Genomic DNA, 50,933 nt, shown 5'->3' with positions numbered 1-50,933 from the left:
AGCAAATCGGTGATTAATGGAAAGTCAAGTGATCAAGTAGTAACATTTAATTATTAATTTTATAAGTGTGTTTAACATTGATAAAAAAATTCTATTTGCCCCAGAATAAAAATAAATAAAAATTGAAAGTTCCATGCAGCTGGAAAAGATCAAACACGTACATACACAAAAACAAAACAACCCTGTTATTTTCTTGTCCCTTACAGAGTCTGATTTTTTTCACTTTCTGATGACACACTATGAGACTTTGATATGGGGAGGCAGAAATACTATAGGTGAGCACGAGGAAGAGGTTATTACAGGAATGGGACAGAACCTAGTTGTGGGAATGAAGAGTGTGTACATGTCCCGAATCCTGTGACTCAAGTCGGGCCACCATCAGGACGGTGTCACATGGGGATGAGTAAGGAAAAACTGGAATCCATGGGAACAGGTGACATGCAGTAGACCATGGTCTGCCTCACTGTGGGGTTGTACCGGCAGGTTCTCGGGAAGCAGACATTGAGAGGTGTTGATGTGGAAAATTCCTTAAAACAAAAAACCCCAAGGTTGGAACAGTCCCTGGGTAAATAGTTAAGTCTTTTGAGGATAGAACAGGCAGCAAACGTGCCCAAGAAAAAAATCACGATCACGACCATCCTGTTGTTCGTCGATTGCCTCGAGCAGGCCCCAGTAATGTCTCCTTCGTCCTCGCCCTAAGATAAGGCTCTTTCAGGGTTAGGAGAATGAGACCCATCATTGTTACTGGTATTTGGTATATTGGGTACGCCATGGGGAGTTTGTCAGACTCTGCCGTGTGGGCAGGTTACATTCAGAGCCTGCTAGTTTGTCCAAAGTAAGAATGAGATAATAAGATGTCCTGTGGCGGCAAATGCAGCCACGTGCGCTTCCGGGAGCTGGGTTTTATAGTCTCTGGGTGTTGGCCATTGATGGGATTACATGGCGGCAGGGGGCCAGTTGGTGGGTGTGACCCCTGCCTACTGGAATATTGAGGATCTGGGTGGAGGATACTCAGTCCTGATCCGAGCAGGCTTGAAGATCTCAGCCCCGAGACCTGCATGCCTTTGTTCCTCTGCCAGTACCTTCATGCGTGTGGAGAGTCATCTCAGCATGGTGGTGGCTGGTTCTGGAGGTCTTCAGCTGCTGGAGCCCTGGTCAGGGCGTGGAGGGAAACTCTATCTGCTCCCCTCCAAAGGGCCCTGGCGAGGATAGCCAGGCACGGGGGCAGTAGACTCACAGGGCCCCATTGCGGCACAGCCTGGCCCTGGTACACCGGCGCACATGCAGCTGGTGCAAAAGGCGCATGAGCTCATGTGGTACGTGCTGGTGAAGGACCAGAAGCGCATGGTCATCTGGTTCCCCGACATGGTGAAGGACGTCATTGACAGCTACAAGAAATGGTGCCGCAGCATCCTGTGGTGCACCAGCCTCATCCTGGTGCGCGTCTTCGGGCTGCACCTGAACCTCAGCAGCCTGCACACCATGGAGTTTGCGCTGGTCAAGGCTCTGGCGCCTGCCGAGCTGGAGCGTGTGGCGCTGGGCAACTGCATGCCCATGACCGGCCTGCTGCTCATGATCCTCAGCCTCATCTACGTGAAGGGCCACAGCGCGCATGAGAGCGCCGTGTGGAACCTGCTGCGCATCCTGGGGCTGCGGCCCTGGAAGAAGCACTTGACCTTCTGTGACGTGCGCAAGAAAAAAACAGAATAGGCAAAAAAAGAATAAGAAATTGTCAGGACTTAATACTTTGAGGACCTGCTGTGTGAAATATCCCACCTTCTTCTCTTCATGTGTCTGTTAAGTTTTGTTTTTAATGAATCACTGTGAGAGAGACCCTTACAAAGCTGTTCATGATTAGGTTTCAGTCATACAGTATTTCAATACCCATCCTTCCACCAGTGCATATTTCCCAATATTTGTGTTCCCAATTTCCCTCCCATCACCCTCCACCCTACCCCCAGCATGGCTCTATGGCAGACACCTCTCTCTCTCTCTCTCTCTCTCTCTCTCTCTCTCTCTCTCTCTCTCTCTCTCATCCCTTGCGCATCGAGGTTTGCAATACAGGACTGAAAGGTTGTCCTATATATCCCTTTACCTACTTTTAACATTCAGTTATTATCCAGTGTGATTATTCCATCTATTATTGTCTTACTGGTCCCTTCTCTGAGTGTCTGTTGCACTTTGGTGTGCTTTCTAATTGTCCTTAATGTCTCTGTCAACTTATACAATGCCTCATGTGCTGGGAGCCAGGCTGGGGAGAGTGAGATTGTATTGAATCAGTGGCCTGCCTGTAAGCTCCTTCATGACTCCCTCAGTGATTCTAAATCTTGTACAGTCCTTTGGTGCTTGTCACCTTATGTTTGTCTCATTCTCTGCTGCAGGTAGGGGCTGTAGGACCAGTTTTGCAGTAATTGTGACAAGTTGGGATAGACGAGGTAGAATATGTACTAGGATTTGGGACTGGAGAGACAGCACGTTGATTAAGCCTCTTGCTTTGCATGTGGCTGACCGAAGTTTGATACCTTATCTCATATGGTCCTCTTGAACACTATCATGAGTAACTCATGAGCATCTCCAGGTATGGCCTAGAAAAAAAAAAGACAAAGGGAATATTTACTGGGGTTCAACCCAGCAAGGGAAGAAACAGGAGTCTAAGGAGAGAAAAGTCAACCACCACACCAAGAAAACCTCAACCAAGAACACTTCTATCTCCAGTGTGCTTGGCACTGAAGGAAGAGCTGCTTCTCCACCTCCTGTCTCCTGTGCTGCAACACTTCAACAGCAGAAACGGGCCACCTCAGGTGAGGTAGTAGGCTGAGGGTCACCTGGAAGTGGCAAATGGTCTGAGACTCCCTACAGCCAGGCTTCATCTTATAGCAGGACTTGGCTGGTGCGCCTCTGCATTCCAGAATGCAGCACAGGATCTTGACCCCAGGCTCCAGGAAGCTGAAGCAGGAGGGGGGAGCTTCTTCCAACATCTGTTAGCACCTGCACAGTAGCAGGGACAGCAGTGCGGACCGTTGAGCCTAGACCAGCAGGCTCAGCTCAGGACTCTCAACTAATTGGGTTGTAAAAAATATTTTCTGTATAATACATACAGAAAATATCATGAATTACTTACGTTAGCAGCAGTATGTCCAGTCCACAGAAGGCAGTAGCTTTGGGAGAAATCAAAAGTTATACGGGACATTGGGATCCCCCAATACGGGACATTGCTCTCATATTTTTGGTTTTGCTCATTTGCGTTTCTTGGGAGTGAGCCCAGGGCCTCGTGTATTTGAGGCTGGTGCTGTACTGCTGTACCATGTCTTAACTGGGCAATCTGTTGTGGGATCGCATAAATCCCCGTGTTGGGGTCTAGAGGAGGGATCTGGGGGCACACCCAGCAGCACTTAGGGCTTATTCCTGGCTCTGTGCTCAGGTATTAATCCTGGTGGTGCCTGGGAGATCATATACAGTGGTGAGGATCAAACTAAGGTCTGCCACATACAGGACAAGTGCCTGGCTTCCTGAACTATCTTGCTGGTTCCCAAGCATAAGCATTTTTAAGCTAAGCCTCCATTGTTGGAATAAATAAGACACATGTTTGTTGAGTGTAATAATTATCACGGTCACGGTCCTCCGTTGTTCATTGATTTGCTCGAGCGGGCACAGTAACGTCTCCATCATGAGACTTGTTGTTACTGTGTTTGGCATATCGAATACATCACAGGTAGCTTGCCAGGCTCTGCTATGCAGGCGAGATACTCTCGCTGGCTTGCTGGACTCTCCAAGAGGGGCGGAGGAATCAAACTCGGAACTCGGGTCGGCCATGTTGGCTGCTTGTAAGGCAAATGCCCTACCACTGTGCTATCGCTCCAGCCCCAATAATTATCAATATTATAATATTATTACTGAATACTTCAGATTTTACTTGCTAATGACCTATTTTGGTCTTTTTATTTATTTTATATTTATTTTTATTAAAAACACTCAGGTTTACAAATTTGTTCCATACAGTAGTTTCAGGTATTTAGTGATCCAACACCATCAGTCCAACCTGCCCACTTAGACACTTAACAAATTGACTTTATATTACTTGTTCCAACAAGACTTAAAGAAATATCAAGTAGAATGATCAGAAAATATATTAGTAAGAGCCAATTTGTGATTGCTATATAATTTTAATCTATATAAATCTGGAAAATAAAACCCTTTAATACAATATGATAAAATGCTTATTCTCATTTACATAAGTAAGTTCTCAACTCTGGCATTATCAATTGTCTTCAATTTTTCCAACCATTTCTCAAGTTGCCCCCATAGCAGGGCCACGCAACCTCTTACAGCCCACTGATGTACCTAAGCATCACACATGTGCATATGTTTGGTTTTAACATACTTGCTTGTATTCTCTTACCTATGTTCTCCATTCCTCTCGGAGAGCCCGGCAAGTTACTGGTGCTGGGCCACTCCAGGTGGGAATAGGTTTCATGCCTTGGCCTGTTCCCCCTGGCGGCCCAGTGACCGCCATCCTCCAGAGGCCATTGGACAGTCAGGTTTGGGCCTGCAGTGACAAGACACATGGGGCCTCACCAGATGGGGGTGGAACTGGCCCTTTCCTCCCTATCCCAATGATACCCTGAGTTGCTGCCTACAAACGGCCTCTCTGGCTCCTGATCAAGCTGATTAATGGCCATGATCCCAGAAACTCAGAAACAAATCTCGAAACCCAGCAGATTTTGGCAGAAATGCATCTGGACCGCATACAAGGTGGCCACTGCCTCAGAGCATATTGGAAAGCCAAATATGAGCCGGCGGTGACGGGGCAACTGCAGTCTCATGGGAAGGGGGACAGTATCGGCTCGTCCTTCATGCCCTATCGAGGTCACAAGTTGCCCCCCACGAGCAGCTCTCTGGCACAGCCATGGCTCCAGAGACAAAAGGACTTTATCCAGAGCCTGGCAGCTTGCAGCAGAAAAGTGAATGGACCATGTATTACACTACGGGGCCATGCCTCCCCGGGAGGGAAAGGGTGTTGCTCCCTTCTGCCTTTTTGACCCCCAGAAGCAAGGAGGCCGCTGCCTCAGAGCTTATAGGAAAGCCAGGTATAAGCTGGTGGTGACAGGGCAACTGCAGTCTCATGGGAACGGGGGGCGGTACCAGCTCACCCTTCACGCCCTACCGAGGTCACAAGTTGCCCCCCACGAGCGGCTTTCTGGCACGGCCATAACACCAGATGCACAGAATTCAATCTCATAATTATCTGGCTCTATGCAGAAATCCAAAATCACGGCTGTGTGACATTATATGATTCTCATAACCAGCTATAGAAAACAAAGTATTTCACAATGCCTTTTCAGCAATTCTGATTATTGGGGAGAAAATTCTAAACAATAATGGTACATCTTTTGTCAAAGTAATGAATGTAATCAATGTAGAGAAGAGTTAAGTAGAAATCATCTGCCTCACAGACATTGGGAGGGGTGGGAGGGGGATATATTGGGGTCCTTGGTGGTGAAAAATGAGTACTGGTGAAGGGAAAGGTGTTTGATCATTGTATGACCGAGACTTAAACCTGAAAGGTTTGTAACTTTTCCCACAGTGATTCAATAAATAAATATAAGAAGAAAAATAAATAAAATTATGAAAAAAAAGTAAGGTGGAGTTCATGCCCAATTCAATCAGCTAATCAGTGGCTGAATAAATAGCAGTACTCCTACATAAAAAAAATTAAAAATAAATAAATAAATAAATAAATCACTTGTCATCCATTTGCTTATCGATTTGGTTGAGCAGGAGCCAGTAACGTCTCCATTTGTCCCTGTCGTGTGCTAGTCTAGCCCAATGGTGTCTGCTCGCTCCAGGAACACAAAGAGCCTCAAACCATTCCTTCAGGGTCTTGACAAAGAAATCTGACCATCTCGTAGGTGGGAGGCCAGGCGTTCTTTTGACGTCCCATGGAATCCAGTCAGTAAGGCTCTAGTGCAGCAGTCACCTCCAAATCGCATTATGTGTCCAGCCCATCTGATTTTTGACACCTTGACAAATGAAGCAGCGTCCCTGATCCTTGATCATCGATGGAGGTTGGAACTTCGGATTCCTTCTCTCACGAGTGAAGCGTGATACTCCAAGCATAGCTCTTTCGATTCCTCTTTGGGACACCCAAAATGTATTTTCATCCTGTTTTTGTAGGTCCCAGATCTCAGTTAGTGTTAGTGCAGGAAGAATGGTGGAGTTGAAAAGATGTGCCTGGAGCAGGAGGTTCTTCCTCCTCTTAACAACTTCTTCGACACTCTTGAAGTCATTTGACGCCGCTCTCCTCCTCCTGTGCAGTTCTGGCGCCAAGTCGTTCCTCATGTTGAGTTCTCCACTCAAGTACACATAACTGCTGCATTTGGAGATGTTTGTTCTGTTCCGTTGAGAGCAAATTGAACATCAGGAACTAGTTTGTTTCTCATGAACATTGTCTCCGTGAGATTCAGCTGCAGTCCAACCTTTCCACACTCACAGTCAAAGTCGGCCAGCATTTGTGCCGCTTGGCTAATGTTTAGTGTTATTAGAATGATGTCATCAGCAAAACGGAGGTGGTATAGTTTGCTGACCGTCTATCTTCACTCCCATTCCTTCCCATTTAGTCATCGCATGACGTTCTCGAGGTTGGCACTGAAGAGTTTTGGTGAAATGGTATCACCCTGTCAGGTGGAATATCTGTACAGACAACCCCAAATGTATGAACATCTTATCTTTGATATGGGAGCAAGAAATGTGAAGTAGAACAAGGAAAGCCTTTTCAACAAATGGTGCTGGCATAACTAGACAACCATATGCAAAAAAAATGGACTTAGACCTCGACCTAACACCGTGCACAGCAGTCAAATAAAAATGGATTAAAGATCTCAACATCAGGCCAAAATCCATAAGGTACATTGAAGACAAGGTCGGCAAGACGCTCCACGATATTGAGGCTAACGGTATCTTCAAAGATGACATTCCACTGACCAACCAAGTGGAAACAAATGGGACTATCTTAAATTAAGAAGCTTCTGCACCTCAAAAGATACAGTGACCAGAATACAAAGACAATCTACAGAATGGGAAAGGATATTTACCCAATACCCATCCGACAAGGGGTTGATATCAAGGATATACAAAGCACTGGTTGAACTCTACAAGAAGAAAATATCTAACCCCATCAAAAAATGGGGTGATGAACAGAAACTTTCCCAAAGAAGAAATACGAATGGCTAAAAGGCACATGAGAAAATGCTCTACATCACTAATCATCAGGGAGATGCAGATCAAAACAACAATGAGATATCATCTCACACCACAGAGACTGGCCCACATCCAAAAGAACAAAAGAAACCAGTGTTGGCGTGGATGTGGCGAGAAAGGGACCCTCCTTCACTGCTGGTGGGAATGCGGACTGGTTCAGCCCTTTTGGAAAACAGTATAGACGATTCTCAAAATATTAGAAATTGAGCTCCCATTTGACCCAGCAATACCACTCCTGGGAATATATCCCAGAGGTGCAAAAAAGTACAGTCGAAATGACATCTGCACTTCTATGTTCGTTGCTGGACTGTTCACAATAGCCAAAATCTGGAAAAAACCTGAGTGCCAGAAAACAGATGACTGGTTAAAGAAACTTTGGTACATCTACACAATGGAGTACTATGCAGCTGTTAGAAAAGATGAAGTAATGAAATTTACGTACAAGTGGTACTACATGGAAAGTTTCATGCTAAGTGAAATGAGTCAGAAAGAGAAGGACAGACATAGAAAGATTGCATTCATCTGGGGTATATAAAGTAACAAAATAGGAGACTAACACCTAAGAATAGCCGAGATAAGTACCAGGAGGTCCACTCCATGGCTTGGAGTCCAGCCACAGAAGGTGGGGGAATAGGCAGCTCAGATAGAGAAAGGAGCACCAATTAAAGGGTTTTGGGAGGATCCTCCCAGGATGAGAGATGCACGCTGAAAGTGGACTATAGACCGAACACGACTGCCTCTCAATGCCTCTTTTGCAAACCACAGCACACAAAAGGAGAGAGAAATAAAAGGGAATGCCCTGCGACAGGGGTGGGGTGGGATGGGGGATGGGGGGTGAGAGGGATATCCGGAGTATTGGAGGTGGAGAATGGGCACTGGTGGAGATATGGGTTCTCAATCATTGTATAACTGAAACTCAAGCACAAAAATTTGTATGTCTACAACTGTACCTCATGGTGTTTCACTAATAAAAATTTAAAAAAAGAAGAAAAAGAAATGGTATCACCCTGTCAAACCCCTCTCTTTACGTCGATGATCACTTCCTAGTAGAATGGTGAGATCCGGGTGGTGAATCCGTAATACAGCTCGTGGAGGATCCTGATATACTGAGTTTGAGCTCCCTGTTTGGTTAGGGCTTTGATGACCGCTTCAGTCTCAACAGTATCTAAGGCCTTCTTTAAATCAATGAACGTTAGGCAGAGCAGCATCTTGAACTCTGGCGAAAACTCAATGAGCTTGGTCACCATGTGGATGTGGTTGATCGTGCTGAATCCTTTTCAGAACCCGCTTGCTCACATGGCTGTCCTTAGTCTAGTGTTCTGCCAATCTTATTCAGGATGACTCAAGTGAACGACTTGTAGACGAGAGACAACAGGCAGATTGGGCGATAGTTTCCAAAGTCGTGGATTTCTCCCTTACTGTACAACAGAACGGTCCTGGTGGTTTTCCACTGGGATGGAACCTTGCATTCAGACAGGTAGCATGTGAAGAGCCAAGCCAGTGTATTGACAAGTACTGGCGGCAGATTCTTCAGGTATTCTTGTCTGACCTTGTCTCGACCAGATGTTGTATGCTTCTTTACCGACAAAATGGTGTGTTGGATTTCAGAAGGGACAACGTTGGGGAACGACATATCCATCCTGCAGAATTTGGTATGTGGGCAGGTGGACGTGGCTATTGAAGAGATTCAAGTGGAAATCTTGAATAACCTTCTCCATTGCCCTTCTGGCATCAGAAGCATCATCAAGGACCTGATGGTGCACGCACAGAAGATCAAGTACAATGTCATTGGACTGACCCAGACAAAAAGGTATTGAGCACATCACACCGTTTTCGACACTGGAGAAGAACTGTTTCTCGGAGTATGCATCAGTAGAGGCGTCTGTGGTGTCAGTGTCCTTATCAACATGAACTTGGCCTTGAGCATCGATTCGTTTGAATGCCTAATAACCTGAATCAGACGCTTATGTTTGAATAGATGTGGCTCATTGCCAGCAGTTTCTGTCTTCGTAGTCTACCCATCAACAACCAAGTATGATGAAGAAGAAATTGAGAAGTTCTACATGAAGCTGGAGAATTTCTATAAAGATCACACACCTTCTACAAGTTCATTGTCAGTAATTTCAATGCCAAGATAGGTCTGAGAAGGTTGCCCGAGAACTCCACATCAGGACCCATGGCCTAGAATGGAACGAACAGGGTGAGAGACTGTCTGAGTTCATCATGTCGACCACGACCATCCATGGTAATCTGCAGTTCCAGAAGGCCGAATCCAAATGTTAGACATGGACGTCTCCCAGTGGAGAGTTCCACAATGAAATTGATCACATCATTCAATTGACAATTCAATTCAATCAATCAATTCAATTGGTTTTGCCTTGACTGATGTCACTGTTGTCCCAAAATTCCAAATGGGATCAGACCACTATTTCCTTCATGTGAAATTTTACTTCTCGGAGCGGGGAGAAAGGACTGCAAAGTTTAAGAAGAGAACTCCCAGAACGACCACCAACTGGGAGCTCCTTGGCACTATTGAGGCACTATGGGAAGATGCTGTCGTTGACAACATAGATGAGAAATATGGTCAACTGGTTCAGCACCTCCATGACTGTGCAAGGAATGCCAAGAGTGAAAAAGCCACCAAAAAACACTTGTCTTGGGAAATTCTTGAGCTCATTCGCCAACATGGTTTGGTGCAAGCCTCACACAATCACAAGCTAATGTCCAAGCTCAAAAAGCTATGCAGAGAAGCGATAAAGGAAGACCTCAAGTAGAAAAAAACAGCAGTGCTGGCCAATCCAGCAGAAGCTGGGAAAAGTATTTGCAAGGCCCGCCTGTCCTTTGCCAACTATAAGACCAAGATGACTGTCCTCCGATGTCCTGATGGATCTATCACATCTTCCAGAAGGACAATGGAGAAGGTTATTACTTTAAATACCCAGCAATTTTTCATATATTAACTAAAACTATTATTTAAACTCCCTTAAATCTTGGGAGTTAACGCAAGACTCCCAATCCTGTTTTATTGATATGTAGGTCTATCTTGGGCTAGAACGATAGCACAGTGGGTTGGGCGTTTGCCTTGCAAGCGGCCAACATGGCCAACCCGAGTTCAATTCCTCCACCTGTCTCAGGGAGCCTGGCAAGCTACTGAGAGTATCTTGCCCACACGGCAAAGCCTGGCAAGCTACCCGTGACATATTCAATATGCTAAACACAGTAACAATTGTCACAATGGAGACATTACTGGGCCCACTCGAGCAAATCAATGAACAACGGGAGGACAGTGACAGTGACAGTGACAGGTCTATCTTTAGTTTTCTACTATGCAATTTTGATTATTATAGCTTTGAAATATAGTTCAGTTAATAAATGAAAAGGAAAAAGACAGTGCAAGAGAGAGAGAGAGAGAGAGCAAGAGAGAGAAGAAAAGTGCCTGCCATTGAAATGTGTCCTATGCATTATCACGGTTACGAGCGCCGACCACCCCAGGTGGGAATGGGTTTCGTGCCTTGGCCTGTTTCCCATGGCGGCTTGGTCACTGCTGCCATCTTCCAGAGGCCTACAGACAGCCAGGGAGGGCCCCAAAGTGACGAGGAACTTGGGGCCCTGTGGGATGGGGGTGGAGCTGGCCCTTCCTCCCCCACCCCCGCCCCTATGCCCACTGGCTGCTGATTAAGCTGCTTATTGGCCATGATCCCAGAGACTCAGAAACAAAGCTCGGAACACAACGGCTTTTGGCAGAAATTCCTCCAGATTTAATTATTAAAACTTCAGAATTCCAAAATCATGCGGCTGCTATTGCGGCCGCATGTCATCATTTGCAATTCATAATCAGCAATAGAAAACAAATTGTCTAATGTTGCCTTTTTGGCAGATCTGTGTGTTAGGGTAAAATCCCAAATAATAATGGTGGGTTTTGTGTTGAAATATTGAATGTAATTCAAGTAGAGTGAGAGTAATATGGAAATCATCCGCCACACAGGTAGGGGGAGGGTGTGAGATGGAGGGGATACTGGGGTTTTTGGTAGTGGAAAATGTGCACTGATGAAGGGACGGTTGTTTCATCATTGTATGACCGAGACTTACACTGAAAACGTTGTAACTGCTCTCATGGTGTTTCAATCACTTGATCACTTGATCCCCTGTTATTCATCGAATTACTCGAGTGGGTGCCAGTAACGTCTCCATTCATCCCTGTTGCGTGCTAGCATAGCCCAATGGCATCTGTTCGTTCTGGGAACATGCAGAGCCTCAAACCGATCATTCAGGATCTTAATGAAGAAGTCTGACCATCTTGTAGGTGGGTGTCCACGTGATCTTTTGACGTCCCGTGGAATCCAGTCAGTAATGGCTCTAGTCCAGCGGTTGTCTGTAAACCTCATTACGTGTCCAGCCCATCTGATTTTTGATGCCTTGGCAAATGAGACAGTGTCCCTGATTCTTGAGCGTTGACGGAGATCAGAACTCCGGATTCTATCTCTCATTTGAGTGAATCGTGATATTCCAAGCATAGCTCTTTTGGTTCCTCTTTGAGAGACCCGAATAGCATTCTCATCCTGTTTTCATAGGGCCCAGGTCTCTGAGGCATATGTTAATGGAGGAAGAACAGTGGAATCAAAGAGATGTGCTCATAGCTGGAGGTTCTTTGTCCTCTTAGTTATTTCTTCAATGCTCTTGAAGGCATTCCAAGCCACTCTCTTCCTCCTGCACAACTCAGGTGCCAGGTCATTCATCATGTTGATTTCTCGACCAAGGTATATATAACTGTTGCATTTGGAGATGGTGGTTCCATTGAGAGTGATTGGAGCGTCAGGAACGAGGCTATTTCTCATAAACATTGTCTTCGTAAGATTCAGCTGTAGTTCGACCTTTCCACACTCACGGTCGAAGTCGGTCAGCATTTGTACTGCTTGGCTGATGTTTGGTGTTAATTAGAACGATGTCATCAGCAAAGTGGAGGTGGTGTAGTTGCCGACCATCTATCTTCACTCCCATTCTTTCCCATTCCAGTCCTCGCATGATGTTCTCGAGGGTGGCACTGAAGAGTTTTGGTGAAATGGTATCACCCTGCCGAACCCCTCTCTTGACATGGATGATTACTTCTTTATAGAATGGTGAGATCCTGGTAGTGAATCCATAATAGAGCTCACGAAGGATCTTGATGTATTGAGTTTGTACGCCCTGATTGGCTAGAGCTTCTGTGACCGCTTCCGTCTCAACAGAATCAAAGGCTTTCTTTAAATCAATGAACGTTAGGCAGAGCGGCATCTTGAACTCCTGAGAAACCTCAATGAGCTTAGTAATCATGTGGATATGGTCGATGGTACTGAATCCTTTTCGGAATCCGGCTTGTTCACATGGTTGTCCTTCATCTAGTATTCTGCTAATACTATTCAGGATGACTCGAGTGAACAGTTTGTAGATGACAGACTATAGGCAGATTGGGCAATAGTTGCCAATGTCGTGGATGTCTACCTTCTTTTATAGTAGTACAGTTCTGCTGGTTTTCCATTGGGATCGAACCTTGCATCCAGACAGGTAGCATGTGAAGAGTCGAGCCAGTGTATTGATGAGTACTGACGGCAAGTTCTTCAGGTGTTCAGGTCTGACCTTGTCTGGGTCGGGTGCTGTTTGCTTCTTTACTGATGAAATGGCATGTTAGATTTCGGAAGGGAGAACTTTGGGAATGACATATCCCTCCTGCGGAATTTGGTATGTGGGAAGGTGAACGTGGCCATTGGAGAGATACAACTAGAAGTCATGGATAATCTTCTCCATTGCCCTTCTGGAAGATGTGATAGATCCATCAGGATGTCGGAGGGCAGTCATCTTGGTCTTGTAGTTGGTGAAGGACAGGCAGGCATTACGAATGCTTTTCCCGGCTTCTGCCGCATCAACCAACACCACTGCTCTCCTGTCTTTGAGGTCATCCTTGATGGCTTCTCTGCATTGTTTTGCCAGCTCGGATGTTCACTTGCGGTTGCTTGAGGCATGTGCCAAGCCACGTTGGCGAATAAGTTCAAGAGTGTTCGAAGAAAGGCGGTTTTTTGTGGTTATCTCTCTCTTGGCATTCCTCGCACAATCATGGAGGTGCTGAATCATTCGATCATATTCCTCATCAATGTTGTCAATGACGGCATCTTCCCATGTTGCTGCAACAGAGCCAAAGAGCTCCCAGTTGGTGGTCGTTCTGGGAGTTCTCTTCTTAAACTTTGCATTCTTTTCTCCTCGTTCTGTGAGGTAGAATTTTGCACGAAGGAGACGGTGGTCCGATCCTGTTTGGAATTTTGGGACAACAGCATCATCGGTTAGGCAAAACTGCCGATTGAATATGATGTGGTCTATTTCATTGTGGAACCGTCCACCAGGAGACTCCCATGTCCAACGTTTAGATTCAGCCTTTTGGAACTGTGAGTTACCATGGAAGGTCTTGGTTGACATGATGAACTCTGTTTGTTCCATTCTAGGCCATGGGTCCCGATGTGGAGTTCATCGGCTGATCTTCTTGGTCCTATCTTGGCATTAAAATCACCGACAATGATCTTGTAGAAGATGTGATCTTCTTTATAGTACTTCTCCAGCTCCATGTAGAACTTCTCAATTTCTCTTTCACCATAATTGGACGTTGGTGCATAGACAACAAAGATAGAAACTGCCGGCAGTGAGCCACATCTATTCAAGTGTAATCATCTGATTCGGGTTGTTAGGCATTCGAATGAATTAATGCTCATGGCTAAGTTTGTGTTGACAAGGATACCGACACCACCGACGCCTCTTTTGTCACATGTTCCAAGGAACAGTTCTTCTCCAGTGTCGAAAACGGCGTGATGTGATTGATGTCTTCTCGTTTTGGTCAGACCAATGATGTCGTACTTGATCTTTCGCGCTTGTACCATCAGGTTCTCGATGGATGCATCAGATGCCAGCATTCGTGCATTAAAAGTACAGACAATCATTTTTGTCTTTCTTCGTTTTGGCAGCCTATTTCTGCCTTCGGATTTTATCAGCCTCTCCTTCCACATCCTTCTCGACTCTGCCGTATTCAGGGTCAGGGGAATGAGATCCATTTATTTTTTTTACTGGATATGGCATATCAAATAGACCATGGATAGCTTGCCAGGCTCTGCCATGTGGGTGGGATATTTAAGGTACCCTGAAAAATTAAATGAATGTAAATAAAAAGTCGTGCGCCCGCAAATGTGGCTGCGCGCTCCCGGGAGCTTGGTGTGATAATCTCTGGATCCTGGCCGTTGTTGGGGTTACACGGCAGTTGGTGGGTGTAACTGTCTAGCTACTGGCAGGTCCAGTCCGAAACCGTGCAGGCTTGGAGATCTGAGCCCCGGATCCCACACACCTGGGTTCCTCTGCCAGTTCTTTTATGCATGAGGCTCATCCAAGTGTGGAGAGTGGTCCCAGCATGACCTTGGCTGGGGCCCGGAGGTCTTCAGCTCTTGGGCCCTGGTGAGGACAGTCACAGCACAGGGTAGGAGACTCTGCCTTGTTCTTTCCTGGGAGCTTGGTGTGATAATCTCTGGATCCTGGCCATTGAAAAAAAAGTGCCTACGATTGAGACAGACTTGGGGTGGGGAGTGGAGGAGGAGAAACTGGGGATATTGAGAGTGGGAAATGTACACTGATGAACAGATGGGTTTTGGAACAATGTATGACTGAAACCCAATTACGAACAACTTTGTAACTGTGTCTCATGTTGATTTAATAAAAAAAAAAGAAAGTTAGAATATGTCTTCCATCTTCTTTTCCCTTCTCTCTTCTTAAGTTTGCTTTATTTCAAGGAATCTTATGGTCCCATACAAAATTTAGTAGTAAACTCTTCTCACTCTTGATAGGATTGAAAATCCAGCTGGCCTATACTTAACAAACACTTCCCTTCAGCAAATGCCAGTAATAACGAGTGTGATAATCACTCAGGGCAGGACAGGGACCACTCCTGCCCTGCCCAGAGTGATCCATGAGGAAAGAACCAGGACTAGAGCCTGCGCTTTGCAATAACAAAACAAAACAAATGTCTTCCCCAGAGCAGAAAGTTGCTTTAAATGAAGGGGAATAGGAATGGAGGGAAAACTCTTTAATTATCTTGATTTTTTGTTTGTTTTGGGTCATCACACCTGGCAGTGATCAGGACCTACTCGGGGCTCTGTGTGAGGGATCACTTCTAGCAGTGCGGTGAGACCACAGAGAGTGCCAGAGATCAAACATGAGTGGGATCAACCCTGGTGTGACTGTGCAAGGCAAGCACCTCCCCACTGTACTATATCTCGACCCCAATTATGTTGATTTTTAAAGACCACTTAGCAAATCTGAATTCAATACTTATTATTTATGATATTTCATATGAAAGAATGGCAGATGGTTACAGCAGGTGGTTATAAATGGCTCAGACTTTAGACTAATCCCTCTCATTGGAGTAAGAGCCTCAGAAACTCAAATTTCAACACAAACACTCAACATTAAACATTTCATCCCTGCCCTATTAAACTTTCCTTTTCCCACTATCATTTTTGAGAAATTTTAATACTTAATAGACATCAACTTGAGAATAAGAATCTTAATGTGATGCTACAGGGACAGGGACAGGAATCTTGGTTATTCCCCAGTTTTGCCCTAAGGAGCATGGCGGTGGCCCAAAGAGTCGACTTCTTATTCCCCCACTCAGACAATGGGACCAAGTAAGAGTATTAAATCATAATAATAAGAGTATTACATCATAATAATATAAGCATATTCTCTAAAAACTGCTCAATTTGAGAAGCCAAAAATGACATAGTGATATTGCACTGATGTCATTGCTCAAGTAAAGGTAAAGGTAAAAGGTAAAGGCCCTCCCGTTGATCGTCGATTTGCTCGAGCGGGCCCAGTAACGTCTCCATTGGAGACTTTGTTGTTACTGTGTTTGGCATATCAACTACTCTCGGTAGCTTGCCGGGCTCTCTAAGAGGGGCGGAGGAATCGAACTCGGGTCGGCCATGTTGGCCGCTTGTAAGGCGAACGCCCTACCCGCTGTGCTATCGCTCCAGCATTGCTCAAGTACTTCTAAAAATTTAGTGATCTTTAAGTCTTTTTTTTTTTTTGGCTTTTTTTTGGGTCACACCCGGCAATACTCAGGGGCTACTCCTGGCTCTGCACTCAGATATTACTCCTGGCGGTGCATGGGGATGCCGAGGATCGAACCCGGGTTGGCCTCCTGCAAGGCAAAGGCCCTTCCTGCTGCACTATCGCTCCAACCCTTTTAAGTCATTTTTAACAGAAATTTTTTCTTAAAATGATGTTCACTTTGGCGAGGCAATAACAGGGATTAAGGTACTTGCCTTGCATGCAGCCAACACGTTTGATCCCTGGAATCTGAGCACTTCCAGGAGTGGTCCTTGAGCACAGAGCCAGGAGTAAGCTCTGAGCACCTCTGGGTGTGGCCCAAACAACAACAATACGATGTTCATTGTTTATTTTTGGCACTAAGAAGAATCTTTATTCTCAAATCTGATGCTGAATGTAATTTTGAGAATCAGAGGTCCCATTAACTCCATTCTCTATAAGTATTCATCTTCAAGGTTACACGTTGTTCTCGCTCATCAGCAAGGTAAACGAGTCAGAAAAAGATTAAAGAGGTACACAATAGAAATGCAAAGAAAAAAACACTGTTACAAGCATTATCATCCCAGTTAACTTAAAGACAAAATTCCAGATTAATTTACAAAAGAAATGCAGAACCTTATCATTTCAGTAAAAATTAGTGTCCCTGTATCTTTTGGGGGCATGGGGGTGGGCTCTTCGGGTGATGGACAGCTTAGGGATCACTCCTGGCGCTGTGCTTAGGGGACCACACAGTGACAGGAGGCCGCCACATGAAAGGCCAGTGCCTTAGCCCCTGCACACATCTGCACACTCTCTCTCTCTGGCCCCGGTCTGTCATACCTTTAAAATTAAGATCAACTCAGAAGTTGGGCAATCATGCAAAGTTCAGAGCATTAACCCCTGCCTCCGCTGCGTCCCCCTCACAAGGTCTACTTGCCCAAGTATACCCCTCAGAGTAAGGATGGATTTGAAGATGCCAAACAAAACCAAGTAGGAAGTAGAAGCTGAGAGAGACAATTCTCTGAATCAGCAGACCAGTCTCATTTCATAAATGAGAAAAATAACTGGATAGAAAGGTACATAGATCTGATTACAATGCCACTTGTAACTACACATATACATCTAAAATCCAGAAAACTTAAATCTACAAACAGAATGGGAGAGTGAAGTTTTAATCAGCACAGCAATGCACCTCACATATTTCAGAGATCATATGGAAGAAATAACCTCGAAAATTTCACTGCGCGGCTCTGACATATACCAAGTTTTCACCCATTTTTGGATACACAGCAGAAAGAACCAGCTTGAAAAAATGTGCATATTTTAGCTTTTCCCTCTACTTTGCTTTCCTATTTTTCAAAGCTGAACATTGATTATTTTTAATGCAAATTATGTGGGGTGGTATCTTCACTTTAATCACACATTTTAGGACTAGACAAAATCAATGGTATTTCAGTAACTCATAGTGTATTTATAAAATAAAAAACCCTCTATCAAAACACAGTTTTTCATGGGAAAAAATAAAGCAGACAAATGGATCTACACAAAGTAAAACGGAACTTTGGTAGATTTCAGTGTATGACAATCCAGGACAAGCATATCTGCCCGTATTTCCCCAGAACCATTCATCTTCTGAGTTCACTTGATCACTTGATATCTCATTACTCATCGACTCACTCGACCGGGTGCCTGTAAGGGCAATTAGAGGCTGCCCTAAAAGCCTCTATCCCTCTCGGAGAGCATGGCAAACTGCTGAGAATGTTCCGCCCGCTCCGCAGAGCCTGGAAAGTTACCCATGGTGTGTTCGATATGCCAAAACCAGTAAATGGGTCCCATTCTCCTGACCCTGAAAGAGCCATCAATATGGCAGCTTTAAGAAGGATGAGGAAGGAGAGGCTCATAAAATCTCAGGACCGACCTAGGCTGCCAAAACGAAGAAGGACAAAAATGACTGTCTGTACTTTCAATGCACGTACGCTGGCATCAGATGCATCAATTGAGGACCTGATGGTGCAAGCGCAAAAGATCAAGTATGATATCATTGGTCTAACTGGGACGAGAAGGTGTCAATCACATCACGGAGTTTTCAACACTGGAGAAGAACTGTTCCTCCAAACATGCGACAAAAGAGGTGTCAGTGGAGTCGGTGTCCTTGTCAACTCAAACTTGGCCATAAACATGGATTCATTTGAATGCCTAACAACCTAAATCAGAAGATTACACTTGAATAGATGTGGCTCACTGCCGGCAGTTTCTATCTTTGTTGTCTACGCACCAACATCCAATTATGATGAAGGAGAAATTGAGAAGTTCTACATGGAGATGGAGAAGTTCTATAAAGAAGACCACACCTTCTACAAGATCTTCTGAGTTAAAAGTTTAAAATATTTTTTAACTGAGATTAATAAATTGACATTGTTTCTCATTCCACATCATCTTCAGCCAAGTTCTGGGCACTGACAATTCTCTAACTTATGTGGGCAGCTTGGTGAGAAGCATTTGGAGCACGGGGGAGGGTAGCGTTGAGGGGGGCACTTTGCTGGAGCACCGGCGGTGGGTGGGAGGGAGTTGCTGGAGCAAGGGGGTGGGGGTTGCTGGAGCAACGCCGCGGGGGGGAGGGTGTTGCTAGAGCACCGGCGAGGGCATAGCTGGAGAACCAGCGGGGTTGGGGGGCGGGTTGCTGGAGCACTGGCCTGGTCTCTGCGGCTGCCCCGGGTTGGTGTTTGCTGGGCGGCCCACACCCTTCTTGCATTCCCCTCGGGCTAGGAACTCTCCCTGAGCTGGATTTCTTCGCTGAAGTGCTTCTGGACAGCCTCAGCACCTGTAAGGTGGGAACCTCAGAAGCCCAGCTCTCTCCTTGGCGAGCTGGTTTCTTTCTTCGTTCCCGCAACTCTTGGGGTCAGGGTCACCCATCCACTGCAGTAGGAGTGAACGCAGCCACCTCCGCCCCGATGTCGCTGCTCGGGGGCACCAGCCTCCCGTCCTTAGTGGGCAGGGGCAAAGCGTCACTATTGTTGCTTACAAGGTGACTCACACTTTCCCTGTGCTCCGAATGCTCCAGAAGCTCCTATATGCTATGACTCAGTAAAGGTCACTGCGTTCTGAATTCCATGCAACTAAGCTATGCGTCAGAAACAATCCAGTTGGAAGTTGAAATTGTCTTCTCTTGTAGATGGTGGGACTCTGGGCTGATCCAATAACAGGGTGTCCACTAACTGACCACTGGTTTCAGGTGCCTTTTGCAAGGGATCATGAAGGTAAATGTTTCTTGTTAGAGAATGTCTCATGCTGCATTTTTTAACTTTATTTCTTCATGGAGTTGTAAAAACTCACCTTCAGTTACTCTCTTTTTTTTTGGTGGGGGGGAATATTTTATTTCCTTTGTATATTTCTTTATGCACCACATATGACAGAAATCATTTGGTATTTGTCCCTTTACCTTTAATTCACTTCATTCAACACAATACCCTTCAATTCCACCCATAAAAAAATGAATGTAGGGTCATCTTTTTTTTTTAACACTTATTGGGTAGACAGATATAGAGAGATAGGTAATGGTTTATTTTGGGAGAGGGGCACACCTGGCGATCTCAGGGGTTACTGCTGTCTTATATGCCAGGGGTTGGACCCAGGTCAGTCACGTGTAAGAGAAACATCCTAACCACTATCTATCACTCTGGTCTCTTGTATATGTCAGTTTCTATATCTCATTTACTCCTGGGCACATGGATTGTTTGTAGATCTTGGCTATGTGTGAATAGTATTGCAATAAATAGGAGTGCAAATGTCTTTCTGAATACATTTAGTTAAGGGCTGGAGCAATAGCACAGTGAGTAGGGCGTTTGCCTTGCACGCGGCCGATCCAGGTTAGATTTCAGCATCCCTTATGGTCTCCTGAGCACCGCCAGGAGTGATTCCTGAGTGCAGAGCCAGGAGTCAGCCCTGAGCATCGCTGGGTGTGACCCAAAAAGCAATAAATAAATAAATAAATAAATAATAATAAAATAGGGTATTTATTCATTTAGTTATTGTTTGATTTGGTTTGGTTGGGACCATAGCTGGTGGTGCCCAGAGCTTACTTTTGGCTCTGCACTTCATCGACCACTCCTGGCAGTGCTCAGGGAACTATATGGGGTACCAAGAATAAAACTCATATCAGTTAGTAGGAAGGCAAGTGCCCTGCCTGCTATACTATATCTTCAGTCTTTGAATTCAATTTTTTTGGCTCTTAGGACAGATGCCCTGGAATAACATTTCTGGGTCATATGGAAGCTCCATATTTAATTTTTTGAGAAGTCTCTATGGTTTTACTTAGAGTCTGACCAGGTTACATTTCCCACCAACAGTGTATGAGGTTTCATTTTCCCCACAACCCTGTCAGCGCTGGTTGTTTCTACTTTTTTTGATGTGTTGCAGTGTCTCTAGTATGAGATGATATCTCGTTGTCATTTTGACTTGCATGTTCCTGATAAGAATGAAAAGCACTTCGCCCCCCCATATCCCTGTTAACCATTTGTGTATCTTAAATGTCTCTTTGAAGACACATCTTTCATATTCTCTCCCTGTTTTTTGCAGGCACAAATCATTTATTCTGTATTGTTTGTTAAAACTAAATGGCTAATGAAAACACTTCACTAAAAGAAAATTTGTGAAAATTGTTATATCTCACCATGGCGTCCTTGTCTGAAGGTTTACTGAGATTGAAAGTTTATTGAGATGTTCATTGCCTGACAGCAGCTGTGTTCATTACTTTTGTTTACTGAGCTTAGTTGACTTCTCTGTTACTTTCCCATCCCATGTGGTCCCCCAACTGGGATTTCAGTGTTGCGGAAGGACATGTCCAAGAGCTCCAGGGTCTGTACAGCTGGGCTGAGGAGTTTACACGAGAGGTTGTGGTATGTAGGTGTGGCTTTAGGGCTCCCAGAAGGATGGGGAAGGAATAGGGGGTTTTGTCTCTGCAGAGATGGGCCACTGATACTGCAGCAGATGTGGGACTGGGTTTGGCTGCTAGTGCTTCACAGAATGGGGACTCAACCCACCACCTCAGGGGGCCATCCCTGGGTTTTCAGATGGAAGACTTGTGCACCCGTGAATTTTAGTGACTTGGCTTGCAATGACTAATCTCATCTGAGATTAGTTGTGAATCTGTAAAACTGGGCTGATCTTTTTTCTTGCTTGGGCCGATGAGTTTACTTGCTGGTGGCTGTCTCTTTCTGAGCTATTTTTAAAAAATAATCTAGAAGAGACTTTAATTCAAAATAGCATACACTTTGAGGTTTTTGTGCTTGTTTTGTTTTTGGCCATACCTGGCCATGCTCAGGGGTTAATACTTGATTTGCATTCAGGATTAGTCTTTTTCTTTTCTTTGCAGGGGTGGGGGGGTGGGGGCACACTCCACAATGCTCAGAGATTACTCGTGGCTTGGCATTCCTGGTGGTGCTCAGGGAACCATATGAGATGCTGGGGATTGAACTCTGGTAGACCGCATATAAAGCAAGTATCCTGTTCTCTCTAGTGTCATTCCAGTCCCACCAATAAAATATACATTAGGTTGATGGAGTTTCAGGGAAAAGGGGAACTTCATTGTCAGTGGAACCACTGTCTCAATAAGACGTTATGGAAAATGATATGAAGACTTCTCAGAAAATTAATGAGAGCTTCCATATGACCTAGCAATTTCTTTCCAAGCATCTACGTCAAGAATACTAAAATATTAATCCATAGGATATATGTACACCTATGTTCATCAAGCATTATTCATGACAACCAAATACTGAAAATAAACCTAGTGCCCTATGCAGATGAATGGACAAAGAAATTTTGAGATGCAATGGAACACTATTCAGTTATGAGAAAAGATGAAACCATGCAATTTGCTGCAACCTGGATGAAATTTGAAGGAGCTCTTGGACTCACCAAGCTGAGTGAAGTGAGCCGGAAGTAAAAAGACAAACACCAGATGGTCTCATTCAAACGTGGAGTACAGAGAAACAAAGCAGGAATTAGATAGTCCCCTATGGGAAAAACCCTGAGAATTGCCAATAGAGTAACAAATGGATTCTGAAGAGCAGCAGGGGACAGGGGACCTTCTGTAGAGGTTGTTGACATGGGGTGTGGGGATTGCAAAATAGCTTTGCAATTACAGAGCTGAATTGGATAAATGGAAACCATTGTAAACCCACATTACCTCAATAAAAAGTAAAATTACAGAATATTCTATATGCGGAAAGACAATTTCTTAGTCTTTTCACACCTGTTTCTGATTTTACAGCAACAAATATTCTTCACAATGAAAATATTCAACCAGCTCGGTGGGGTAGGGAGACTGGCAGGAGGTAAAGTGCGGACATTGATGGTGGGAAGTGAACCACGATGAAGGGAACATTGCATGACTGAAACCCAATGGTGAACAACTTGTAACTGTGTCAGAGAGTTTTCAAAATGTATTAAACCTTATTTTAACTAAGTTTTATAATAGCGTAGGAAAAAGTCTCAAACTTTTAAAAATTGTCAGGTCAGGGGCTGGAGCGATAGTACAGTGGGTAGGGACTTTGCCTTGCACACGGCCGACCCGGGTTCGGTTCCCAGCATCCCATATGGTCCCCCAAGCACCGCCAAGAATAATTCCTGAGTGCAAAGCCAGGAGTAACCCGTGTATCACTGGGTGTGTCCCTAAAAGAAAAAAAAAAGGAAGGAAGTTAGGTCATATGTTTTATTTTCCTTTGAAATTAACTTCAAAGGGGCCAAAGCAGTCTGAGCGATCTTAGAGCAGGCAGGGCATTTGCCTTGCGTGAGGCAGATCCAGACTGGATCCCTGGCAGCATATGGTCCAACTAGCACCTGACTATAGCCAGGTGTGGTCCCAAAATGAAGCAAAACAAAAAAGTAACTTAAATATTTGAAAAATAACATACAACTTGATTCAAATTGAATTTAAAAGTCCTACCTTACATTCATATATAAATTATTCAATATATTCATATCAAATCATAAGTATCTTTGTAATTTTGTTATTCACAGTGTTTCAATAAAAAATCAGACCTTAATATTTAAAAAATACTCCACAACATTAATTTGAACATTAAAATGATTTTTGTGACATTTTGGAAAAAATAGTATAAAGGATTCATGTCCTAAAATGTTGATCAAATATTTTTCTTTCATACAATTCTGGAAGAAAAATATAGCAGGTAGATTATGTCTAAAAGCATTTTTGGGGCAAATTTGGATGAAAAGTCATCTTTCTGTGCCATTTTGGAAGAAAAAAAATGCCATGGAAGTTAGAGCTAAAGAAACACATTTTTTTGGGAAGAAAAATCTGTTCACGAAATTTAGTTCAAAAACTGATATTTGAAAGGAGTTTAAAAATATGTTTGCAAACCACAACACCCAATAGGAGAGAGAGAACAAAAGGGTATGCCCTGGCACAGACGCAGGGTGGGATGTGGGGAATGGGGGTTGGGAGGGATACTGGGATCCATGGTAGTGGGAAATGGGCACTGGTTGAGGGATGGGTATTTGATCATTGTATAATTGAAACCCAAGCACAAAAATGTGTAAGTCTACAACTGTACCTCATGGTGTCTCACTAATAAAAATTAAAAAAAAATGTTTGGTGGTGATTTTGGAAGAAAACATGGCATAGAATTTATGTCTAATAAACATAACCTCAGTAAGTTTTAATAAAAATATTTTATGGCTATTAGCAAAGAATAATCTGGTAAAGGATTTACCAGAATTCTCCCTACAGCTTGACGACATATGGATAATGCACCATGTACTTAGGCTATTCTGACAGAAAACCTGGTGTAGGAATTATGTCCAAAATTTCACTATTGGCTCTAACCTGAGTACTCTTTATTTTGAGGCTATTTAGAAAAAAAGAATTGCACAGAACTTAGGTTAAAAAGATAACAAGATATGAGTAAATTTGGATAAGAAATCATATTTTCTGCATATCTTAAATGAAAATCTCTAGTACTAGTTCTAGTACTAATACTCTAAAAACTAGTTGTAATAAACCCCAAATCTGAGCAGATTTGGGTAAAAACATTTTTAAGAGCATCTGGGGCAAATATTTGACATATTACTTTATCCCCACTATTCATATAAAACTGTATTTTCAAAATCATGTTCTGGTCCATTATTCAGGGGAAAAGATGAACTCAACAAAGGACTTGTGACCTCTAAGTCTACAGTTTAAAATAATTTGGATGAAAAGGTATATTTTCTATGTTATTTAAAAAATAGCGTAGCATACAATTTATAAATAAAAATTTGAGAAAATGTTGCTAAACTGTCACATTTCTGAGTTTTTAAAAATCTGTGGTAAAAATATTATTTCTAGGGGCTGGAGTGATATCACAGCGGGTAAGGCATTTGCCTTGCACGTGGCCGACCCAGGTTCGATTCCCAGCATCCCATATGATCCCCAGCATCACCAGGAGTAATTCCTGAGTGTAGAGCCAGGGCTAACCCCTCTGCATCGCTGGGTGTGACCCAAAAGCATTTTTCATATATATATATATATATGTACATATATATATTCTATAAAACCTACAAAGGGACCAGGATATGACTCAGTGGTAAAGTATATACTTTGTGATGCATGAGATCTGGTTTTACTTTATTTTTTTATGGTTAAAAAATTTAAAACTTCAATAAACTTGTAAGATTTAGTTAATTTGGGTAAAATTGAATTTTCCAGACTATATTTTAGTATTATTGCAAGAAAATTTAAACGAAAAATAAAGAAACAGGTAAGTTTAGGTTCCAAAACTAAACTTTCTGAGTGAATTTGGACAGAAAAATGCATTTCTTGGGCTAGTTGGAAAAAAATTTTGTTTCAGAGATAATGTTCCAGAAATTCCACCAATTACATCATTACCATAGCAGAAATAAGTTTTGGGAATTGGTGCATACAATTAACTTTAAGTTCTTCCAAAATTACTCTCTATAGGCCCCCCATCTTTTTTTAACCTAAAGTATATCATATTGAACAAAATTTTTATTTGTTATGGGACCATACCTGTTGGTGCACAACCATACCATGAAGATGAGTCCTTGGACTCTGATCTAAGCAGGGCCAGGACCCCACATTACACTAAGTGGGTGAGCCTAAGCTTGAGAGTCTGATTGATATGGAAAAGGGAAAAAGTAACCCTCTGTGGCCAGCAAGTTTCTGCAGCACAAAGCAGCAGCTTTCTTCCTCTCACATATCTCAGGATAGTTAGGCTTTGAATGTAAACCTTCTTTCCGTTTGTCACAGACCCAGGATGTGAGGAGGTCATGAACTATGTTTCTGTTTATGTAAATGACTGTTTCTGTTTCTGTTCACTGTCTATGTTTCTGTTAACTGACCATGTTAATTTACATCTTCTGCCTACGTGGCTGAATTTCATTGGATATGATAAGGCAGCTAATAAAAGGAGGCTGAACAGGCTGCTCTGAGTCACAATACCAGAGACAGTTGTTATCCTCCATGAATTATTACTTTATTTTGCGTGCAATCTCAATGCCTCAAATCGCCTCACTGAACGTTCGTACAACACATACCTAGCTGTGCTCAGGGGTTACTCCTGCCTCTGCACTCATCTTGGTTCAGACTATCTGAGCTGCCTTTTCCTCCAGCATGTGAGGCTGATCTCAAAGCCATGGAGCAAACCTCCTGGTACTTATCTCATCTATTCTTGGGTGTTAGTCTCCTATTTTGTTACTTTATATTCCACTGATGAATGCAATCTTTCTGTGCCTGTCCCTCTCTTTCTGACTCATTTTACTTAGCATGATACTCTCAATGTTGAACCACTTGTATGTAAATTTCATGACTTCATCTTTTCTTTTTTTTCTTGCTTTTTGGGTCACACCTGGCGATGCACAGGGGTTACCCTGGCTCTGCACTCAGGAGTCACTCCTGGCAGTGCTTAGGGGAGCCACATGGGATGCTGGGAATTGAGCCCGGGTCGGCCGCATGCAAGGCAAACACCCTACCCGCTGCGCTCTCTCTCCAGACCCATGAATTCATCTTTTCTAACAGCTGCATAGTATTCCATTGTGTAGATGTACCAAAGTTTCTTTAAACAGTCATCTGTCCTTGGGCACTCAGGATTTTTCCAGAGTTTGCCTATTGTGAACAGTGCAACAATGAACATAGAAGTGCAGATGTCATTTCGACTATACTTTTTTGCCTCTCCGGGATATATTCCCAGGAGTGGTATTGCTGGGTCAAATGGGAGCTCTATTTCTAATTTTTTGAGAATCATCCATATTGTTTTCCAAAAGGGCTGAACCAGTCAGCATTCCCATCAGCAGTAAAGGAGTGTCCCTTTCTTGCCACATCCGCACCAGCAACGGTTGCTTTTGTTCTTTTGGATGTGGGCCAATCTTTGTGGTATGAAATGATATCTCATTGTTGTTTTGATCTGAATCTCTCTGATTATTAGTGATGTAGAGCATTTTCTCATGTGCCTTTTAGTCATTCGGATTTCTTCTTTGAGAAAGTTTCTGTTTATTTCATCATCCCATTTTTTTTCTTTTTTTTTTATTAGTGAAACACCATGCGGTACAGTTGTAGATTTACAATTTTTTGTGCTTGCGTTTCGATTATACAATGATCAGATACCCATCCCTCCACCAGTGCCCATTTTCCACCACCATGGATAATATCCCCCCCACCCCCATCCCCCTATCCCCCCTGCCTCTGTGGCAGGGCAATCCCCTGTGTTCTCTCTCTCCTTTTGGGTGTTGTGGTCTGCAAAAAAGGCATTGAGTGGCAAACACGTTCAGTCCATAGTCTACTTTCAACATGCATCTCCCCTCCTGGGAGGATCCTCCAAACACCCTTTATTTGGTGCTCCCTTCTCTATCTGAGCTGCCCTTTCCTCTAGAATGCCCGGCTGGCCACTAAGCTATGGAGTAATCCTCCTGGTGCTGATCTCAGCTATTCTTGTCATCACCCCATTTTTTGATGGTGTTGGCTGTTTTCTTCTTGTGGAGTTCTACCAGTGCTTTGTATGTCCTTGATATCAATCCCTTATCGATGGGTATTGGGTGAATATCCTTTCCAATTCTGTAGATTGTTTATGTATTTTGGCCACTGTACCTTTTGTGGTACAGAAGCTTCTTAGTTTAAGATAGTCCCATTTGTTTATCTCTGTTTCCACTTGGTTGGTCAGTGGAGTGTCATCTTTGAAGATACCATTAGCCTCAATATCGTGGAGGGTTTTGCTGACCGTGTCTTCAATGTACCTTATGGATTTTGGCTTGATGTTGAGATCTTTAATCCATTTTGACCTGACTTTTGTGCCTGGAGTTAGGTCAAGGTCTAAACCCATTTTTTTGCATGTGGTTGTCCAGTTATGCCAGCACCACATGTTAAAGAGGCTTTCCTCGCTTCACTTCACATTTCTTGCTCCCTTATCAAAGATTAGATGTTCATAGATTTGGGGTTGTTAGTACGAATATTCCACCCTGTTCCATCGGTCTGCGGCTCTGCCTTTGTACCAGTACCATGCTGTTTTAATTATTACTGCTTTGTAGAAGAGTTTGAGGTTGGGGATGGTAATGCCTCCCCTCTTCTTTTTCCCAAGAATTGCTTTAGTGGGCATTTGTTGTTCCATATGAATTTCAGGAGTGCTTGATCTATTTCTTTGAAGAATTTCATGGGTATCCTTATAGGGATCTCATTGAATCTGTATAGTGCTTTGGGGAGTATTGCCATTTTGACAATGTTAATTCTTCCTATCCATAAGCAGGGGATATGTTTCCTTTTCCTCGTGTCCTCTTTTATTTTATGGATTAGTGTTTTGCAGTTTTCATAGTAGAGGTCCTTTACCTCTTTAGTTAGACTGATTACAAGGTACTTGATTATCTGGGGCATGATTGTGAACAGGATTGTTTTTTTCATGCCACTTTCCTCTGTCTCATTTTTTGTGTATAGGAAGGCCATGGATTTTGGGGTATTAATTTTATAGCCTGAGACTTTACTGTACAAGTCCATTGTTTATAGCAGTTTCTTGGTAGAGGAGTTAGGATTCTCAAAATATAGTATCATATCATCTGCGAATAGTGAGAGCTTGATTTCTTCCTTTCCTATCTGGATGCCTTTAATGTCTTTTTCTTGCCTAATCGCCACTGCAAGTACTTCCAGTACTATATTGAACAGAAGTGGTGATAGTGGGCTTGTCTTGTCCCTGATCTTAGAGGAAAGGCCCTTACTTTTTCCCCATTGAGGAAAATTCTTGCTATAGGCTTGTGGTAGATGGCTTTGACTATATTGAGGAAGGTCCCTTCTATTCCCATTTTGGTGAAAGTTTTCATCATGAACGGGTGCTGAATCTTGTCGAATGCTTTTCTGCGTCTATTGACATGATCATATGGTTTTTATTTTTACTTGTTGATATGATGGATTATGTTGATTGATTTACAAATGTTAAACCATCCTTCCATCTCTGGGATGAATCCCACTTGGTCGTGGTGTATGATCTTTTTGATGAGTTGTTGGATTCTACTTGCTAATATTATATTAAGGATCTTCGCATCTGTGTTCAACAGGGATATTGGCCTATAGTTTTCTTTGTTGGTGGTGTCTTTGTTTGCTTTTGGCATTAGGGAGACATGTGCCTCATACAAGCTGTAGGGAGAGTTCCTGTTTTTTCGATTTCCTGGAAAGTCTTGAGGACTACTGGCAACAGATCTTCTTTAAATATAGAAGAATTCGCTAGTGAATCCATCTGGGCCTGGGCTTTTGTGTTTGGGAAGACTTTTTTTTTTCTTTTTTATTTGTGAAACACCATGAGGTACAGTTGTAGATTTACAAATTTTTGTGCTTGGATCTCGGTCATACCACGATCAAATACCCATCCCTCCACCAGTGCCCATTTTCCACCACCAGGATAATATCCCTCCCCCCCCATCCTCCCATCCCCTCCTGCCACTGTGGCAGGGCATTCCCCCCTGTTCTCTCTCTCCTCCTGGGCGCTGTGATCAGCCAAAGAGTTGGGAAGACTTTTGATTACAGTTTTAATTTCCTTGATATGAGGGGGTCTATTCAGGTATTCAAAGTCCTCTTGGTTCAATCTTTGGAGATTATAGGAATGCAGGAATTTATTCATTTCTTCTAGGTTTTTGTTTATTTGGCATACAGATTCTCAAAGTAGTCTCTGATGATCTTTTGAATTTCATTGGTCTCTTCTGTGATGTCCCTTTTCATTTCTGATTTGGTTTATTAGGGTTCTCTCTCTCTCTTTGTGAGTCTTGCTAGTGGTTTATCAATCTTGTTCATTTTCTCAAAGAACCAGCTCTTGGTTTCATTGGCCTTTTGGAATTTTTTGTTTCCATGTTGTTAATTTCTGCTCTAAGTTTTATTATTTCTTTCCTTGAGCCAAATTTGTGTTCCTTTGTTGGTCTTTTTTATTTTTATTAGTGAAATACCATGAGGTACAGTTGTAGACTTACAAATTTTTGTGCTTGGGTTTCAGTTATACAAATAACCATCCCTCCACCAGTGCCCATTGTCCACCCCCACCAATCCCAGTATCCCTCCCACCTTCCCATCCCCCTGCCTCTGTGGCTTGGCACTCCCTTTTGTTCTCTCTCTCTTTTTGGGTGCTGTGGTTTGCAGAAGAGGCATTGGTTGGCAATCATGTTCGGTCTATAGTCTACTTTCAGCATGCATCTCCTATCCTCGGCAGATCTTCCCAACACCCTTTATTTGGTGCTCCCTTCTCTATCTGAGCTGCCTTTACCCCTAGAGTGTGAGGTTGGGCTCCAAGTCATGGAGTGTACCTCCTGGTATTTATTACAGCTATTCTTGGGGGTTAGTCTATTTTGTTACTTTATGTTCCCCAGATGAATGCAATCTTTCTACGTCTGTCCCTCTCTTTCTGGCTCATTTCGCTTAGCATGATCTTTTCCATGTAGTACCACTTGTCTGTAAATTTCATGACTTCATTTTTCCTAACAGCTACAGAGTACTCCATTGTGTAGATGTACCAAAGTTTCTTTAACCAGTCATCTGTTCTCGGACACTCAGGTTTTTTCCATATTCTAACTATTGTAAACAGTGCTGCAATGAACAAACAAGTGCAGATGTCACTTCAACTATACTTTTTTGCCTCTCCGGGGTATATTCCCGGAGTGGTATTGCTGGGTCAAATGGGAGCTCAATTTCTAATTTTTTGAGATTCGTCCATACTGTTTTCCAAAAGGGTTGAACCAGTTGGCATTCCCACCAGCAGTGAAGGAGGGTCCCTTTCTCACCACATCTGCACCAACACAGGTTGCTTTTGTTCTTTTGGATATGGGCCAGTCTCTGTGGTGTGAAATGATATCTCATTGTTGTTTTGATCTGCATCTCCCTGATGGTTAAAGATGTAGAGTATTTTCTCCTGTGCCTTTCAGCCATTCGGATTTCTTCTTTGAGAAAGTTTCTGTTCATTTTGTGGTCTTTTTCTAAGATCTTGAGCTGTGAGGTCAGGTTATCTATGTAGGCCCTTTGTTCCTTACAAATGCTTGCAAAGCTATAAATCTTCCTCTTAATATGGCTTTAGTTGCATCCCATAGGTTCTGGTAGCTCATATCTTCATTCTCATTTGTTTCCAGGTGTCTTGACTTCCTTCCTGACCCACTCGTTGTTCAACATTGTTATTTAATTTCCAGATGTTTTATTTGGCTCTCTATGTCTGTGTGTGATTCGCTTCTATCTTCAGCACATCGCGGTCTGAAAAGATTCTTGATACTATTTCTGTCTTCCTGATTCTACTGACGAATGTTTTATGGCCTAGCACGTGGTCTATTTTGGAAAATGTTCCCTGTGCACTGGAAAAGAATGTGTATTCTTTCTTTTGGGGGTGTAAAGCCCTGTATAGATCTATTAGCCCTCTCTCTTCTATTTCTTCCTTCAAAGCCAATGTTTGCTTGTTGAGTTTTGTTCTTGATCTATCCAGAGGTGGTAAGGCAATGTTGAAGTCTCCGACTACTATTGTGGTGCTAGCAATGTCCTCCTTAAAATCTGTTAGCAGTTGTTTCACATATTTAGCTGGTCCCTCATTAGGTGTGTATACATTTAAGGGTGTGATTTCTTCCTATTGTATGTATCCCTTGATAAAAAGAAATGGCCTTCGCTGTCCTTCTAATCTTTTTCAACCTGAAATTTATGTTGTTGGATACTAGTATGACCACCCCAGTTTTGTTGAGGGAGCTGTTTGCTTGCTGGATTGTTTTCCATACTTTAACTTTGAGCCTGTGTTTGCTCTGACTGTTCAGATGAGTTTCTTGTCAGCAGCAGAATGTTGGTTTCAGTTCCCCAATCCATTTTGCCACTCTGTGTCTTGATTGGTGTATTTAGACTATTGACATTGAGAGAGATTAGTGTCATGGGTTTTTATGCCACCTTTCTGTAGGAGTTGGTTGTGCTTGTAGGTGTTTTCCTTCTTGTGTTACACGAGCCCCTTTAATGTTTCTTTTAGGTTTGGTTTTGAGTCTATGAAGTTCCTGAACTGTTGTTTATCTATAAAATGGTGTATTGTTCCATCAAGTTTGAGTGAGAGTTTAGCTGGATAAAGTATTCTTGGTAAGGTGTTCATTTCATTGAGTTTTTTCACCATATCCCACCATGGTCTTCGGGCTTGGAGGGTTTCAGCAATGATTTATTTCACTGTGGCTTTTTCATTGGGGTTGCCTCCCTGTCCTTCTGGTACTCTGATGATTCTAATGTTGTTGTTCTTGGCGTCATACCCTAGGTCTCTGATTTGCCTTACAGCATTTTTAGGTCTTTCCCCATTGTTGTTGCCTATATGATTTCTGCTGTTCATCTTCAAGCTCACTGATCCTGTCTTCGGCTGTAGTCATTCTATTGTTGAGGGCACCCACTGAGTTTTTAATTTCATCTTTCGAATCCTTTGTGACACTTCTTTTTGTAGCTTTATTTCTGCTCTCATTTCTTCCTGTATTTTCTCGACTATCCGTTCTGTTTCTTTCATTTCTTCCTTTGATTTTCTGGATGTCTTCTCCATTGATTCTCTGAGTACCTTGAACATTCTCAGCATTTCATCTCAGAATTCTTTTATTTTTTAACTTTTTAACTTTTTATTAGTTAGACACCATGAGGTACAGTTGTATACTTACAAATTTTTGTGTTTGGGTTTCAATTATACAATGATCAAATACCCATCCCTCCACCAGTGCCCATTTCCCACCACCAAGGATTCCAGTATCTCTCCCACCCCCCATCCCCTCCTGCCTCTGTGACGGGCATTCCCTTTTGTTCTCTCTCCCCTCTTGGGTGTTGTGGTTTGCAAAAGAGGCATTGAATGGCAATCATGTTTGGTCTATAGTCTACTTTCAGGATGTGTATTTATTTTTAAGTCTAATATAAAAAGGATGTTATATCTAGGCATGTACTATGTGGCAATAACTTTTTGTGGAGATGAAATTCTGGGCATCAGTCCCCTCAGTATCTCCATGTGTCAGTGTTACATTTTTTTTTAAATAAATGGCCACTATTCCCGAGTTAGATTTCTCAACCTGCCACCCAGTAGGTGTTCTGTCCTTTTCAGATGAATCTGCTCTTTTGATTACAATGTCACACGATTCATGTCTTTTCATTGAAGTTCACTTCATCTACGAAGATCTTCAAGGCATAATGCTCTCTGCTTTGAATTGAATGTCGATGCATTATTGGAGATCCTTAAAAATATATCAATGATTTTCTATTGCTAAGAGGGTCTGGAGCTGTATACTTAAATCTTCTAAACTCTTCATAAAAATGAAAGTTACAGTTGTACTTGAGGTAATCTTTATGAAAAAGTTCACTTGTTTTGAGCAAAACTGGTCTGGAATGAAACAACAGACATAAGTATAGTTAAGAATACTCACATTGAGTTAAATATCTTTAGCACTGTGACCTGAGAACTACTAAGGGTATGTGGCTAACAGACCTTGGCCAGTTTGTGGATGGGATATGGGGGGGGGGGGGGGATGGGTGAGGCAGGGAGAGAGGTCCTTCCCAGAAGTGCTCAGATTTACTCCTGGTTCTGCACTTAGGGATCAGTCCTGACAGAGCTTGAGGACCCTATGGGGTTCCATGGATTGAATTTGGGTTGACAATGTGCAAGGCAAGCAACTTACCTGCCAGTAAAACTGCTCTGGTCCTTCTTGGTCGGTTTTGGCTAGTCGGCCTGGGACTGAATCTTGGATACTAAGGAGTCTTAAATCCTACTGATTTAGGAATTTGGTTTCATGAGTCTTATCTCTTATTGGAAAGCTACAGAAAGAACATAGTTAATATTAGTTTTATTAGAGTATTAATGAGGTGGCACAGCTAGTATCTGTGTGGGAACAGGAATTATCCATAACTTTGGAGAATGTAAGTAGAAATCCAAAGCTCTGAGACCAAAAATTTGCATGGTCATAAATAGACCAAGCCCTCAGACTGTCCCCTTGAAGTACTGAGGATAGTGTATTGTTAAAAGGAACAAAAAAAGATGGAAAAACCAAGGACTAAACTCTGAAAAACAGGCAATAATAGTGATTTTGGATGATAAAGAAATGAAAATTTAGATTTTATTAGTAGAAAAACACAAGAATGGGAGGTATCACAGAAGCCAAGGGAAGGAGGACAGCTACGGGAGAAAGAAGTCATTATTTTTTGACAATGGAAGATTCCCTTCCCACACCGAACCCTTAAATATAGTTCCAAGGTCTCTCTCTATACAACTGTATTGGCAATAAATATGAGAGGCTGAGTTCTTAAGCCTTCTAAGGAATTAAATTCATGAGCAATATGGACTTGAGTTCAAGGTATGGGAACAACTCCATATTTATTATCTTTACATCCGAGTGAAGGATACACAGCCAAGCCATTCTTGTCTTACAAAGAAGAGTAGTTTATTAGAACAAACAGCCACGGAACATGAAGAAGACAGTGTGGAGAAAGTAAACTAAGCCAAACACCTTTGACCACTTATGGAATGCATTTCTCTGCTTCATTTGATGAATACAAGTTTTTATTTAGTTTGCACCACCACCTCTCAAGAAGGTGGTAAGAGGTCTAAAGTTTGCCCTGAAAGGGTTTCGGGATGGTGTTGGAGCTGAGGTTTGTGATGGACAGACTTCATCTTCCTGTGTCTGTTGAGATGAGACTTCTGGCTAAAGCCTTGCCCACAGGTCTTACACACGTAAGGCTTCTCCTGGTGCTCCATCTGATGGATGATGAGGTGGGACTTTTGGAGGAAGCTTTGGCCACATTCCCTGCAGACACAAGGCTTCTCTTCTGAATGTACCCGTTTATGCGTGACTAAAGCAGACTTACTGTTCAAGCCCAGGCCACACTGCCTACACACATAAGGCTTCTCCCTCGAGTGTTTCCTCCTGTGCCTGATGAGACCCGCCTGGTGACTGAAGCCTCTACCACACTCCCGGCACACATATGGCTTCTCCCCTGAGTGTGTCCTCTGATGTGCAATGAGGTTGGATTTCTGGCTGAAGCCTCGTCCACAATCCTCACACACCATGGGCTTCTCTCCTGAGTGTGTCCTCTGGTGTCGGATGAGATTGGACTGCTGGCTGAAGCCACGCCCACAGTCCTGGCACACAATGGGCTTGTCCCCTGAGTGTATGTTCTGGTGTCTGTTAAGGTGTGACTTCAGACTGAAGCCTCGCCCACACACCCCACACACATAAGGCTTCTCTCCAGTGTGCGTTCGTCTGTGTGAGATGAGGGTGGAATTCTGGCTGAAGCTGTGCCCACAAACACCACACATGTAAGGCTTCTCCTTTGAGTGTGTCCGCTGGTGGTTGACAAGTGTGGTCCTCTGCCTAAAGCATCGTCCACACTCCTTGCAGGCGTAAGGCTTCTCCCCAGAGTGTGTCCTCTGGTGTGAGATAAGGTTGGATCTGTCACTGAAGCCCAGACCACAGTCGCTGCACACAATGGTCTTCTCCTCCAAGTGTGTCCTCTGGTGCCTGACTACAGCTGACTTCTGGCTGAAGCCTTTCCCGCACTCCCGGCACACATAGGGCTTCTCTCCAGAGTGCGTTCTCTGGTGGATGATGAGGTTGGACTTCTGACTAAAGCCTCTCCCGCACTCGCTGCACATGTATGGCTTTTCGCCAGAGTGTGTTCTTTCGTGTATGATAAGCGTTGATTTCCGGTTAAACCCTCGCCCACACTCCCTGCACACAATGGGCTTCTCCCCTGAGTGGGCCTTCTGGTGCCTGGCCAGGCTCTTCTTTAGACTAAAGCCCTTCTCACATACCCCACACACATAAGGCTTCTCCCCAGAGTGTATCCTCTGGTGACTAAGCAGGTTGGTCATCTTGCTGAAGCCTAGTCCACACTCACCACAGTTGACGGTTCCGAACCCTAAGACTTCTATTGTCTTCAATAGCTTGTCTGCTTCCTCAGGGCTCCCCACCTGAGCAGGGATGGCTGCTGCTTCTGCCTCTCGGGTAGCATTCCTAGAACTGACTGACTGCCTCTGGGGTAGCTTGGAGAATGCTCCTGAAGTCCTCTTGGTCTTGCCAAACAAAGGCTTGACATCTTCCCTCACCTGACCTTCTGCTTTGCCACTCCAGGGACTCGGATCAGATACTTGTGGCTGCTGCTTCTGGTCACCCAGGCATGGATCCCCTGGATGGACATTACCATCTGGGCACAAGCATGTAAAGATCCAGGGAGGATGATTACACAGCACACGCTGGACATGAAGCTTCTGACTGGAGAAATCTGACGGGCAGAAAGGACAGAGGTGAAGTTCTGGCACTGCCTCTGCTGTTGAGAGAAAGACCACGTCAGAACTGAAGCTGAGCAGGGCTGCACTAACAATCCCACCCTGTCTCCATGGCTTGGAATTGCTTAAAACCCAAGAACTCTCTGAGGCAGGAACAACAGCACAGCGAGTAGGGCATTTGCCTTGCACTCGGCTGACCGACCTGGTTTCGATCCCCAGAATCCCACATGGTCCCTCGAGCACTGCGAGGAGTAAATCCCGAATGCAGAGCCAGGAGTAACTCCTGAGCATCATACAGTGTGACCCAAAAAGACCAACAATAATAACAATAATTAATAAAAATAAAACCCAAAGAATCCTACGTTCTGTCCAATCAAGTCTTCCTTTACAAGACCTACATGTCTTGCCAGTCACATCTATCTTCCATCACAATGCAAAAACACCCACTTAGGCATCAGATTTTAAAGTCTTACAGGCAGATTCTGCTCAATAAAGGAGATGAATATGTTAACCTCATCATCAAGTTCACAATCTGCCACATTGCTACAAACTATGTCCATCAGACATTTTTTAGTGGGCATCATTTCCTTGACAGGTTTCTAACCCTAAGACCCAAATGGGAAATGGCTTCATTTCTTTCCCTCTGAGAACAAAGGCATAGATAAAGAGGAGAGGCATTCCGCCTGGAGAAGCCTGTATAGGAAGCAGTGTGAAGGACTGGTTAAAGAGATCGTGTGTGAGAAACCTGGGCTAGAATCTCCCAAGAGCTACTCATTATTAGAGAATTACTTTCTGCCAGAATTTCTACATGGTTTTGGCAAAGGACCACACTTTATGCGCCATCTGTGGGAGCCCTGACTTATCTAAGTTCTGTTGATTTCTATAATTAATGTAAACGATTATCTTGTCAACACTCAAAAGGGGTATTTTCTTCTTACACCACTTGTGTAAGAGATGTCAACACTTAATGTCCTGTCCCATCGCAACTGGCTCTTGTCACTTGATAGGGTTAAAAAAAGACCAAGCAATCATAGAAGTCTGGTTGAAGATCTCATCAGAACGGCCAGAACACATTTTCCTTGGTAATAAACAAGTGAACTTGATAAACTTTCACCTAACTTTCATCCCAGGCCTATTCCTTCTTTTTTGCTTATTCTTTCTCCTTCTTTGTACCTCTGTCTCTGTCACTGACTGTCTGTCTCTGTGTCTTTCTTTCCATCTCTGTCTCTGTCTCTATGCCTCTCTGTCTCTTATTTCTTGGGTCATTCCCAGTGATGCTCAGGTGATGTTCATTCTTATTTTCTATTGGGAGGAACTAAGTCAGGGCAAAATAAAAAAACTTATATACTAAAAATTGAAAATTATATTTGGTTTTGGGGCAATACCCTGCTGTGTTCAGGGATCACTCCTGGTGGGGTTTCGAGGACCACAATGGGGCTAAACAGTTTAAGCTTTGGGAACTAAAAGGCAACTCTGAGAATATTACATTAACCATTGAAAAGGTAACCACTTACAAACACAGAATTCAATCTTAGCTCACAGGTTTTCAGAATTCGCTCACAGGTTTTCAGAATTCGCTCACAGGTTTTCAGAATTCTGCTTTTTGTACTGACCTTTTTATTTTTTTCTTTAAGCTTTCCTTAAAGCTTTTTAAAAATTTTTAGTTCTAGTATTTTTTTGCTTTTTTTTTTTGCTATACCCAATGGTGCTCAGGATTACTCATCAAATGTTCCTATGGTGCTTGGGGGACCATGTCATGCTAGAGATTGAACCCAAGCCTCCTGTAAGCAAAGCATGCAAGCATGACCCACTTGCCCTTTGAGCTATCACCCAGGCCCTGCTGTCTGTAATTCACTCAGCATTTTTATAGCACAGCAGGTAGGGCGTCTGCCTTGCACATGACCAACCTGGTTTCGATTCCTCCGTCCCTTTTGGAGAGCCCAGCAAGCTACCGGGAGTATCAAGCCCGCACAGCAGAACCTGGCAAGCTCCCTGTGGCATATTTGATATGCCAAAAACAGTAACAAGTCTCACAGTGGAGATGTTACTGGTGCCTACTTGAGATAATCGATGAACAAGGGGAGGACTGTGGGAAGCTGGCCCTTTAAATGACCAAGGGCCTAAGTACCTGTGCTATATGTATGGTCATCTTGACCTACGACCCCGCGGCAGGCACAGCCTGTGCTATGTATGATTGTCTTGACCTACGTGACCCCGCAACAGGCAAAGCCAGTGCTATGTATGGTTATCTTGATGTATGGTTATCTTGAGAACATCTGTCATGGCTGTCAGTAATAACAAGAAGTAACTATCTCGTGTCTGGTTCGTGATGCATATAAATTTTATAAATCATATGGACATGGCCCTTTGTGTATCTATCTCATTTCTGGTAAATCATATGGACATGGCCCTTTGTGTAACTACCTCATGTCTGGTACAAGATACGCATAAACTTTATGCGTGATATGTGAAAACAAACCTTCCTAACCATATATGGGCACGACCTTTTGTGTAGCTGCCTCACTAATGGATATATACCCTGATTGCCCCCAATAAAGTCTGTCCCTTTTTCTCTCTGTTTCTGAACTGCATTCTGTCTCTTGTGTCTTATGTTCATTCGGTTGGTCCTTCCCTGCACCTACGGATCCTAGGGCCACCTCTGCGGGCCGGAGAGTGGTCTGGCAGGGCCCCCCGCAGTGGACAGTGCTATGGTGCATCTTAAAAAGGAGAAAGGGAGGGAGAGGGGGAGAGACGGGGGGGGAGAGAGAGAGAGAGAGAGAGAGAGAGAGAGAGAGAGAGAGAGAGAAGAGAGAGAGAAGGAGACCTGAGTGACGTAGAGGGCAGAGAGGTGAAACACCATGGGGGGGGAGGGGGAGGGGGAAGAGGAGGAGGAGAAGGAGGAGAAAGTGAGACCAGGAAAGGCCAGCACGGGGATGGGGGGCAGGGGGGCGGAGACTGATGGTGTGGGAAGAGCTACCACACACCTGCACACAGCAGCCATGTACGGAGCCCAGCCTCTTCTGCTCCTGCCCACAGCACTGCAACTCCGTGACATTGGCCGATGCTCCCCACTCACCTGCACAGGCTGCAGATGGGCATTTTCTCTCTTCCTTCCATGTTTCCTTCCCTTGTTCCAGCTGGGTGATGATTTTGGGTTTAGAAAATGGAATTCCTATACACAGGGAAAGAGAAGGTGACGCTGGTTATAGGTTCTAGGGTCTGTGCATGAACTCAAAACTGTATGGGGAAATTCAAAGGTGGGAGGCAAGAACTGACAGTCAGCAAGCTCCTGGGAATGGATGGCAGGAAGGGAAAGGACAGGGAAGAACATGGAGCCTCTGACATGCTGGCTGCATGACATCTCCCTCATTTAAAAAACAAAACAGAAAAAGATAATTTAGGCAGAGAGTCTCAAAGGGGCTGTGAGGTGAAGGAAGGAGAAGGCCTCAATATAGTGTACCCCACATACATAACAAACTTCTTACACATGCACACGCGTGTGCGCGCACACACACGTGTGCGAGAGACACCTATTTTTACCTCTAAAATTGGACCTTCCCTGGGGAAAATCATGAAAATGAATGTTTTTATCTTTTTAATGTAGGAGTATTGCTATTTATTCTGCCATTGATTAGGCTGATTGAATTGGGCATGAACTTCACCTCACTTTTTCCCCCCTTTTTTTTATAAATTTATTTATTGAATCACCGTGAGAGCAGTTACAAAGCTTTTGGGTTTAAGTCTCAGTCATACAATGATGAAAATCCCGTCCCTTCACCAGTGCCCATTTTCCACCACCAAAAACCCCAGTATATCCCCCCACCCCACACCCTTTCCCTACCTGTGGGGCAGATGATTTCCATATTACTCTCTCTCCACTTTGATTTTATTCAAGACTTCGACCCCAAACCCACCATTATTATTTGGAATTTTACCCCAACACTCAGAACTGCCGAAAAGGCAACCACAGACAGTTTGTTTTCTATTGCTGGTTATGAATAACATATGATGTCACATGGCTGCAGTTGTGGCCATGTGATTTTGGAATTACAAAATTTTAACAATTAAATCTGGAAGGACTTCTGCCAAAACCTGCTGGGTTCCAAGATTTGTTCCTGAGTCTCTGGGATAATGGTCGTTAAGCAGCTTGGTCAAGAGCCACAGAGGCTGTTTGTGGGCGGTGACTTGGGGTCTCATTGGGGAAGGGAGAAAAGGGCCGGCTCCGCCCTTATCCCCGTGAGGCCCCACGTGTCTCGTCACTGCAAGCCCAAACCTGACTGTTCAATGGCCTCTGGAGAATGGCGGTCACCGAGCCACCAGGGGGAACAGGCCAAGGTACGAAACCTATTCCCACCTGGGGTGGCCCGGCGCAGGTAACCTACTGCAGGGACCGGATGCATCTTTACCAAAAGCCACTGGGTTCCGAGATTGGTTTCTGAGTCTCTGGGATCATGGCCGTTCAGCAGTTTGATCAGGAACCAGAGAGACCTTGCCTTCAATTATACAGCTGAGTTGGAGGTGGTTTGTGAGTGTGTCTCCCACATACCTAACTTTTGATCGTTTACTTTCTTGGTAAACTTGGTCCCAAGTTGTTGAGGTCTGGCCAAAGGCACAGCAGCAATTTTGGGATATCTAGAAGTCTGAAGGCATCATCAGGCTGCTGATGCACTCACCTCACAGGTACAGATTGACCTGCTGGCGGCACCATACCCCCAAAACCGAATTCTTTTTTTTTTTTTGTGCCCAATCCAAAGGCAATGTGAGGAAGCAAAATAAATGCCTCCTTCAGGTATAATCTAATGACACGCCCAGGGAAAAGAGTGGAAGTCCAGGGTAGAACCATATACCCAAACACAGACTCAACAACACAGAACATGAAATCTAAGCTGCAACTGCAACCACCAAACTTTGTAAGGAGCCTGTCAAGTTGACAGGTGTGGAGGGGGGCAGGGATGGGGCAGGGCGTGTGGTTGGGGAGGGAATCTGGGATCTGGGAACAGGTGCAAGGAAGCTGATACTAGTGGCGGGACTGGTGTTGAAATATTATATGCCTAAAATTCACCTATCAATAACTTTGTAAGTCATAGTTCTTCAAAAAAATTATTTAATAAAATGAAAAGCAAGGGGAGAGCAGAGTGGAGACCTAGGAAGATACTGGGCTTACCCAGGGAGCACAGGTTGCTGTAGGTCTCCAGCATCACTTCCCTGTAGAGAGATCTCTGTGCAGGGCTCAGCAGCAGCCACTCCTCCCGGGTGAAGTCCACAGCCACATCTCTGAATGCCATGTGTGCCTGCAACACAGAACAGTCTCACTCGGCCAGGACTCAGGATGGCAGGAGGGAGGGAGGCGGTCACCCTAAGGAGGTTAGTGAACCATCAAATTCTACTGTGTTTTTCTTAAAGGTTTTATTTCTTTTTAACCTTAAAAAAAGTTTGGAGGCCTGGCGCTATTCCTGGCAGTGCTAAACGGGGCCTGAGGGACACAGACATAATCACATTTCAGGGGCTGCACAAGGGGACAGAGTCCAGGATCTTTGCATGTCCGGCATGTGCTCTATTATTTAAGCTTATTTTCCTTGCCCCACACCCATTTTGTTTTGTTTTGGGCCACACCTGGTGGTGCTCAGGACTTACTTCTGGCTCTGTACTAGGTATCATTCCTGGTGGTCCTCAGGAGACCGTATGGGGTGCCAGGGATTGAACTCAGGGTTGGCTGTATACAAGGCAAGCACTTTGCCTGCTGTACTGTCTTCTGGACCCTCATACCATACCACATTTTCCAAGAACTTTAAACTACTGTCACTATCTAGGCAGAAGCACTGAGGACTATCCACATTTAAGATCCTGAATAGTGGGATGGAGCGAGTACACAGTGAGTAGGGCATACAGCTGGGTTTGGACCCCCAAAACAAAACAAACCAAAAAAGTCAGAGCCCTTAACATTCAGACAACTTTAAACCAAGAGTGAAAGAAGTGCAAACCATATAAAAATTAGACAATAGCAAAGCAACAGACTTTCTAAATTTAAAGAATAATCTGTCACTGTCCTCCCGTTGTTCATCGATTTGCTCGTGCAGCCCCAGTAACATTGTGAGATTTGTTGTTACTGTGTTTCGCATATCAAATTATGTCAGGGGGAGCTTGCCAGGCTTTGCTGTGCAGGCGGAATACTCTCAGTAGCTTGCCTGGCTCTCCGAGAGGGGCGGAGGAATCGAACTCAGGCCGGTCAGGTTGGCTGCGTGCAAGGTGAATGCCCTACCCACTGTGCTATCGCTCCTGCCCAAAGAATAATCTAACCAATCATAATAGTGCTGAGCCATGTATGTGACTTAAATTCATATAATCCAACAATGCCAAACACTAAACCCCAGCCAAGTCTTTCCCTTGACTCCCATGGCTGGCTGGCTTGAGCACGTGGGAAAGCAGAGACCCACTAATTCACCTGAGCCTGAGATCCAGTTCTACCATCCTGGCTGTCACTTGAGAAGTGTGTGTGACATCGAAATTTCAGCGCTCACTGTGGGTGCTTTGGGTGGGCCACCCTGACCATTCGGCATACAAATTCATCTCTACTCTTTTCTTACCCACGCCAACCCAATTTCACTTTTTTTGGGGGGAGGGTGTTTGGGGGCCACACCCATCAGTGCTCCAGCCTTACTCCTTGGCGCTGTACTCAGGGGCCGCTCCTCGGCAGGCTGGGTGAGCCCGCCCAGGTAAACACCAGACCCACTCTACTGTCTTGTCTAGTCTCTCAATTTCACTTTTCAACATCTCCTACACATTAGTTAACACTGAAGACACATCGCAGCCCAGCCATGAGGAAAGGCTGTGTGACAGGGTGTGAGGAAGTCAGGGTAGGTTGAAGAAGAGTTGCCAGGAATTCAAGGGAGACACAGTATGGAGAGCAAGGAAGAGGACACAAATGGTCATGGATGGGCATGACCACAATGCAAACAGGGAGGAGCCTCTGGGAGAATAAAAGGCACCAAGAAGTAGAATACAGAACACGGTACTGCAGCCTGCAGAACCTTTTAATTATTGTGGTAAAATATAACAAACTTTTACATTGTTTCATTAAAATTTTTTTTTTAAACTTTCCTTTCTATTTGTGTATCAGATAACCTTGCAGCGGAGGTCTCTGTCTTAGGGCCTACAGACAAGCAAACAGAGATATCCAAAAAGAGACTGACCTGCTACCCAAAGCCTACACCGGAGCTCTGCAGTGCAGGCCCTGGCCAGCTGGCCCAGCCTTCCACCGTGGGCCTGTTTTCCATGCCAGTCCACTTCTCCCTCCAGGGTGCACTGGGCATGTTTCCACTGGCTGCCAGCGCCCAGGCTGGCTGCATTCAGAGCGGCTTCCAAAGGCACCTTCCCATCAACTCTGCCATCAGTGAATGTGCTAAAAGTCTTGATAGAGAAGATCGTACTTGGGGATATTCTTGGGATCGATTGGGCTCTGGACAGTAAGTTTCCCTCTCATTGCCCCTTGGTAAATTTTTCTATCAAATCTATGAAATCCTGTTTGGTTTTGAAACTTCCCACAAACTTGGTGCGATCCGGAGACCCACAATCGACTTTCATGTGCTGCCCATTGAAGAACACCGCGGAGGGGTTATAACTGATGTCAAAGTAGTGTGTGTAAGCTGGAGTTCGGTCCACATCCACCAGGTAGGCAGCGGCCATTTTACTCAGGTCAGCAGCAGTCTTAGCGAGAATATCATCCAGTTGCAGACAGATAGGATCTTCATCTCTCCCAAACCTGAGCACCAACACCTTCTTCGCAGTGCATTTTATTGTCTGGTCAACTTCCTTTTTGCTAGTCAGTTTGGAACAAAAGCAAACTCATCTTGAAGTAAAGCCATGCTGTCCCGCACTAGGCCATGCCTTCCTTTGACCCAATCCTGCAGGCTTCGGGTTCCCAGGGACTCCCCTCCCCGCCACTGGCGGTCGCCTAGCAACACTCACTAACGGGCTCATTAAAATTTTTTAAAAATAATTTAAAAAATAATTTGCAATGTTCAGTACCACGAAGAACACTGAATGTTATAAAAACATCACTGTCCTTTTCCAGAACATGCTCATTATCCCATGAGAAAGCTATGACCATTAAATAATCCCCACCTCTTCAAAACTTTGCTAACCAGTTTTATTTTCTTACATTAAAAAAAAAAAGTGGGATCATTGTTATGTTTGTCCATCCTAGTCTGTTTAAATTCATTCAGTATTTAAAAAAAATCACTGATTTTTAAAATAATTACTTGTTTAAAATAAAATAATCACTTATTTTAAAAAGTTTATCGATGTAACATATACTCAGAATCTCCTTCCTTTGTAAAACTTAAAAACAATTTTATCATGTATATACCAGTGGGTTCAAATTTTCTCCACATCCTAACCAACATTTTATTTCTGTCTGTTTGATTTTAGCTATCTTAGGGAGTTTCTCATGGTGCTACTGACTTGCATTTCTCTAATGATCACTGATAGAAGGAGTATCTCCTTATATGCTTGTTTTTTAATATCTTTTTTGCAAAAATACTTATGTCTTTTGCCTATTCTTTAATTGGGTTTTAATTTTTATTGTTATAGGGTTTTTGTATATTTTGAATAATTACCAGATATCATCTGCAGATATATTCCTTGATACACAAAAGGTTTAATTTTGATGAAGTCAAACTTCTCTATAACATTTTTTGTTGCCTATGTTTTTGGTGCAATATTTGAGAAAGACCACCAAATTGTTTCATGATGATTCCCACCTGCTTTTTCCTAAGGCTTTATGAAGTCTTTTTTTTTTTTGAAAGTCTTAATTCTTTCCTATTTATGTCTGATCCATTTTGAGTTTATTCCGATATTTAGGATGAATTAAAACTTAAACTACATCTTTTACAAATTGGTAAACAGTTTTCCACATCAAATGGTCTTAAAACTCTTGTTCAGAAGTGAGAGTTCATTTTCAGTCTCTCTATTCTAGCCCATTATATCTTCATGTCAGATATAGAGTTAGGAGTGTCATTTCTTTGTGTAACATTTCTAAATCCTGTGAGTCTTCCAGTATGGTCTTCTCTTTCAAGAACAGAAAATTTTACTACTTTCTAGATAAAAAAGCAAAGATAGTGTTTTCTTTTCCCTCTCTTCCCTCCCACTTGTTTACGGTGTATAATTGTAACACATGCTACTGAGGCTAGTACTGTGCTAATGATCATAAGACAAATTGCTCTATAAGAGTACTGCTATTATTGCTGTTTGAGAGCTTGTTGGTTCCCAACCAGATCATGAAGATGAGTCCCTAAATGCTGCCCTGCAAGCAGGAACCAGAACCAGGAATCCACTTTGCACTAAGTGGACAGCCTAAGCTTGTGAGTCCCATTGATATGGAAAAGGCCAAACCTACCCTTCATGGCCAGCAAGTTCCTGCAGTACAAAGCAGCAGCTTCCCCTTCTCACATATCTCAGACCTAGCTAACCTTTAGGTGTAAACATTCTCTCCTGTTTATCACAGACCCCAGGTGTGAGAAAGTTGTGACCTATGGAACCTAGTGCTAGACCATGTTTTCTTCCTTGAAAATTGTAACTGACATTGTTTTTCTTCCTGTAACTGATCATTTTTTTTCCTGGATATTGTAACTGTTCGCCTCATAAGCATAGTAACTTCTGGGAACAGAGGTAAAAGTCAACAGAATAAGAAGAGGAAATATTGGAAAGATAAGGCTCTGGGTAAAGAATACAGGCAAGGAAAAGACATCTTCCCCTCCACTTCTCACCAACGGGAAGATAAAGAAAAAAAGCAAAAAAAAAAAAAAAAAATGGAGACTTCCAAAGGTCTGTGAACAGAATAAAGAGAATAAAAACAACCTAACCTTTCCTGTCCTTGCAACCTAGTAAAGAAACCCTACCTGTTCAACCAGAAGAATTTCCCTGAACTAGAAAATTCCAAATCCACTAGAATAGTAACTTTCCTCTAAAAAAACGCAGAGAAGCAGTTTCAACTGTATGCAATCAAAAAAAAAAAAAATGAAAACTCAAAATTTACTTGCAAATCTGACTAGTCCAAGCACTTGTCAGGCTGGTGGTGCCAGGCGTCTCTTGCCTGATATGCCCCAAGAGCAAAGGAAACCCTAGAGAGATAACGGAGGCAGGGCAGAAGGAAAAGAAATCTGAACTTCATAAAGAAATAAAAAGACATCAGTACATTAAAGGTAGGACATTTTCCTTGCACAGGGCCAATGTAGCCCATCCAGGTTCAACTCTTCCGCCCCTTTTGGAGAACCTGGCAAGCTACCAAGAGTATCTCACCCACATGGCAAAGCCTGGCAAGCTACCCGTGATGTATTCCATATGCCAAACACAGTAACAGTGTCACAACGAAGACCTTACTGGGCCCACTTGAGCAAATCGGTGAACAATGGGAGGGCAATGACAGTGACAGTGACATTAAAGGTGACGATCAATTTACAAACACCAAAGAACAGATTGAAATGAAATCGGATATGGTAGGAAAACAATTTACAAGAACAAAGAAAAAGGATCAGAAAAAGCCAATCAAGCTGCAAAACAAAGATCCTTTGTATTGTTCCAGGGCCTGAAAATGAAACAAACTGACTAGAAGTAAAAGTCTAAGCCAAGAAACTTTTCAAATAGATCACTTCACGGGGCTAAAGAAACAGCACAGTGGGTAGGGGGCTTGCCTTGCATACAGCTGACCTGGGTTTGATTCCTGGCACCCCATGACCCCCGAGCCTGTCAGGAGTGAGACCTGAGTGCAGGGTAAGCCCTGAGGCACTGCCTGGTATGGCCCCCAAACAAACAAAATTATACCACTGTGCAAAGGTACCAGAAAAAAATTGACTTGCAACTTTTAACTACAATATATTCACCAGGAAAATAATTAGGCTTTGAAGTATGACAAAGACAAAAATCCTAAATGATTCTTACAAAAAAAAAATACACAAGACTTCTTTTAGAGTTATCAAAATTGTCATTGAAATTTGTGCATTGCTAGTGGAAGGATAAAAAGTGCATTTTATATGAAAGATAATATAAGCAGTTCCACAAAAACAAATTAATAATAGAATTATCCAGGGTTGGAGTGATAGTACAGGAGTTAGGATGTTTGCCTTCCATGTGGCTGACCTGAGTTCAATCCCCAGTATCCCATATGGTCTCCTGAGTACCACCAGGAGTATCCCTGGAGATTCACTAGGAGCGGAAAAACAAAACAAAACAAAACTTCTTTTAAATAAAATTAAATTTTAAAAGGGCATTGTCTTTTAAAAATAAATAAAAATAAAATTATCCTATGATTTATCAATTATTATTTTCATATATACAACAATGTCTCTGTCTTTTCTTTCAGGACTTGACACTGGAAGAAAATATCTCAATGCATCAGGTGCATCAGGTGTTACTTTAAGCTTTGAATGAGGCTAGTTCATTTTGGGCTAGGGGATATCAAGAGGTTGACAGCATGTCTCACTGAGAATGTTCACCTTGATCTTGGTTACCTGGTTACGCTGATGTCAGCTGGATTTCCACCTATAATATTGTCATTTTCTACTTTATATTTAATGCTTGGCAGAAATACTTTAAGATTCTTTAAGAACCCAGTTTCTATTTGCTCTTACCTACTTTTTTTAGCAAACACTCGTGGAATATGTCTGCCTGGTGTTCATGATCAGGTGAATGATAAAATTCTAATTCCCTCCATTACTTTTATTTTACTTAAATGGGGGGTGTGGGGCCATGCCCAGTTGTGCTCAGGAGTCACTGCTGGCTCTGCACTGTGGGATCATGCCTCAGGGGACCACATTGGGTGCGAGCTCAAACCCAGTCAGCCACATGCAGAGCAAATGCTTTACCCAATGTAGTATATGCCTTTGCCCCTTTACTTCCCTCTTTCATCATAAATTCATTAATTCTAATTCTTTGATAACCAAGAGCTGTCTCTTTCCCCTCGTTCACTCAACCATATGAGACTGAGTTCATATCGTACTGTATGCATTACAACAATCATTACTCTTTATTTTACCACTCAAATTACTCCAGCGTCAAACACTGCTCCATCAGGATGGCTTTGCTTTTTCCTGGCTGTAGCCAATAAAGACATGACGCTTGTTAGAGACACAAGTCTTTAAAAAAGGTCAGACCTTCTTTCTCTTTTTTTTCAATTTAATTTTTTAACTCACCGTGAGATACAGTTACAAAACTGTATCTCATGTTTGTGTTCCAGTCATGCAATGATCGAACACCCATCCCCCCACCAGTGTACCTTTCCCAGTACGTCCCTAGTATCCCTCCCACCACCACCACCCTTTATGACAGGCACTTTCCTTTTTGCTCTCTCTCTACTTTGGGACATTATGGTTTTCAATACAGATACTGAGACGTCATCATATTTGGTCCTTAGCCTACTTTCAGCACACATCTCCCATCCCGAGTGATCTCCAAATTCTGAGTGTCAGACCTGCCATTTTCTCCATCATTGACCTAATGATCCTTTCTCTATCCCAGTTGCCATCTCCCCCAGCTCATGAAGCAGGCTTCCAACTGTGGAGCAGCAATCCTCCTGGCTCTTGTCTCTACTGTCCTTGGGTGCTGGTCAAATATAAATAACTGCATTATTTTATATTTCACAAAAGAGTGCAGTCATTCTGTGTGGTTGGATCAGACCTTCTTAAGGGTGCTCGTGGTGAGGCTGATATACCAGCTCCTCTCACCAGAGGGTGATGCCCTGATACTACTTAATGGAAAAACAGAGAAGCCCAGAGTTCTAGCCAAAATATACACACAAATGAAAACAAATAAGCAGGGGCCAGAGAAATAGTACGGGGTGGGGTGTGGGGTGGGGAGATGGAGGTAAGGTGTTTGCCTTGCACATGGCTGACCCAGGTTTAATCCCAGGCACCATATACGGTCCTCTGAGCACCCCTGAGTGATCCCTGAGCACAGAGCCAGGACTAGTCCCCAAACACCCCCACAACACCCCAACCTCCATCAAAAAGTAAATAAATGTGAGGGGAGAGCACAGCTGGCCTTGTAAGATACAGAGTTTGACTTAGAGATGAGAAGCCATGCGTTTGACTTAAAGAGAAAGGGCTGAGGGTTTTGGAAACGTGAAGTCACCATAAGAGACTGAAATCGGAGGCAGAGGGCAGCAATTTATACTGAACCTCAGACAGAGAACACTCTGTGATTGGATGAAGCTGCAAAGGGAAAGAATGCAGCCTGAGAAGATAAGCAGCAGTCTAGGAACTGAGCAACAAGTGCTTGTGGAAATAAGCAACAGGTTTCTGATAGAAGAAATCTGAAAATATAAAAAAGGTCACTTTTGCAGTACTGAAGAGAGAGTACTACTGGTAGGGTGCTTGCCTACCAACACATGGGACCAACCTGTGCTTGATTGGATCCCCTGCACCATATATGGACCTCTGAGCAGAGCCAGAGGTAAACCCTGAGCCCTTCTGGGTAAGGCCTAAAAACAAAAAAAGGAGATATATATCTGTGCTATATGAAAAAATAAATAAAGAATCAGGCCAGAGCAATGGGTCACAGGTCGAGCACAAGCACTGCATACAGGAAATGCCCACGTTTCAGACCCAGTCCTGGGGGGGTCCCCCAAGCAGAGAGCCAAGCAGATGAAGCCCCAGCACAACTGTGGTCAACCCGGGTTTGATACTTAGCGTCCCATATGGTCCCCGAGCACGATCAGGAGGGATTCGTAACACCTGAGTATCGCCAGGTGTGGCCCCCAATCAAAACAAAAAACCCTGAAAATCAAGGAAGCTGCAATTGTTTGAAGGACTGAGCCTGTCCTTTATTTGGTTTCCATGACAGCAGTGGTGTGGCCAGGGCCCCACCAGGAGCCTGCCTGTCATGGAGCACCACACCCTCTAGCAGGTGAGTGGCCCTGCAATGTGCAAACTTTTGTTTTTGAAGCCATCCTCACAGAACAAACATGTTATTTCAAAAGATTCCTTCAGAGAAACACAGACTGAAGGTGTCAGTGTGGAGAAAAAACGGTAGGTGTGACACTCAGAAATAGGAATGTCTGGGCAATCATTCATGAGTGGAAAACAACTGAGATTTTTGTTTGTGGGGGTACAGAACACACACATCTGGGGGTGCTCAGGGCTTACTCCTGGCTCTGCACTCGGGGATCGCCCCTGGCGGGGCTCGGGGGACCATATGGGATGCCAGGGATCAAACCAGGTCAGCCACATGCAAAGCACGTTACCTGCTGTACTATTTCTTGACCGAACAATTAAGATTTAATCAGAGTAAGTTACCAGCCAGGACATTTGGAGCCGTGATGGTAAAGGTGGATATTCTTGCCCATTTGTTTTCAGGCTACACCCAGCTCTGTGCTTAGGGAGTCACTCGGGGGAACGTGGTACCACTAACGGAACCCGGGCATCCTGCACGCCATGCCAGTGCTCTGCCTGTTTCTCCAGGTTGTTTCTTAGCAATGACCCCAAAAGCAACTTCTCTTTAAAACGAAAACACATTTTATTTTAAGGGGGGGGGGGGTGCTGTAATCTTTTTAAAAAATTATTTATTTTGGTTTACAATACTATTAATGGTTTCTCATGGACCTAACTCTGGCACCACATCCAGCACCAGTGTACCCATCTCTCACCCCTCCCTCTCATCCACCCCCCAATCAAATATGTGTTAGTTCTGCCAAATGTTGTCTTTGGACTTTTTCTTTTGGGAAAGGGGGGTGTGTGTTCTGGGCCACAATGCTCAGGTGTTACTCCTGGTGGTGCTTAAGAGACCATATGCGATGCCAGGGATTGAACGTGGGTCAGCCGTGTGCAAGGCAGGTGCCCTCCCTGCTATACATGGCTCTGGTCC

General features: G+C 43.7%; 1 protein-coding gene and 2 pseudogenes across 2 annotated transcripts; 1 reads left to right on the top strand and 2 right to left on the bottom strand.

Annotated features, from left to right (window-relative positions):
* The first annotated feature begins 450 nt into the window (after positions 1-450).
* On the top strand, positions 451-16,879 carry LOC130030383 (necdin-like; annotated as a pseudogene).
* A 17,238-nt stretch (positions 16,880-34,117) lies between these two features.
* Positions 34,118-41,371, bottom strand: ZNF133 (zinc finger protein 133). 2 transcript variants are annotated; one of them, XM_056121431.1, is made up of 3 exons: positions 41,245-41,371; positions 39,157-39,252; positions 34,118-36,121 (listed from the first exon to the last, which is right to left on the bottom strand). In XM_056121431.1, the coding sequence occupies exons 1-3, from the start codon at positions 41,363-41,365 to the stop codon at positions 34,380-34,382; spliced, it is 1,959 nt and encodes a 652-aa protein (XP_055977406.1). In that variant the 5' UTR covers positions 41,366-41,371; the 3' UTR covers positions 34,118-34,379. The 2 variants fall into 2 exon arrangements, with proteins under 2 accessions (XP_055977406.1, XP_055977407.1); XM_056121432.1 differs by having other exon boundaries at positions 34,118-36,118.
* A 2,108-nt stretch (positions 41,372-43,479) lies between these two features.
* Positions 43,480-45,481, bottom strand: LOC130030381 (thioredoxin-like protein 4B; annotated as a pseudogene).
* Positions 45,482-50,933: the final 5,452 nt, after the last annotated feature.

The sequence above is a fragment of the Sorex fumeus genome, unplaced genomic scaffold (genome assembly GCF_029834395.1).
Source record: "Sorex fumeus unplaced genomic scaffold, SorFum_2.1 ptg000044l, whole genome shotgun sequence".
Classification (NCBI taxonomy): Eukaryota; Metazoa; Chordata; class Mammalia; order Eulipotyphla; family Soricidae; genus Sorex; species Sorex fumeus.
This window is presented reverse-complemented; position numbering and strand designations above follow the sequence as displayed.

Excerpts from the sequence above, each read along its gene's own strand:
- ZNF133 (XM_056121431.1), bottom strand. The coding sequence starts at position 41,365 with ATGGCATTCAGAGATGTGGCTGTGGACTTCACCCGGGAGGAGTGGCTG. Across the intron at positions 39,253-41,244 it reads CAGCAACCTGTGCTCCCTGG|GAATTCCATTTTCTAAACCC; the intron begins GTAAGCCCAGTA and ends CCCTGTGTATAG. Across the intron at positions 36,122-39,156 it reads CCCATCTGCAGCCTGTGCAG|CAGAGGCAGTGCCAGAACTT; the intron begins GTGAGTGGGGAG and ends TTCTCTCAACAG.